Source organism: Sardina pilchardus, chromosome 19, assembly GCF_963854185.1.
Source record: "Sardina pilchardus chromosome 19, fSarPil1.1, whole genome shotgun sequence".
NCBI lineage: Eukaryota > Metazoa > Chordata > Actinopteri > Clupeiformes > Clupeidae > Sardina > Sardina pilchardus.
The window spans coordinates 26,129,312-26,191,210 of NC_085012.1; the positions used below are offsets into that span (position 1 = coordinate 26,129,312).

Sequence of the window (61,899 nt, forward strand, 5' to 3'; positions counted from 1 at the left end):
CAGAGCTTTCTTTCTTCAGTCATGCACATGCGAGTGTGTTACTGTTTAGTTTAGAGACCAAGCCAAAGCTTCCACACAATTAGGTACATACTGCATGTCGAAGCAGGTCTGCAAATCCTCACCATACTTGTAAGCATACAGCATTTAAAATTAATTCGGCAGGGTGCAGAATATTTACTTGTAAAGGACACAAGTCTTCTGATGACACTGCTGGAAGGACAGAAGCCTAAATTAATCAGTCAGTGCAACAAAGCGTGACCTACATTCATTCAACAAAAGCAGTCTTCAAAATGTTCTTTTATAGGACAGAAGGCGCTGTGCTCTCATCAGTGTCCCGTTGGACTAGCCACTGTCAGCCTCCCCTGTTCCGTATTCCATCTTGAATGACCTGCTTCCCATTTGTCGGTTCTCTGAAATGACTCACTGCATTAGAAAATAACCTGTCCAGAAATTACGCAACTGTCAATTTGAGACTTTGTACATTTTTTTTTTGTCATCCTTCTAGACTCTATGCATTCAGTGACTTATAAGGCTGTCTCGTTAGCATCCTCAGAAACGGAATGTGTCAGAAGAATCTAACACCATCACACTTGCAATTATACACATTTATTTGGACAGAGTGAACCCACATTACATTTTGATTTAATATATGTAATTCAATATTTCTGTTCAAATAAGCAGTAGCCTGACTTGAAATAATAATAGCCTGTGGTAGAAGTGGCACCCAACCAGACCTTAGGGACTTGGGCTTGATTCAGCGCACAGGCGTTTCCTAATTCCACCTCTATCTATTGTCCTATCATCACAATACAAGTGAAGAAAAAAAACATACTCTGCTTAATGGCTGCAGACTTCAGGACCACAGCCGTTTCCAATGACTTTGGATCAGGGCCCATTCCCATGCTTCTGTTCAATGCTTTGCATTGACTGTAGACTCTGTGGAGCTCAAAGCCACATCGTCAGCCATCGGACACAACAGCTAGGTACACACAGAGAGAAAGCATAAAGCAGAGCACACAGTTATGGGTGAAAGGTAAACACACCAGTCTTCTCACAAGGCCAAAGTACACCAACAAGGACTTTGAGCTCTGTGCCACATTATTTATGTATGTCATATAAATCTGTTAAATTGTAAAGGGGGCAGCTGGATATCAGCTGAAGAATGCAGCATGGCATGATAAGATAACAACAGGTGTGTAAGGTAAAAAAAAAGCTTATGTCATATTTGACAATAGAGTATAACAACAGAAAGACCGGGAGAGACAACAGAGAGAGAAAGAGATAGAGAGAAAGAATAGAGAGTGAGAGTGAGAGAGAGAGTGAAAGGAGTGTCTCTTTTGATCTTCACAAAGCGCATGGAGACCCAACTCTTTCAAGAGTACTTCTTGCCCTACCACATCTAATGTGAACTTACCATGCACTTTCTCTCATCCCCCTACTTCCTTCTACCACTTCCTCATTTGACTACTCTTTTATCTTAAGCCCCTGCATTCTCGTGCTCTGGTAGCAGTAAGTGTTGGAGTAGTCCTTATTGCTACCTAAGGTCTCCTTGCAATGTAGCTTGGATGAAATACTTCATTTTGTATCTGATTTGGATGAGTGCCTTTGCTAAATGAATAAATGTAAATGTAAAGCCAGGGTGAATCACATCACACGATATGTTGTCTATTGACCACTAGAGGGCAGAGTGAGCTTGTGGAGGGCTGAGCAGTGGATGCCTGGGCTCAGTAGATGACACTATCTTCAGCTCTGGTGGAAGGTGCAAGTGCAGCTCAAATAATTCCTCAGGATAGAAAGTCTCCTCTCCACAAAACAGACAGACACACAGATGAATAAGATGAATGTGTGTAGCTTTATTTGAATTTAACAGTATACCACTGAAACAAAAAGGAAAGACTGCAAAATGGATGCAATAAAAGTTAAATAAACAAAGGGATGAAAACAATAATTCAATAATAATAATAATAATAATAACAACAACAATAATAATAATAAAGATAATAAAGAAGAATATACAATGAAATTCAGATAATATAACATAAATATGATTACTACTACCACAAATACTACCAATATTACAGTTTTTTCCAATTGCTAACACACTAAAATGACACTCATAGCACGGTTATTTAAACTGACACACAGAGAGCAAAACATCCTCAAGTCTCCAAAAGTCTAAACACATTTCTGATCTGATTTACACACATTTTGCAATTCAAATGCACTGAACATGGTTCTCTTAGCCTGGTCATACCAAACCCTCGTACTAATATCGTACAGGTGAAGGGAAATGAAAATTGAGCGGAAGCTTACCTATGGCTATGCCAGGCTATGGTTCTCTGCATAAGACACAAAAATCTGCAATGCCATTCAAAATGACACACATGAGCTAGTGGACCAATACATGTGCCACCCAAAATACATGTGCCAGCCAGATAGATAGATAGATAGATAGATAGATAGATAGACAGATAGACAGATAGATAGATAGATAGATACTTTATTGATCCCCAAGGGGAAATTAACCTCAATGCTTTATTTATACCACTTCAATCAGGCAGTAAGCACTATGACAAGACCACAGGTAGGGTAAGGCAAGGCAAGTTTCTTCAATAAAGCACATTTTGTCCAGCTGGGCAACCCAAAGTGCTTCACAAAGATATATTGAGATATTTTTGCAGTTTGGGTGTGTGGTTTTTGTGAATTGTGTGTGAATTTTGACAAAACCACATTGAGTGTGTAGGCAGGCATCAATATGGCAGGCATGTCCATACTGAGAGTCTGATGGCCTGAGGGAAGAAACTTCTGAGTCTCTCAGTCATCATACTGAATCACAAGTAGGATTTCAGAACAGACCGTCACTGGGATGGGTGGTGTCCTTAATAACACAGTCATAAAGACAGAGAGCACTTTGAGATCATTGAAAAGCGCATTATAAATAACATTTATTATTATTATTATTATTATTATTATTATTATTATTATTAGAGAGCGCACAACCCAACCCTGAGAGTACAACACAACCCTGTGAATCCAAGGTGATGAAGTTAAGAGAAGAGCCCAGTGCTCACTGCCATTACTGTAAGAAAGCTTAGAACCCAAAGGAGGGTATTCAACCCAAGGTCTTTGAGCTTAGAGGCCAGAATGTCAGAGAGTATGGTGTTTAAAGATGGTCTATGATAAATTAGCAGCAGCATTATACAGCTTCTGTTTCCACTTTGAGTGTGTTAGAGTGATCTGGAGGACTTGAGAAGTGGCATCCTCAGTGGATCTATTAGGTTGGTCAGCAAACTGGAATAGAATAGCAGAGTTGGAAGCAGCAGGAGATGAAGGCCTTCAAGGCCTCCCTTGATTGGTTCGGGGTGCTCGGCCATGCTGCTTGGGCGCGCGGTTCGGATGTGGTGTGTGGGTTCGCCTGGGGGGGGGCATTGGGGGGGGGGGCATTGTGGGTGGGTGGATGTTGCGTGCGTGGTGGGTGGGTGGATGTTTGCATGCGTGGTGGGTGGGTGGATGTTTGCATACGTGGTGGACGATGTGCGGGATTCTCTTTTCGGGTTTAACTGGGTAACCTATTCCGACGCACCTGTCCCCACAAAAGAGGCGTGTAAAAGCGTTTTGTAAACCCTCTATAGTATAATCATTTATATCACCATTGATATACTTATTAATACCAACCATCATGACTTACAGTAATACTAACACACTTTATTTCTCTTCCCTTTCCCCTATACCTCACCTGTGAGGTAAATCATTACCAGCCATCAACCATCTCTGTGCCTGTCCCTCATCACACCTGAAGTCACATCCCTCTGACTGCCCTACCATCGCCATTGCCATCGCCATCTCTATGACTGCCCTACCATCGCCTGCTGTGGTTCCCTGCCCGAATCTTTGGCCCACGCATCCTAGCGACCCATCACTTTCCGAAATAACTAATGGATTACTAATGGACAATTTATTCCCTACACTGGACTATTTGAACTTTCATTGTCATTGTAACTGTCAAACTACAAATGACTTTACCCCAGGCAGATGGGTTGGGCCCTTGAGTCGTGGATCTGTCTGAGGTTTCTTCCTATATGTATCTCCAATTCGAGGGAGTTTTTCCCTGCCCCTGTTACTCATGGGCTCTCTTTGAATGTTTAACACTCTGTAAAGCGCCATGAGACATGTGTAATGTTTTGGCGCTCTATAAGTGAAATTAAATTGAACATTTAAATTGAATTCAAGGATTGGTCATTCTGATAATCATTCAGGCATAAGGGTGTATTGTTTTTCACAGAAATAACAACAACAACAACAACAACAACAACAACAACAATAATAATAATAATAATAATAATAATAAAGAGGTCAACAGATTGAGCTAATGTCTCACTGGCGCTCCAGAGAACTGACCATGCAAGGGCTCACAGAAAAGTCTCTAAAGTCTTTCACTTTTCAGACATTCTTTACAAAAACAGGATATGGGAAGTCTCTATTTCCCAGACAATGACAGATAAGTTCCCACACGATAGACAACGCAATAGAGAAATTGCAAAATTGCATGATTTACCAGAAATTGTTCTAATATGGGTTTAGCACTAATATCATTGTAACCTATGAGATCCCTGTGGGAAGAACCCCCCCCCCCCCACCACCACCACCACCACCACACACACACACCCAAAGTTTTCTTAAAGTGTGTGTGTGTGTGTGTGTGTGTGTGTGTGTGTGTGTGTGTGTGTGTGTGACACCAAAACCAAACAAAAGCACTGCTCTTTCCACCCGTATATCCTTCAGTTCCTATTCTCCCCCACACAGATCACTTCCAAGCACAAGATTAAATGACCGGCATGTCAACAGGGCAAAGACTCAACTCCACCCCAGACTGGGTTTCACTTACTCACACTGCTTTCATTTTCATAAGGTATCACAGTACATTTTTACAGTTAAACAAACAAACAAAACAAAAACACAACTAAAGCTGCTGTTTCTGTTGTATATGTGTATGCATGTCAATATATCAACATATCTTAAAGGTTTTATTTTCAGAGCCTGCTCTGCCTATGTCTGATCATAGAATTGGAAACATTATAATTGCAATAAGACACACACACACACACACACACACACACACACACACACACACACACACACACACACACACACACACACACACACATTATTCTGGTGAAGGCTGTCACAGCTGTGTGCCTGTCTTTGATATAAACAAATACGCTAATTTGCGTTAAATACATTATACCTTAGCAGTAAGAAAAAAGAATGAACCAAATCTACAGAGCTAAAACAACGAATATAAGATCATGGGATATTGTCTTTGTCTGTGACTTTAACTAACTAATAGCGGAAAGGCACAGATAATCAACTGCAATAAATGTCATAATCAATTACATAAGCAACCTACAACCTACAACTACTGCATACGGGGTCGCTATTGCGGATTATGGCCAGGAGGGGCACCATTTTCCACACACACCATTACCAGAGGACTTTTGTCACACTACAAAAATGCTGATGTGATAAATGATATTGATGCTGACTAGTTTCCAGTAATATTGTAGTTGTTGCGACATTCCCACATTCATCAAGGGAGCAGACACAAATGGTCACATGACTGAACAGACTCCTTCCCGTGCAAAGGTGGTGTGTCTTACAGTAAGCTTCAAGTCTGCACTAGAGAGCACTATGATAACTTTCTGGAAGTTTTGTTTTGTGTTTCTACACGCACGCACGTACGCACGCACACACACACACTGACACACACACACACACACACACACACACACACACACACACACACACACACACACACACACACACACACACACACACACACACACACATTCACCTGCCAAGTTTGTAAGCTAATTTCCAGGACTTCCTCATTCACAGCCTCCATGAAGTTCCCATGCATGAAGTGATTGCACAAGTTTATAGAAAGTTGGATTTCCAGAATTGTACAGACTTCATTGGTTATAGGGACACTTCACCGATTAGCATTGAGCTTTGTATCTTTAGAAAACCAGTCATGTTTTTGAATGGCCGTGCATCATTCCCTCAGTTTGCCTTGAGATGGGAGACATACAGATTTCAATGAAACCCATGATTTTTACATCATTGAAAGCAGGACGTCCAACATTGAAATCCGTATTTCTCCCATCTCAAGGCAAACTGAGGGAATGATTCAATTCCATTCAAAAACATGACTGGTTTGGCCCCAGCCGTGGTGCAACTGGCTGGGGCACCTGCACCGCACGCCTGCGACCCGGGTTCGATTCCCGCCCCGTGGTCCTTTCCGGATCCCACCCCAGCTCTCTCTCCCACTCGCTTCCTGTCATTCTCTCTACTGTCCTGTCCAATTAAAGGCATAAAAAGCCCAAAAAATAACCTTAAAAAAAAAAAAAAAAACATGACTGGTTTTCTAAAGATACAAAGCTTAATGCTAATCGGTGAAGTGTCCCTTTATGCAATTCTGTCTCCGATTGACATCTCAATGTGTCTTCAATTCTCATCAGAGCACTAGTGTTTCCCTTCAGTCTAATGTAAACTAGACAGGATGTCCAGTTCCACCTGACTGAGAGCCATTCATTCCATTCATGAAACTTCTCATGCTTTCTGGCTCCAAATCAAGCAGAGATTTCTTAAAGCGTTCAGCATTAGGAGGCACTTAATCAAGACTGAAATCTGTTGTAAAATGAAGGCTGCAGTCCACTAATACATGTTCTCTGTAAGCAACCCTCATTCCATCTAGATCTACTGATAATGATTCCTTTTTTGAATTACATTGTTTCCATTACAACAGTATTATTATTGCTAACTTTTCTTCCTTAACTACTTCCTTAACTCTGCTGTCATCTCAACTATTTGGATTCTGAAATGGCCTTTCCCCCTTCAGTTTCCAAACTCTACTGCCTGGCTGCTCACCAACAGATTACGAATACTACAGTACAGCAGTAATCTGGCAAGTCAACATTTGCAGGATGACAATATCATATGGACTTGCTCTGCACTTGTGAGGGGAAAATACCTGCAATGCTGTATATATCAAAACACTTCTAAAGTGTCAAGTAAGAGACAAGCATTTGATATGCATCTTAAATCAGGTTATTTTCCCCTGTAATAACCTTTTAAAGGTATACTTTTAAAAAGCTATTTAATATCTATTATGTTAATGAACGTAATACAACCCGAATTCTGAAAAAGTTAATATACACTATAAAATGATAATAACAAAATGATGCTAAGATTTACAAATCATGTCAACCCTATATTTAATTGAGACTAGTTCAAAAACAACATATCAACTGTTGAAGGAGAGAAATTATATTGTTTTATGGAAAAAATATTTTCATTCTGAAATTAATGCCAATAACATGTCTCAATGTGGTCCCATATGGATTTCAGCCGCTCAACAGTCTTGAGTATTCTTAATTCTTCATATCTGATGCCCATGCCATAGGCACTAATGCAACATAAGCACTTTTGAATTGAGCACTATAACTGTACGTTCAGACCCAAACTGTCACAAGCGCCAAAGTCGCTCGTGAAGCTCATAACGCGACGCTCAAACCAGTTCAGTGTCGAAAGCGTCAAAGCCATGACGAGAAACAATCGAACAGACCACAAGCAGCAATCTGAGAGTTCGACATTCTGATTGGTTGACGCCGAGCCATGTCATAGCTCATTACCATGAAGTTAACTGAGGCTCAACTTTTTTCTGACGCCCGTGACGCCCATGAAGCCACGCTCACGCCCAGAACGCTTTTGACGCCAGTAACGGCAACTCTCCATATAAAATGAATGATTTCCGGCGCTCTAGATGCTTTTGGCGGTTTGGGTCTGAGCGCACAGTAACAAGTCCCTCTATGATTCCTCTAGGAGTCCCTATGACTTCCCAAAAGAATCACACACATTGATTGGTCTAACCACAGGACCTTTTTTCACTTCACATCAGTCCATTTGAAATGAGCTCTGATTTCTGCATCATGTCTAAATGACATGTCTTCTTTGAATAGTAGAGTTTACACTAGCATTTGTGAATGGACACTGGACAGCCAACTATGGTTATCGGAAGTTTTCCTGAGCTCATACAATGATTCTCTTTACAGAAAAGGTCTGGGTTTAATGCAGTGCCATCTGAGGTCATCCAGGTCATGGTCATCTATTATTTTTTTTCAGCTCTGTCCCTCGTTTTAAAGGGTTCTCTGGATTCTCTGAATAATGTAATGACATGATGTGCTGTAGATGATGGAATCCTCAAATCAAATTCCACTCTTCTATTCCACAGTTGAACTATTCTCAATAAAATATACGACTGGCATCATTTGTAAAACATAGCATTCTTCTTTTATTCACATTTCACAAAGCGTCACAAATGTTCCGGAATTCGTGTCATAAATAGACTACTGTATGTCTACTTCAATGAGGCAGCGTGAAAGTTTGTGTACTGTGTCATTGTCAAAGTCCATGATGTAATGAGTGATGCACACACCCACACACACTTCCTTTCCTCTTTCTTATCTCTCTCTCTCTCTCTCACACACACACAAATACTTCCTTTCCTCTTTCTGATCTCTCTCTCTCACTCACTCTCACACACACACACACACACACACACACACACACACACACACACACACACACACACACACACACACACACACACACACACACACACACACACACACACACACACACACACACACACACACACACACACACACTGTAGTAGGTAATGGAAATGTGTAGGCCTACTGCATGCTGGCATACATTGGCTATTCTGGGTTTTTTGCCATTACTGATCATCTTTACCTGAGCTCATTTGTTAATGTTGAATAACAACATTGTCAGTCAGTCCCCAACCAACAGTAAAAATAAAAAAAAATATGAAAAAGCAAGAGCAAAAGTTAAAAAAGGCTTTATTGTAGCGGCTTGGTCACTTTAAACCTTTCTAAAAAATTCCAACGCATTTCAGCAATGTAGCCTTCATCAGGGAGTCAAAGACCACCTCAAACAAACTTTATCTGAGTCCAAGAAGCGCTCCTAGACAAACGTTTTCTGAATAAAAAAAATATGTCTTCTTATGTTATTATTACCTTACATAGAGTACTATGCTTCTTTTCATTACAGTAGGGCCTATAAGTCCAATGCTAGATAAAATAAACACAATAAATAATAATATTACAAGGGGGGGCCTTCTCTGTCTCTCTCTGCCTACCTCGGCGCTCATGTACAGGAAGACTGCTGTAGGCAGGACTGACTTCCTAGCTGAAAGATCCTCCAAATGTTGTCGCCCAGTCTGTTGTCTGAGCAGTGGGCTATGGAGGTTGATGTGAGGAATTGTCCATTATGTTGATATGTATGTGCAGCATCCTCTCCTTGTCCCAAACACAGTGTCAACCTTCGCCTGGTCTGGTCTACTTCTTAGTGCCACAGGCTCTGCTGCTGCTGCTGCTGCTGCTACAACAGATGGCTGCAAAGAAATAAAAGAAAATGTGAGATGGTCAAACACATCACTGATTCCTTCCCACGACTTGAATATTTTCTTCACTGAAAATGTTTTTTGTGGCAGCATATTTATTGGGCAACACAGTCAAGCCAATCCGTAACCTTCCATTTTCAACCTTCAGTTAAAGCAGCAACTTCAAGACCAGAGGAAATGTAGTCAGTCGGCCTCTAACAGCTTGTACTGTAACTGCATGTGAGCGCTTGATTGTCACATAGCAACGAAAGCTCTCTATCCACACATTGAATCATGCTTCTCATTCAATATAGCAGAACACTGCAAGCAACAGAAAGGAAATAGAGACAGGGTGCCCAACAAAACACTCTGCTGAAAAAGTTGCCCCGCATCAGACTGGGTAAACCCAGGCCGATCTGCCAACGATTTGATTTCGCCCTGCAGCTCAGGCTGAAAACCTCCACATTTGTCTATCCTCCTTCCATTACATAATCTGAGGGGCCTTGCTGTATTATGTTGGACAGTACTGCTTTGTGTTGGACAGCACCACTTCATGTTGGACAGTACTGCTTCAGTTGCATTCAGTAAGTACTCAATCTGATTGGTTGCTGACACTTGCTTGTATCACATGCAGTTAGGGCATGGTATAAGGATAAGGACATAGAATGGATGAGTCGAGTACTGTGTTCTCTGATGTTTCAATAGTATATTTTCAAAAATTCATAAAAATTAAACTCAATTGCAATTTTACAAGCCCAATTAAAACCTTACTGTATATCTAGGCTGGGTATTGAAATGGTCCGTTTGACTAAATGGCACCCTCTTTGCCAATCCCAATTAAACTTCAATGGCTTTGCGATATTTGACATCACAAGTAGGCTTTCTTCTAATTCGCCCATTTTTTAGTGACTATGTTTAAGATTGAAAAAATATTTTCATATGAAGGAGGGCACAACCATGCCTCATGTCCATGATGGCTCTTTGGTTATGCACAACCTCTCCTGATTCATAAAAAACATTTCTATTTCTATGTCTGTATCTACAGTAGATTGATGACCACTGCTAACTGGTAGTGCTGTCTGCTTTGAAGATGCTTTCAACATGGTTTCACAACGGAAGAGAGAGTTAAAACTTCCCACCACTTCCCCTTTCACATGATGGTCATGTATTGACATCATCACTGATTCCAGTAATTCTGACCCTTTCACAAGCGGAAACGTTTGTAGTAGTATACTGGGAAATACCAAATCAATCTATTCACAGAAATCCATAGCCAGACAGCTGAGAAAGCTATGTAAGATTGTGCAATGCACAATCACATATATTGAGACTCATATCATCTCTTTCAGCAGCAATTGACCGTTTAATTCAGTTGAGAAACAGCCAATCTAATCCAAATTTGCAAGCATAGGAAGCCTTGAAGAGGGCTGTATGCTACAACCATTCACAAAATATTCTTACCCATCAATTTATAATGTCCAGTCATGTTTGACCGGGAATACACATGGATGTAAATAAAACACTCATGTTGTTACGAAAATTATATATATAAAAAAAATGCGCTGCCTTAACAAAGTCATGAAACCGCATGCTAGTAAGAATAAGGATTCAAGGATTCAAGGAATTTTTATTGTCGTACCAGTTCACATTTACATGTTTGTGGTTCGAAATTAGTACTCAGGACCCAGTAGAGACATATTGTTATAAATTAACAATATTTTTGAGAGAAAAGAATTGTCAATCAATCACATTTCACTTCTACAACAGGAGGGCTAGCACACTCCAACCAGCAAAAAGCATTACAACATACCCTCCTCGTGTCAAATCTCCTCCTTTCATATCAATTGTACCAGCACTGTGAATCTAAAAGTTGTTTTTCTTTCATTTTTCCACAAAACTTTTACTATGTTATCCATCAGTTCTACACCTGCAACTGAGCTTTAAGGGGTTGTACACGACCTCAATTGGAGGGACTACCTAAGTCTTTTAATCACACATTATACTGAAAAAAAGTGAGTAAAAACCACTTGTCCACATGACCCCTTCCTCAGATGACCTGTTGGTGTTAAAACTAAAAGAGAGTTAGTCACAGTTACTAAATCACAAAACATGAGTTTGTTAACAAGTCATGTCTTTCTTTCAAAAACAATGCTATTACGTTGAACTGACATATTTTGCCACAGCAATGAATTCATCCAACAGAATCATGTCAGATCAATGTGAAACACGTAAGTACTGAACCAGTAAGGCCAATTAACACATGGGACATTTGATGCCTTGGTGCCACTATGTTATTGTGTTCCCATGAGTCTTTGCAAGAACACCGACGAAATCACACAGCTAACAGTGTGAGGGCTAAGCTTAGAGACCAGTAGAATTTGGAGCAGAGTTGTCTTATAGGTCTAATAGGCCTTGTAACCACAAGAAGAGAAAATAAATGCTAGACTAACTCTAGACATTTCATTCATGTGCAACCGATCAAGATCAAGATCAAATGAAGTAAATCCAGCAGTGTGTGCTGCTCCCAAACTTTGTGCACAGATAGGCCTTGTCTCTGTGTCACATCTACTGTATCTAGAAGCAGTGATTATAATGGCCCAAGCAGAGTGGAAATGTGTTCTGGAATTTCACACAATTCGATGTGCATTGTGGTAGCAATGTCTCCGCATGTCTCATTTCGTAAAATTTGAACGTTTACATCACAAGATAGTGACAGCTAATGTATCAAAACAAAATCTACATTAGACCTACATTACATTAGGATCCTACATTACATTAGGACAACCTACATTACGATCCTACATTACTGTACATCCTCTGTTTCTGTCTTTGAGGCCCGTCTCACACGCACACACACACACACACACACACACACACACACACACACACACACACACACACACACACACACACTCTTTTTCTGTCTTTTCTGACCCACAGTAATAAAATTCGAGGCTTTTGAAAACACTTGCTGCCTTTCAATCTTTTCCTCTTTACGAGCCGAGCTTGAGCCATGCCCAGGAGAACAAGATGGCATTCAGACTGGTTTTCGCACACTGAGTACAAGAGTGTACACTCATTCCCAAGGTGTGCAAGGAATGCAGAACTGTATTCGCAGTACAAGAGGTATACAGGTAGAACCAACATCACACAAACATTTAGCTATCTTCAGGCCAACAGATGGCAAGTTATTTTGCGAAAACAGGGACCAAAAGCTTCTGTTTCTTTTCAGCCTAGTGGGGTAACATACCCACCAAATGTAGTGTGTTGTGTGCTGGTGATTGAATGTCCGAAGAATTGGACAAAAATGGAGAAAAACTTCTACAAAACCTTTATGACTGTACTGCACTAACAGCAGTCTTTTTAAAAAAAAAATTTTTTATCACCGCCATAGTGTTGCGCTTAAGCTGACTGGCTGCAGCAACTCCAGCAAGGTGAAAACGATTGCTTTTTTAAAAAAAAATATCCTGAACCGACAGAACTCACTTGACTTATGTGAAAACTCACTGGATTTGTGTGTTTAATGCTGTCTAGAATTATGTGAAATGCTTGCACCCTTCTGAAAATAAATCAGGCTTTTGGTAAGAAGCTTTTGAAGTCGCCACTTTTAATGAGCAGAAACAATCTCACTTCATCCTTTGGGGCTATCCTCATAAGACTGACCTTCGTACCGCCTTCCTTTACCAGTTGCGCTGAAGGAGGACAAACACATTCAGTAACTGACACAAATACTGGTCACTGTAATCTACAGAGGGGTTATTACGCTTCTGCTCATCAAATGGTCATCCAGGGTGCTGTCACTTAGCTCAAGGACCAGACGGATAGAATGATGAGTTAAATATGTTGGGGGGGGGGGGGGGGGGGGGTAGAAAGAGAGAGAGAGAGAGAGAGAGAGAGAGGAATGTGTCATGCATGGGAGTTCCACAGGGAGTTCAGAGAGTAAAAACTCCCTCAGTGAGAAAAAAGGGATGCAAATGCGGTGTCCTGCAAGGTCAAACAGCTGTGAGAACAAGGCACTGCGCTCACAGTCCTCCTGTTCTGTTCCAATGCCTATTTGCTGCCTCTGCATTTTGAAACATCTATCTTGCTTCAAGTGTTTGGACTTCTACTGTAGATGTTTATGATTAAATAAGCTGCTGTGTATAAATCCTCTAGCCAATGAATTAATTAAGTCCTATATCTCAACATTGCTGTTGTAGCAATCACAAATAATGTATCGGCCCATGTAAACAGCATGCAAAAGGATGAATGCAGCTCATCTCTGCACTAGATGTTTAAGCTCAAAAGTAAACAATACACGAGCGTGCAACCAGGGACTAACAGTATTTGAAAAGGAAAAAAGTCATACAGCTACCTTTTGAAGGAGGACTGAAAAGATCAGCCATTTAAGTTCATGCAAGGTGTGTTGGGTTGATAGAAGTGGTAGGAGAGGAGGTATTCTCACAGGAGTTGGGTCTTTAAAAGCCTCTTGAAGATGGGCCCCATATAAAACACATGGTCTCATGTGTTTGGTTTAACTGCATTTAGGACGTGTCAAGTTCACTTTTGCAAGTTCAGTTTGACAGAAGAATAAAAGATCAGACGCCAGGGGAAGGGTTCAAAAGGGCCGTTGTAAAAATTCTTAATTAAGCATGGGTGTGTTTTGGGCGAAACATCTATTAAATCAATGAAAGAGCCATCTCCCATCCCTTTCATGGTACAGTTCATACGCCAGTAGCGCGTGTACCATGGCGCAATAAGGAGAAGTAAACAAATCTCTGCAGAAAGATCTGCTTGAACATGTGGCATGTGAACATGCAACAGCTGGATTCCACTTCAGTTTGCCACTGTTGTACTGGTATACACACGTCTACTCTGTACTCGCCTTGTAAGTCTTTACTTAGTTATTTACTTTCACAGTACAACGGACAAAGGATTACAATCAAAAACATAGGCTGAAAAAATGAATGAAGATGAAATGAAGAATTCGAATGACTCATCCAAGCATATCAGCACTTTTTGCTAGGGAGTCGTTGCTAAGGTCTCGCCACTTATTGCAATTGACCTAGACTATTCCACAAGACAACCAATTATTATCATTCAATGGGTAACACCAACTGAATACAGCAGCACTATTCAGGGCCAAGCATGTTTGCCAAGGATGACACAGAGCCTTAGAATGTGTGACACTTCACTGTGACAGTCAGTGAAATGGGTGTGTAAAGTTCTATTTATCTCAGATCAATCTGTCCATGTGGTTGGCAGTAAGTTCGCAGCCAAGATGACTAATCGTAAAACACTGCTGAACGTGCGATGGGAATGAAACCTCAAATTAAATGAACTCTTCCTGTTGACTGACTTGCACTTAATCAACAAAAGTGCATCAATTGATTTCCACCACAGCCTCAGCCTGAGGTGTACACACACACACACACACACACACACACACACACACACACACACACACACACACACACACACACACACACACACACACACACACACACACACACACACAATTATATTTTAAATAGTTTGCCATGTGAGCAAGAAAACTCCACACAAAACTCCTCTTGCTCATATGTAAGACTGTGACTCAAACATGTTTCCATTATGACTATAATGAATTCACACACCTGACAGACAGGATAGCTGTTAGTCAAATTGCACTCCCCACTTCATGCTCCTGTCCTGAAACAACATGGTAGTCTGCTACAGTATGTGTTAGTGTTGTGTTAGCAATTATGTTTGCCTTCCATTCTCAGAGCCTGTTGCAAATATCAGTGTTTTATGAGACTATGTATTGAGGTGACACCCACTGACAAGATGTATTAGTCATGCAGAAGTACTGCCAAGAAAGTTTTTCAGGTCTAGGATTGTGTAAGTATAATTACTGTCATGAAACCTTATAACAAAGATTGTCCAGTTACTAAGATGAATCATAAAGGGGTTTTTCAAAGGAACAAAATGGCACCACTTCCTGCCTCCTAAAGGGGAGTGATCAGTGACGAAATAATCAATGTAGAACGATGTCGAAGCAGCAGAAGCAGTGTGCCGTTGAGAACAGGCGGCCTGCGCTATTAGCAGAGACAGAGACAGATCGCGAACAAACTTATTTTTCAATGTTTTTATCTCGTTGGAATATACGATTTCAATGTGGGAATGTTAGAAAGACGTGTGCCTTGTAGAATATGGGTTTGTTACTTGCATTGCTGAATGTAGGGCTAAGAGAATGGTCACAATCCGAGATGATTTATTTCTCCCATAGAAATACATTGACACTGTACCTCCCGATTGCCTCCTAAAGGGGAGGGGCCGCTGTGAACCCTACGTCACAATGAAACCAGAATTTACCCTCTTATGAACTGTCTCGCTTTATACACCGTCTCTGCTTATAATGCAACACCAAATGACCAGATGGATCATCCTGATTCCTGATCATATGGCCAGCGTTTAAAGGAAGCCATGCAATGACCAAAGTACTCACAGGTGACACTGTGGGACAGAATCTACAGTAGCTATGCTGTTGGCACTTTGAATTGATTTGATTGATATAAGCTGGCAGATGATTTGTTCATTTCTTTTCTTTTCAAAAGGTGGTTGCTTGAAGTTGAGCAATGCAAGCATGTCTTTATTACCCATCCTTCCACAACCTAGCAAGGGTTGCTTGTCTATACTGTACTACTACTACTACTACTACTACTACTACTATTATTATTATTATTATTGTGGTTATCATTACTGTTATTGTTGTTATTACACTATCATCTAAAAAAAAACCCTAAAAAGCCCTCCATGCAGTAACTCAGTATGATGAACGAGCAGATGAGGGAGCAATTTGCTTCACATGGTGTAGTTGTAAAAAGTGACATAAATCAATCTTCACTTATCATAATATTCTCATATTTCAAATTCCTTGCAAGTCCACAATACACACTGACACAATACTTCCATTGATGGTCCGCGGGGTTGTTGGAGATTGGTGACAGTATCTGAGGAAGACTTTCCATTGGTTAACGTTGAGTGAAGCCAACTACAATTTATGGTTAAGTTTACAGTTAGGGGGTTGATTTGGTTAAGGTGACATTGTTCAACAACAATTCTATATAATAAACAGATGACCTGTGAAGTCTGTTAGTAGTGTTTCTACTAGTTACACTAATAAAAACCATACAATACTAATTCTGTGATCATGGAATCTTCTTTCAGAAAGTTTCAAAATCAAGTAAATATAAAATATAATGGAATGCCTATAGGACCAGAATTTACTTTTGTTTATTATTTATATCAGGTTAAGCTAAAGGTCAGGCTAAGCCTCAGGCTGTGTTGTATAGTTACATGATTGTTTATCTGGGTGCATACCAGTGTACTCAGAAAAGTCCCAAATCTTAAAGACTTCCAAAGTATATAAAAAGAACTGATAATCAAAAAATTGATAAAGTTCTTTGTTTTTTTGACAGTTACATCAGAAATATGTGTTATCTGATTCATAACAACTGGGGATAGGAGTGTTCTTGTTTAGTGAGTCATAGGTATGTACTATTGGTTTTCTCTGCCCAGTACATTTCCTAGGCTATCTGCTATAGCTCTGCAGGTGGCAAATGTAGCCTTTTATGAAATTGTAGTAGGCTGATGCATTTTAAGTTAGGCGTACTGTAATCTGGAAAAAAGGCCCCCGAATCGCCAACTGTGCCATGGTGTCATAGACTACACAATTAAACTACACAACTTTAATCTCATCCACTTGTGTACAATCTCAAACTGACAGGCACACGCATACCATGGGACACCCTTATTTGTGTCATGAGCATGGGAACAAGTTAGTGCATATATCAGGCACAATGCTTAATGTTTGTGTTGCCAACCACACAATCCTGATATGCTGCAGAGTTGTGGCAATGGACAAAATACCACAATTAAAAATGAGCAAACCCTATTGTGGTTTGCCTTGGGCTTTCATCATGTCATTGAAGCAAGTCTTTGAGACTTTGATGAAATGAAGGCTTGTATGGTGTGCTTATCTGTACAACACTGTCAAACTCTTTCAAGTTCTTCCACATGCCTAGAACACACAGGAGGGACGGCAACTCTTATTTAGCAGTTTCAAAACACCACACACAAGGCATTTCAAAAATTCACCTATGAAAACTAATTAATTAAAACGAGTGTCATGAAAGACATGCACCTTGCAGTAAGTCTGTAGTCACTGAAAATAGATCATGACAATGCACTAGTTGTCTGTGATGAAAAAATGAGAAATGTTCCTCCTCCAGTGAAGTTTGAATTGCACAGGCCCATCCTGTTCCTACTTTCTGAACATAAGCCAAAGGCAAAGCTCATATTTCAACACCATCACCACTTGTCAGAAAGGCTGGTCCTTTCCCATGACTATTCAGAACAACACATGGAAGAAAGTAAAAATCCAGCCTCAGTTGAATATGATATTGCCAAGATAAAGAACCAGAACAAACCCCCTTCTCAGTAGTGGTAATACAAATATCTGTGAATACTACAGGAGCAGCGATGAATCTATATTTTATTTTACATATTCAGATGCAAATGTCCATGATCATTGTTGATGAGAATGTCCCCAGTCAGCAGTAGTGAGTAGATACAGTAAATATATGGAAAAAATGGTGATATTATAGCACCAAATAATTTGATGTGTTTCGCTGCCCTTAATAGTTACAATACTTGCATACATATTTTCTGTATGTCCAAATGTTATGAGAAAATCACACAAATCTATTATCATCATTATACTTATTTTTGCACTTTAATTAGTTCCCAGGCATTCGATTTAATAGCCAAGTTTCCCCCTTCCACCACCTCCCCCCAACATTTTACAAAAGAAATGAGCATACTTTTGCTAATAATGATCTAAAACTTTTACACACAGATGGTGCAAGGGGTCAGTTGCAGTTGGGTTTCAAAATCTGATTTATTATGACTGCTGCTAGTGTAGCTAGCATAGCGGTCATATAGTGATTGTCAAAGATTTTTTTTTTTTCTTCTTAAAGGAGAATTCCGGTGTGGTATTGACTTAAAGTGTGTTGAAACATGATACCGAGTGTGAGTGTTTGTCTCAGAGCTGATCTCGACCTGCCCCCTGCACTCAGAAATCTGCCGCTAGTTAGCCGATGCTACCAACAGGTTTTCAATGGGGGTGCTTCGGCCATCGGCTTAGCCATGCAAATAAATCACTGTTTTACACCATTTATGAGGCTCAAAGTAGCTCCACACTTTATTGGTAGACTTCTGAGGGCCCTGACATTTAAAACGAGATACTGAGAACTTTGGAAGTGCACAGGAAGTTTATTTAAAAAAAAAAAAGACTGTTTACAAGCAGTATAGGCGGTGGGCCGAGCCTCGATATTGTGAATTTCGCAAATTCCCATCCGCTGTGTACGATTTTTTTGCAATGACATTTTTAAAAATCCCCTAACCACTATGGACATTGTTTCCAACTTTGTTTCGCTCACCGTTTTAAACAGGCAAATTCACTAGACTACTACAGAAATCCCATTGAAATCTGCTGCGTTCCCTTGACAACAGGAAGTAAACGACGTGGGATGGCACTTGTGTACCGCTATCTTGAGCATGGATCTACGCCGTCAACTTCTAAATTTGACTGTTTTTAATGATTTTATTTACGAACTTGCAACAGCTCAATCCATTGAATCCGGACTGTACTCTTTGCTGATGTGGAACACCTTTCTGTGGCAGATAATGGACTTCCAACTTCAGAGGTATCGATAGGCCATTGAAAGCATTTTGTAGGCCTATAATGATCGCATTTGGCATAGGTGAGACTAAATGCAATATAGTTTTATGTTTCAGATGATTGTTCTCAGTGGCGGAACAACTGCACACAGGGCCCTGGGGCAGAGATGGTTGATGGGCCCCCCCCTCCCCATACGCCCCCCCCCCCCCCCCCCCCCCACCGCTCCGCCCCCCAACACGCATCATAAGATTTGAATGATAACAAAAATGTGACACTAGCAACTAAAGTAATGCAAATTGCTTACGTATTATTTGATATTTTGATCAATTGTGATATTGATATTGATAAATGGTGCAGTCACTTTAAGAACAGTCTGAACGGTTCTCATAATGCTGTTTTGCAGGTCATGCTCAAGGCTGAAGGCTCTACCAGCTGTAGCTCGTTTATTGCACCATATTGATATCACAACTTGTATTACAGTATTACAAGCAGCCTTCATTTGTTGCTTTGGAAATGGAGGGTCCCAAGCTTATATTTCTGTTTGCAAGTAAACGTGCATTTTGAACCTGGTAGCCACTTAGCTATCTGAGTGGAATGCATTCACAAGAATAGTCTAATTTGTGACTCCATTCTTCAGATGGTAAATATTAGGCTAGCTAATAAATAAATTGGCTAAGTTACTCACAGTGAGTGCAGCCAATGTAAAATAGTCTTCTTACCAACCTGAGCTTACAAATGGTGAATCACTGGAAACCTGATCTGCCACCTCCTTTTAGCCTCCCCGTTTTTGCTGCCATCATCATTAGCCACCTTTCTTAAAACGATTATGGCAGATGTCAACAAAGCTAGGTGTAACCTGCCTAATAGCTGTTTTAAAATGTTCTGCACATTTTGCATAATTCCTTGCCGAATTTCGGACGGTAACGGCATCACGTGAAGCGGCCACTTGCTGTTCACATCTTTTTCTGGCCCCGCCTGCCCCGCCCATAGCTCCGCCCCTGATTGTTCTAATAAATTGCGTATTGTTTGCGGAACTGTTTGTGTGTGTTTCTTTCATTGTCATCGTCTGTCATCGTGTAAAGATGTGGTGAGCAACCTTGGGTGGGCTGTGCCTGGATGGGCTTGTCATTGTAAAAATAAACATTGTCATACAGACTGACAAAATAAGCACGTGTATATGTATACATACACGTGTGCTTAGATATAGTCATTGCATTTATGCTAGTAATAGCCGACTGAAAATGAAGTGATGCATGCATGTAGCTGGAAATGCAAAAAGCCCTGTAACCCTTTTCCCACACAAGCTGGGCAAGATTTGTGCAGTGTGCACTTTCATAGGCAAACCTGCACACAACAGAAAGTGTAATTGCTGAAAATGCTGTAGTGGCATATAACCTGAGAGACGACATTCAAGAGGTTCCAGCTAATGTTGGATATCACTGAGAGTACTACTTGCTCTTCACCAACAAAGAGCATAGAGCACTGAAGAGAGAAAAAGACAGTGAGGGTTTGTATTAAAAGGCTTATTCTCTGAGGATCTGGTTTCTGCAAGTAGGCTAGAATAAGACATTAATAAACTGCCAGTCATAATCATGTGTACCCCTGCGGTCAATACCCTGGTGAGTGTGTAGCAGGCCTTTTTAGGGTTATGTATAAAATGTTTGTCATAAAGTGTCACAATGGGTTTCCTGGAATAAAGGAAGATAATCATCATTTTCATCGGTTTAAACTTTATTCAGAGAAAGTACAAATTAGTTTCTGCCCATAAGGGTAGGGTAAGTGGCATAAATTGCATTTATAGTATAATTTCCCACTTTACAAAGTGCCTCTGGTAACAGTAGCCCGTCCCCGTCACATCAGCAACACATACCGTTGCTGAAAAGGATTTTTACCACAAGAACACACATTGTGTAACAAGTGGAGACTGCACATTCACATTGCATACAGCATGCACTGGCAACTGACACAAGGGTGCAATGTTAAGTCATAATATGAACATGCAATTGACATTACAGGGAAGACATACACAGGGCTGCCAAGTCTCGCGCTTTGAGCGTGAGAGTCACGCAATTTGACCCATTCTCACACAACATGCCATACTTGACATTTCTCACGCTTATTTTTCCCCTTTCAGTATGTATTATTATTTTCAGAATAATAAACTGTGGTCCTTGTCTTGCCTTGCCATAGTTCGAGCAACTCTGATTGACTGACCGCAATAACCAATCCATCAGTCCATTGTGCCTAAATCTAACCAACCACAGAAGGCAAAACGCAATATAAACCAATCAGAAGCAACGTAAGGCGGGTCTTGGCGTTGAGCACCAAGTCCCACATTTAAAATGTTCTCCTACTTGCTAGATTTTGTTCACTGTTGATTTGCTGTTTCTCCTTGAGTTTCCAAGTTAACATGTAGCCTACTGTTGTAAGGCTGCTACAAGTCTATCATTGTCCTATATTTGTTGCAGAGCTGTGTAACATTTATTTGCCTCTTCTCTTGGTCAGTTAACACTTGAAAAAGCGACTCTAATCGGAGCTGCCAAGTGTCTCATACCATTTTCTGAAACTTGGCAGCCCTGCATACAAAAAGCAGGATTGGTAGGATTAGTTTGCAGGTGGGTCCAGAAGGAGACGTACAATGGAGTTCAGGGAGAGTATGAGAAAAAGTGTTCATGAGGCAGGAAGATTTGGGGAGGGACCGGTCATTCAGTCTGGAAGTAATGCTGTGAAGCTGGGGTGGGGGGGTGAAGAAGCCATGAGCAGTGATGCAAGCAGCACTTATACTCTCTGGTGACACTTCCCTCTCCACAGTCAGCTTGTGGTCAAGGGGCTCTCAATGGTGAAGGCTGACAGCATACTGTAGGTGTTGGGGAAGTGAGCCTGAAGTCACATCTTGGACCTTGGTTGATGTCATCTCTAAGTACTGTGTGTTATCTAGATAAAGATATAGGTTGAAGACACTGATCACTGAAAGATGCACAGATTCAACATAATAATTTAATAAAAGGAATACAAGATAGTTGACACAGCCCCCCCCCCCCCCCCCCCCCCAGCACCAAAAACTGTTTTGGAACTGGTTCACTGCCAAGGCAAAGCCCTTCAATGTGTGGGTGGCAACTGCTCCTGCAAAAAAAACGATCTACCCTGTACAGACCTATGTCTTTGTATAAACTGTAGCAATTGTGAATAGTTTAACTGCATGACTATTCTGAAGTAACTCATGACGAGAAGTTCATTGTATTGTTTCAGTTCTCTGCTGTTACTATTAGCTAATGTATTCGATTTCATAGCAAACAAAATACAGTATTTTAGTGGAAAGGTATATGCCTTGCTGAATTAATATGTTACAAACATAAAGAACAATATTCATAATATCTAAGTGTCACTGTAAATTAAAACTTACGTGGTTTCACGAAGATATGCACACGACTATCCTTCCAGCTGGATTTTAACTTCCCTAGTACCTTCATAGAATCTCTCCGCTGGCCGCCATCTTGTAATTAAGTCGCGATAAGCCGACTGACGAGCACGAACAAACAGGAAGGATAGGGGAACATATTGCAAACATTTTGAGCTTCGTTGATACTGTGTACTCATCATGCTCTTGTAGACAGTATAACTATATATTTCCTATGGAATTACTTTTGCAATATGTTCCCTATCCTTCCTGTTCGGTCGTGCTCATCAGTCGGCTTATCGCAACTTGATTACAAGATGGCGGCCAGCGGAGAGATTCTATGGGTGCCTCTCATGCAGCGTTTATACGTCCTCCCTCGCTCCTCGATGCCTCGATCCTCACTGATCTACATAAAGAATGATGGGGGGAAACAATGGGATAGTCTATCCAGTGTTAGTTATAGATCAGTGGGAACGCCCCTCGAGGATTGAGCATCGAGGATCGAGGAGGCATGTTGAGAGGCACCCAGTGAAGGTACTGCTTGTAAATAGTCTTTTTAAATAAACTTCCTGTGCACTTCCAAAGTTCTCAGTGTCTCGTTTTAAATGTCAGTGGTGTAAAACAGTGATTTATTTGCATGGCTAAGCTGATGCCCGAGGCACCCCCATTGAAAATGTTGGTAGCATCGGCTAACTAGCAGCAGATTTCTGAGTGCAGGGGGCAGGTCGAGATCAGCTCTGAGACAAATGCTCACACTCGGTATCATGTTTCAACACACTTTAAGTCAATATCACACCGGAATTCTCCTTTAAGAAGAATGATACGATCACACTCACACGCACAAACACACACACACACACACACACACACACACACACACACACACATGCACATATCATCATCATCATCCGCGATCACTCACACACACGCACACTCTCATACACAAAAGCAAACTCACACATGCACACACTCATTTATATACATATGAGCTGCAACAGTAGGAGATATATGCATACAGTATACATTGCACAAATAGGAGATACAGGAAAGTTGACAGGCGTAAATTTCTTTTTGTGCAGAGAATGTGCAAAACTGAGCGGCGGTCATTTTGTGTACCGCTATGCGGTGCATCTAGTTATGATTGTTTCCCAAGAAACAACATTGTCTCAACTTTCCAATGAGACCATTTGATTATAGGCCAAACTAGGGAACACTGGCCTCTGAAGGACATGCTGCCCACTGCACCTCATAGGAGTGCCAGTCCAAAGTTTGTCTTGCATATGGCCTTGAGTCATACTTCCTCAGCAGCTAAATGGAGACTTGGAGCATGATGGAAGATGGAAGATGGAAGCAATAACCCATCCAAACTCCCCAGAAATCAAGCTACTGCAATCACTAGCACTCCAAAAATCAACATGGTGGCTGCTCCACTCCCTGGGTGCCCCTCATGTAGGGATTTATCAATCCTTCCTTCCTTCCTTCCTCGATCCTTCCCCCGGTCATAGCCCCTCCTACTAATGAATTTTGTGAAGGAAAAGACGAAGGAACGAGCGGAGGATGGAGGAACAAAGCCCGATGAACTGCGCAAATGAGACGTCCTATGCCTCGACTGCGTACACTCCATTTTGAAAATGTGCGACATCATCTGCAGTCTAAGCAACTTGTCAGCTCTTCTGCTGATGAAAAAGGACATTCACAACATTGTCTTTTGAACTCAACACATGACTGCATAATTAAAAATCACTAGGTCCGACATGATGCTTTTTTGTGTAGATACACAAAATGTTTCAATGGCAAATGTTTATAAGGACGTTCAAATAATGAACTAATTGTTTGTTAGGGTATACATTTATGTTTATTCATGAGCCCCTAACATAATCCCACTATAGCTTTTAGCATCAACTTCACACGCCATAAATAAGACAATATTTCTATATTTCTATATTTTAAACGTTATACCGGATACGTCATCCATAGCCACAGAACGCCCATCTCCGAAATAACACTTCCTTGTATCGGGATTTCCACTTCCCTCCTCTGTCCTCGGCCTTGCCTCCTCTTGTTGCAATTACATGAATGAGATGTCCTCGTGAAGTCGACTGTGAGCGATTTCCCTGTGAACGAGGATCGAGGGAGAAAGGAAGGACCGATAAATCCCTACATGAGAGGCACCCCCTGACACAGCCTGCTGAAGGAGGCAGTGGGTAGACAACGAGGAGACCGCCCTTGTCGCCGCCCTGGAGAAACCATTGCCAAGGATCGAGTCATCCACCCTGCTGCCAATGGAGCAGCTGAAGGGGACCCACGCCAACTCAAGAGCCTGCATACCGCCCCATACCAGCTACATGGATGAAACCGGCACGTCCCATGGGTTCATTAGTTGACACTTGACACGCTCGTCTGGCTCCCAGGCTGCCCATCCTCTGCCACTTTTCCCACGGGCACCCTCCAGATCGGTGACTCCATAATCGAAAAGTGCGTTATCTTGATGCAATTACATGCTGTCTTCCTAGTGCCACTGTTCCCATTATCTTGGAAAAACTCCGTAACATCTCCCTCTCCCACTGTCAGTAAACAAAATCATCAGATATGACATTCAGCAGAATTCACAGCCTCTACATGTGGCTTCGGACTGTGTGCTGGGTGGGCCTTATGTTTATTAAGCATGTCATGGGTGTGTTTTGGGCGTAACATCCTTAAAACCAATGAGAGTGACATCGGTCCTTCCCTTTAACAGCAAGCAACGTGACTTCGAACAGTGCATTGTTATTTTGATGTCACCGGCGCATTTGAAGGAATCTGCAGCTATACCGCAATAATATATCAGTCAAGAAATATAATGAGTTTGCCTCTTTACCACCTCAAAAAAACTGAGAGAGCTGATGTCAAAACATGATTTAGAAAAACTCATTCATGCATATCTTTAGCAGGGTTGATTACTGCAATGGACCTTTCACAGGACTTCCTAAAAAGACTAGCAAACAGCTTCAGGTGATTAAAATGCAGCAGCTAGGGTTTTCACAAAAACAAAAAGAACTGATCACATTACTCCAATTCTTAAATCTCTGCGCTGGCTTCCAGTAAGTCACAGAATTGACTTTAAAGCACTACTGCTTGTTTATAAATCAGTAATGGAGCAGGACCTAAATACCTATCAGACATGTTTCAGCAGTAAACACCTTCTCGTCCTCTCAGGTCTCTGGAGAAAAACCTGTTAGTAAACCCTGCTGTTAGAACTTAACACGGCTCAGCTCTGGAAACAACTTTCGGATGACGTTAAAAAGGCCCCAACTCCAGCCAGAGGACAGGACACACCTGTATCTGTCTTTTAATGATTCCACTTTGAGTCTTTTATGTTTTCTTGTTAATTATTCTTTATTTTTAAATGATTTTCATTTTACCTTAATTTATGTATTCCTTTTGTGTTTTATGCACTGAATTCTGAATTAAGGTTTCTTCTGTTCTGAAAATTGAAACCTGATGTGTGTGATCCCTCAACACGCTGGAGAATTGCACTCATGGTGAGTAGTAGCTACTGGATTGTTCCTTTTAAGTCCTACATTCTGCCTATGGCTGGGCAAAGGGAGATTTGGGTGAGTATGGCCCCTGTCTTTCATAACCGAATAGACAGTATTTGTTTGAGGATAGTTTTTGTTGGGTGGAAGTCAGCGTCACTGACGGCTGAGCTATTGGCCATGGGAATTAAGGTCTCCCCAGTAACAAAGGAAATATTGTGTGCGCACACAGATGGGCCTACGTCAATGAATCTCCCAAGAGCGGCAACAGCTCTGGGTGTTTGAGAAGGATCCCCATCACTGGTTTGCTAATTGGACTCTGGCAAAGTCTATTTGTTAAGAACATCTATATGCTTTTATCTGCTATTACTGCTTGATTTTTGTTTATGTAAAGCACATTGAAGGACCTTTGTGTATGACATATGTGTGTGTATAAATAAACTTGACTTGACTTGACTTTCTTATAACATAAAATTGAAAATATTTGAGTGAACATTAACTCCCTGTCATTCAATGTCACATCAACATCTGCCCCATCACAAGAGACAAAATAAAGCATCCCTGGTTTTACCATCATCAGGGTTCTGACCCATTTTCACTGACTTCCTGGTCACTGAATTCCAAAACCTTTCCATGACTTTTCAATGACCTTTGAATAAAATGTCCATGTCCTTTCACGGCCTAGGCTACAAGTAGAAAATTGATTACTGTACATCACAGGTTGGGCCAACAATGACAAATGACAGGATAGGATAAAAAGTGTTTTCTCCCGAACTATTATATATCTATGAAGGAAACAATCATTGTATGTGAGTTGATGTACAGTATGCTCCAGATGTGCCACTAGACCTAAAACTGCACTGTGGCACATGAGTGTGAGTGTGAGTTTACTCATTTGCACTTTAGAATCTTAAAAATTCACACACAGGTGGATGATACTGCAACAGTTAAGAGATGGTCAAAAATAGAGCCTAAACTTCGGCACTCCATGAAATTATGTCGAAGTGGTTACCTGTGTTAACTATTTAATTTGATCAATTCTATGTAGATCAGTCCTACTCTAGACTCTCATATTAGGGATGCACCGATCCGATATTTGGATCGGATATCGGCCCCGATATGAACAAAATAGCTGGATCGGGGATCGGAAAAAATGAGCCGATCCATGGGCCGATCCGAATTTAATATAGTCTCAAAAAAAGGCTGAGCCATGACGCGCAACCAGCCATTTAGCGCCGCTGTAGCAGCAGCTCACTGCTGCGGGTTAGAGTGTGCCTCACCTCACTGTGTGCTCTGAGTGTCTAAATTCATGGATGGGATAAATACAGATACCAAATTTATGTCATAGGATCAAAAGAATATCTATACTAACCACCATTTGTCATAGATTAATTACGATCTTCATGCGTTTTGTTGCATTTAGGCAACACGTTTAATGTGTAACAGTCAACACAAAATAGGCTACTCAAACTAAACACATTGTCATTTTCATCTCATCTGTATAAACTGTTCTAGTATAAAGACATGCAAATGTTCAAATTGGCTGTTAAAAACGTATCATTTATTAGATAAAACATACAACTTCTACCGTTTACCACCATTCAAACTCCGTGGGGAAACTGCGGGACCGTACCACTATGCGTAAATAGAGGGGTTTCGCGGGTGACACCATTTTGGCAGGGGTGTTTCAATGTATGTCACTAAAATGGGATTTTTATCTGCAAAATTGTTTTTTGTTAGATTTACTATTTAGTAATAACTGTGAACTTGAATTTGAATGCTGTTCCAAGTTGCTGCTGGTGTGCAACTGTTTATTTGTAATACTAGTAATATAATCAATAATGATGATTATAATAATAATAATAATGATAATAATAATACATTACCTTTATATCTAAGTGTTATTTTGTTAGATTTTTTGGAAAGTAATGTTTAGTTAGGGAAAGAATGTAGAATCAAGTCAAGCCTGATGCCTTTAGTCTTTTCCACATGGTGAGGTATACAGTTTATTAATTAACAATGGTATCGGATCGGTATCGGATATCGACCGATACGCAGAGCCCAGGCATCGGTATCGGTATCGGGACTGAAAAAGTCGGATCGGTGCATCCCTATCTCATATACACTATATCGCCAAAAGTATTTGCGAGTTTAGGAGTGTGTTTATGGGAATTTTCGACCATTCTTTCAGAAGCGCATTTGTGAGGTCACACATTGACGTTGGACAAGGAGATTGGCTCTCAGTCTTTGCTCTAATTCATCCCAAAGGTGTTCTATTGGGTTGAGGTCAGGACTCTGTGCAGGTCAGTCAAGTTAATCCACACCAAACTCATCCATGTCATCCATCCATGTCTTTATGGACTATCATGCTTAGTGCACTGGTGCACAGTCATGTTGGAACAGCAAGGGGCCATCCCCAAGCTGGGCCTTGTCCCTTAGTTCCAGTGAAAGGAACTCGGAATTCTTCAGCATTAACCAAGAGATTTTGAACAATTCCATGCTCCCAACTCTGTGGGAACAGTTTGGGGATGGCCTTCGGGATGAATTAGAGTGGAGACTGAGAGCCAGTCTCCTCGTCCCAACATCAGTGGGTGACCTCACAAATGAGATTCTGAAAGAATGGTCAAACATTCCCATAAACACATATCATATATCATATACACTATATTGGCAAAAGTATTTGGTCACCTGCCATGACCCCATATGAACTTCAATCACATCCTATTCTTAATCCATAGGGTTTAATATGACGTCGGTCCACTCTTTATAGCTATAACAGCTTCAACTCTTCTGGGAAGGCTTTCCACAGGTTTAGGAGTGTTTCAAATAGGAATTTTTGACCATTCTTTCAGAAGCGCATTTCTGAGGTCACACACTGATGTTGAACGAGGAGACTTGATTAGGATTGAGGTTAGGGTCAGAGTTTGGGTTAATGTGTGTGGTAGGAGCAGCCTTCACTCAGTCTCTTGTGTTTCTTTTCAAAGTGCTTGGTCAAACTTGTATGCTTACTCAGAAAAGGAAAAAGGCTGCACTTTGCATATAAACGTGTTTTATTGCACAGACACAGTTCGGCTTAGAGCTCAGAGCACACTGAGGATAGCACTAAGCCGAAACACGTCTGTGCAATAAAACACGTTTATATGCAAAGTGCAGCCTTTTTCATTGTCATGTGGTCATAACAGTTCATATGATAAGTTGATAAGTTGTCACAATATCACCACCACCCTACTGACAAATTATTAAAGGATCACGTCATTGCACCAACACATACTCTCATTTGCAATACTACATTGTGGAGGGAAATAACAATCCAGATATGGCTCGTGGTAGACGCACTAGGCGGAATGCTGATGGGCATGCCGCTGACCAGGGCGAGGAGAGAGAGACACCCCCGACGGAGGATATGTTTGCGGAGATGCTAAGAAAGATTTTGTGGCGGAATGGATAGTATTGAAATTTCAATTGCTCAACTTGGAGGAAAACTTGTTAAAAGATTTTGACATTGACTAGAGCTTAGATCGGGCCCAAAAAATCAAGCCCGAACCGGCCCGAGCCCGTGCACGTTGTGTCCGAGCCCGGCCCGGCCCGACATATTAACTGTAATTATGAGCCCGAGCCCGATTTAAACCCGACACTTTTTTAAATGCGTGAGCCTTATAACTGACGTTCTCAACTAGGCCTACAATTACGAGTTGTTTGAACTACATAAATCTGAATTAGGCCTATCTTAATGAATAATGAAACAAGGACTAAGCATGTAAACTTCGTTGTTTGTTTATTCTGAAATGGATCACAAATGGATCCGAATGAAGAAACGCAAATGTCAAAACGAAACGCCAACGCAAATGTTGTCACTGTCTGTCCACGACTTGTTCGAAACTCTTCCATACGTCCGACTTTCCTCCAGACTTGCTCAAAGTTAATTCTCCTGATTTAATTTTCTTCTTTATATCGTCCATCTCCATGTTGCGCTTAAGCTAGGCCACACAATGTTCTACAGCAGAGCAGCAGTGTGATGCGTGCCAGTGGAGGAGACCGTGCGCATGATGTGTTGCATTTTGTAACTTGCAACTTTGTACACATTTTGTTACTTAAGCCTACTTTGCTAAAAAATATATTTAATATTTCGGATAATGGCATAGTCTCCCCACCCAGTTAGGCTAATAAAGAAATTATATATTTAAAAAAAAACCACAAATGCTTGATCAAAGGTCCGACCCGGCCCGGCCCGAGGATAGTGGCGGGAAATATCGGCCCGACCCGGCCCGCGGGTCGGGTCGGGCTCGGCTCGGGCTCGGGCTCGGGCAGAGAATCTAAACTCTAACATTGACCCAGGGTCTGCCTCCCATGGGCACTGGCCACCTCTTTCCACAACTTCTACATGTGTATTTGAGTTGGAGGAAACACAATAAACATTCTGAACCCTATTGATTGCTGTTGATGAGTCAACTAAGTTAATGGGAGCTCTGCGAGCATCTTGCAGTACATTAATTGAAAGCTCAGTCAGGGAGGGCTGAGAAACAGCTGCAACTGTGGAAACAGTTGCAAACAGTCTCTTGGAACCTGAGAAGGCTAAAAATTAAGGATCTCCAAAAACATCCTGCATGGGCCAAGGGAATGAATGACATGGACGGCTGGAAATGGAACCTGTCAGACTGACTGGAAGATATCCCATCAACCGAGTAGAGCTGAGCGAATTAGATAATTGTCATGATTACATCGGATATTCGGAAAAAAGTTCGCTAAAAAGTTTACTACTCAGCCGTATAGTGAGTTACAAAGTTATGACACCAATCACACAATGTTGTATTTCTCCGAAAATAGAAAAGGTACATATTAAGGCTTAAAAGTTAAAACACTTCAGATGTAACATTATTCAATGTCAAAGTGATGCCAAAATGAATGGGGGTCAATGGAATGCTAGCTGGAAGTGGTCTACTCTAGGCCTCCTCCTAGCCTCCTCCTCCTATCTACTGTACTCTCCAAACGTTCGCATACCCCCTTGGTTTTTATTTCGCTGCAGTGTCTGCTCAAGGATCTTAGAGTGAAGCATAGCGCTCTAGAATCTTTGGCCTGGTATGCTGTTTTCATTTAGAGTGCTTTGAGATGTACTCTGTCTGTGCATGAAAAATGTGCTATATAAATACTTACTTACTAAATGGCCTGGGCCCTAAATGCATTGCAGAAATGCTAGTGTCACACAGGGATGTGCAATAATATTCCACAATTGAATTGAAACTGGCTCTTAAATTCCAATGAAATCCTTGAATCTCACTTGCATTTCAATTCAGATAGCAAACAGGAAGCCTATACCTGCTAGAGATCATACTGTAGATCTACTGGGGCCAGTCAGCTTGTCATCCCCAGAGTCAATATCAAACAAGGAGATTAGATTTGCTCCAATTGTTCCTTTTTTCTTCTGCCTTTGATTAATCTGTTGATTTTCTAATAGGCCATATTGATTTTTTAAAAATAGTTTATTTATTCTTTTAAATTTATTTTATTCATTTATTTATTTTGTTCTTTTATATTTCTTTTCACTTGGGCTACTGTATTTCTATTTTATGTGTTTGTTCTGTCAGTGTCTTGGGCTATTTACATTTTATTTGTTTGTTCTGTCTGTGTAAAGCACACTGAAGGACAATTATGTATTATAATGTTATACAAATAAATTTGACTCCGACTTCGACTTTGACCTTTGTGTTTGGCATTAATGGGCTGGCACTTGGCATTACAGGGTTGGCAACTCTCATCTTGTGAGACACTCCCACGATGTCATGTCATACCCTTGCAAAAAATCTCATGCCAATTATTTCTTTTGTAATCTATTCACATTCACAGATGATCCAATAAATACTGTAAGCTACTGACAACAATGATACCCAAGCCATTACAGAAGCGATTGCGAACAGGGGTGGCCACAGATGTTTTGGGGGGGCTAATTATCAGAGGTGGAAAACTTCAGCAAAGTCTAAGGCTGCGTTTAGACTGCCAGTTTGAAGTGACCCAAATCCGATTTTTTGCTCTCATGTGGCACGCATCCGATCTGTGCCACGACAGTGTAAACAGAAAAAAAACACATGAATTCCGATCTCCTCAGGTCGGATACAGGCCCCTTTCGTATGTGGTTTTAAATCAGATATGGATCGGATTTGTGTGCATGTGTCTACAGTCTAAACAGACAAATCGGATATTCCAGTGCAATGCGTCCCACACGTCATTAATCTGTGACAATTTTGCGCCTGGTGACGGGTTACAATTCCAAGTGGGCGCGCTTGCGGAGCGTGTTAAAAGTTATGGTTATGGTTATGGTTATGGTTATGGTTATTTAGCAGACGCCTTTGTCCAAAGCGACATACAAATAAATAACAATACAAATTAAATAACAGTGAACAATTACAAAAGGGGAGAATAGCAATATTATCAATAAAACAATCAATTAAGCACTAACCTAATGAGAAATAAAACAATGAAATGGGAATAGCAATCAAATAAGTCATTCAGTTAATTATATAATAACAATAACTATAGCATGGTAAGGCTAAATTTAAGGACAATAGCAGAATAAATGTCAAATTCTAACAATGGACAAATTATAACAAAACAATACTATTATACAAACCATAACACATAACAAACGCTCAAAAGACTAAGTGCATATTAAACAAATATGCCTTAAGACCCCTCTTGAAAGATCCAAAACTGTTGCTGGAACGGAGAGCACTGGGCAACTCATTCCACCAACACGGAACCACTGAAGAATAGGATAGACTATTAGTTGATAGACTATTACGTTTCCGTAGACCATACTGAGAATAAAACATTTGTAGCCTACATAATTATCTACAATCGTAGGCCTATAGCCATCCAAATATGAATGGTCTACTGTAAATAGCCTACAACCAGATATTAAGCAAAAAAGTGCCAAATTCAAGCATCGCGATTTGTAGGCTATTTGCCTATTTTTAAAACTGCAACTGCAGTTCTGTTTGTTTAACTTTGCTTCGTGAAATTTGAATGTGTAGACTTCAATCACGTCATTCATTTCGTCAGTCCCTCGATCTGTTTCAAGTTGAGTGCCATTTGATTTATATAGTCACAGGAAATGCAATTAAATGAAAATAAAAAACATGACCTAGACCTGTGCGGGTTAGTTGCATAGACAGTAAAAGAGTTAGTTGTAACACCCGTCTCTGGCAAAATTAACTGATTTTATAGCGCATGCACGAGCATGATTGCGAGTTATGGATTATTTTTATGTGCCGCTATCACACCCAAAGAAAGTTAACACAGCAACTTTAAATATCAGTGTTGGACCAATTGCTTCAGACATGTAAGAAATAAGCAGTTCATCAACTATATTAACAGGTTTTATCAAGTCGATATGACCAAAATAAGCCTATTTAAAGGTTATTGTGAGCTAGCATAATACCGTATGGTCTGCAATGGCCAATCACTCATACAACTAGCTTTAACAGTCATACATTTGGACCTTTTTTGTTGATTATATATCAAAACAGATGTTCATTGTTTAAGCCAGTAGTGTTTTGTGTTAAAATATGTTGTAGGATTCACGATTTTAGCACTGTTACAACCATGACGCTATACTGTTACAAGCCTACCGCACTTTTTTATGGCTGCGTAGGTTGGAACAAAGGTATCCTAAATGTCACTAAGTTCAGTTATTAACAAACTGCAACATATTTGTTACATTCTGTTTCAACTTTCATGGTGTAGAGATGTATGACTCTGTTCTGGTCAAGTTTCACTGCTCTCAAGTCTATCGTCTTTGTGTAAAGCCAGTTTGAATTGAAAAAAATAAAAAAAAAATTACGATTGTGCTGGTTCTCCCCTACAAGAAACTTTTAGCCCATGCGCATGCGGGCCATTTCAAGTGTCTGGCAAATGTAAACACACATGATCGGATTTGGGTCACTGGCGAAAGTAGATGTAAACATGCAATCAAAAAAATCGGATATGAGCACAAAATCGGAATTGAGCATATCCGATCTGCAGTCTAAACGCAGCCTAATAGTCACAGACAGCTGGCAACCAATTTTGAATAACATTTAACAACTTTTTTTTAAAGATTGGGACTTATACATATGACATAGCCTAACCATCAGCAAATTCAAGGGATCTCCCGTGAAAAAGATGGCAATACAAAGCATGATTATTAGAGCACATAGCCTGCCTCTATGCGAGTTAAGTAGCCTGGCAAGCCAAACTATACAGAAATGTATAGTCTGGGGTCGGACCATTCACAGAGTTGAAGCCTGTGGGTGGGATGAACAGTTGTCTTTCAAACTGCCTCTGCACGTAATAGGCCAGCATTTGTGACCAATCGTAGCCTTCTTTAAAACTAATGACTTGAGTGCTTCTTTCTGCTCAAACTTCAAAGAAAAGCCCAAGTCTAACTCTTCCAAAGCCGATTCAAACGAGCGCGCTTCGTTAGCCTCATCCATCTTTTGTTTTTCTCTATGGTTGTGTGATACGGCCTCAAACCCAACTCGTCGAACGAGGACGCATGGTCCAGCCCCCTGGCGTCTTATCGGAAGCCGAAGGTGAGCTAAGGCAGGCTCAAGGACTCCGTACACAGATAGAGCGCTCTGATTGGCTAGGCTGAACTCGAGCCTAGCGCAGGCTTGTCCTCAACTGTGCGACCCTAGACCATCCCGCTAGGCAAAAATATTTTTGGCCGCTGTGCGTCTAGATTTCTGGGCTAGGAGTTAAGCACATAGGGTTAACAACATAGGGGTGCCAACACTTATGACCCCAGTATATGTGTGTGTGTGTGTGTGTGTGTGTGTGTGTGTGTGTATGAGTGAATGGTTTGAAGAAGAGGAGTGGATAGAAAGTGGGAAGGAATGTGCCTTATATCCTCGTAGAATGGAGAGACAGAGAGAGAGCTGGCCTAGTTGAGCAGAGAGCAGTTGATGCAGGTGCAATCAATTTAACTGGCTGTCAATTAAACTTGATAGGGCCTAGTTGTTGAGCAGCTGGTCGTTGACACAGGTGCAAATCAGCATAATTAAAGTCAATTGTGATGTCACAGTCCAACGCAGAGTCAAAATAGGTTTATTACCTACGTAATAAAGTTTTAACCAAGTTTCTACGTTAAACGGTTGAAGCTGAATTAGACGCAGACATTTTGAGAAGAAGAAGATGATGATGACTTACAGAACTTACGAATAACAGAACAGTAGCCTAAGCATTTGCATGCACTGTAATTAATTGGCAAACTATATGGCAAATGGTTTCTGAGATGAATGTGGCTACTTACTGTAATAAAGATGGGCCTACTTCCAGTGACAACATGATGTTTTGGCATCAGACCATGCATGTTTATCACAGACAAACCAGACCAACAACCATTTCAAAGCAGTGAAGGTCAGCACCAGCTCAACACCATAGACAGTAGGTCAACACTCTCATTCAAGAGCATAATCTATCCGTGATCATCTTATCGTATCCTGATTGGACTGATCCAGTGATGGGATTGCTTGAGTGTGTACAGTATGTGGAGTTGGGGTTGGGGTTGGGGTTGGTAAGTCAGAGGCAGACACAACTTTAAAATGTCTGTTTCACGTAGCATGGACGACTGACGACAAGATGTTCTGTTTTTGTTTTCTCCTAGATGGAAATTTGGACTCGTCCCCTTTTACTGTCAATGGTCGTCATCCAAGTGTTACTTTTCCTGCAGACTTTCCAAAGAGGAGGCTATGTTATGTTTGGGGAAACACGAGTGCGCACACGACGAAGTGAAAGTAAGCTGACGCAGGTTACAGTGATTCAAAGATGAAATGAACACGCACAGAGATTAAGTTTCAAGTATTCGACTGGCATATATATTTTAAAACGTCTTATTTGCACTTCTACCCACGAAATGGAGTTGATCTAAGGAGCCGATCATGGCAAATTGTGGTTCTCTACGACTAACAGAATAAAAAATGACCAATGGTAAGTAGCATGCCCAATCTACATGTAGATCAAGCAATTTGTTAGGCTACGTAGTTCTGGCAGCTTAGCAATCGAAATGTTTACTGTCTTTTGACTTATCCTATGCATAAACACAATAGGCTTGTCTATAACATCAGGACATTTCGATGAATGCAGACTTACTTGAGAGTAGAGCCATCAGGACATGCTTCTCCACCACACGAAGGCTACCGGCGACTGTTTCTCCGTTTCTCCGGCGACTGTTTAATAGTCTCTGACGGGACTTTCCAGGGCTATTTCGTCTATTTGTCTTGTCAAAATGAAACCAAACTGATTTCTGGGAAAGGAGAGATCATTTGGAAAGTGAATGTAAAATTCCCAACAATGTACAAACAAATAAGCTACTGAAAATGTGATATTGAGCCAGCAGTCACTATACGCAATAACTTCGGGGTCTGATGGTAACCTGTTAGCTGCAAACAAATTAGTTGAATTTTCCTTACGAAGTTTGTTCCTGTAAAACAACTACATTCCATCAGCCGGATTCACTCAAAGCTGTGAAGGTAAATGGCCCGTTGGGGGAAAAAAGGCCATTTAAAGTCTTAGCTTAGCCTTTGCACTCATGACGCTGTCGAACACTGTTTTGAAGACTGATCAATACAACGTTACAGCGAGGCCGATTGGCTATAACCTCTCTGGCATAGCATGCATAGGCTAATGTAGCCTATACACCTGCCGGTCCTGTCAATTCGCGTCATATTATTGGACAGAAATATAAGCATGTTGCATGAGGTGCGTAGTCTAATGTACCCCCCAACACCCCACCCCCCCTTTTTTTAATCAATGCATCTTTCTTCACCTTCAGCATTTTCTGTGCACTCTGGCATGGTCTCTTATTCTACTACCTCTTGGGTCCTGCTGCACAAGCCAAAAGTCCAAAGAAGTCATTGCAATGGATTATTTCCATGTCATCAAACCACGTATGGAGGGCATTGTGAGTACAATGCAAAAATAACTCATTGATTTTTTTTGGTCAATTAAAGTGTATTTATAAATTTAAAAGAATAATTAGGCCATACCTACATTTCACCCTTAGTTAAATGACGTTGTCAAAGAACTGAGTGGAACATGCAGACCGGCCAACAGAAGCGGAAATGCAACGGTGGGATAAATGTTTGACATAGTCCATAAAAAGAAATTTTGTTTTCCAAAGGAATCTTAAGGAATCGCCTATATGATGCCCTCTGATGGTCATTCAAATTATTACATGCAACAGATTTTATTGATAGGGGCTGTGTCCTTTGCAGGAGTTGCCGAGTGTCTCAATACAATTTCTCAACCATGTCGTCTGTAAACATTCACCGAAAAATTTCTGCCATATGAGTCCTAAAGTGGAACAGCTCACTGGAGAAATTCATGCTTCATTAGGATGCTCATGCAAGGCACAGCACTCTACTCAGAAAAAGGTAGGCCTGCACACTAAATGTTATCACACTTTCTAAATGGCCCTTTTCCCCAAATTAAACACTTTGCCTCTTTTTTTCTAACAAAAACAGTGTCAACCACAACTCCGCTTGCGGAAGAAACTTTGCACACTGAAACACTGGCTAGAGAGGATAAAGGACCTGTACAGTCAGTTCAACTCTACTTGAGCGTTGGCTCAGGAAGCAGGAGGACAGCATAATGTTTTCATAATGACTCTTGAAGTTGGAAACGCTCCAGTCCAGTGTAACTCTACAGTGCCTCCGCTACTCAAGCACAGGGAAAGGACACTTGGACCAAGAGGAGAAAAGAGAGGCCACCTATCTCAAGCTTCTGGCGGAGTATGGAGAAAACGGCTGTGAGGATGCACATTACCAGTGTCGTTTGATGGATACAGCCTTTCAAGGAGCTTTATTGACTGGAGGGGATTTGGTGTAATAACCAGCATTTTTTATTTGTTTGTTTGTTTTGTTATGCCCCTATGAGGACCACTCCACCAAGAATGCTTTATTATGAATGAAACCAGTGTAGACAGCCTAAACTTGCCAGGACCATTCAGGATGGATGTCAAGCCATACTGACTTAAGTTGATAAGTTAAGACTGTAACTAAAATATGTATAATAACAGGAGAGAATGAACACTGCATTACTGAAAAACCCATAGCCTACTGTATATGAAGTTCAAAATATCTGTTGTGTTTCTTAGACATGTTCTATAGTCAGTTCACTGTCACACACTACCATAAATGAAGAAGTCCATGTGATTATATGACAAAAACACATGATGGGAATACATATTGTAATTAAACGTTCTGTTCTGAAGCAGTACACTGAGGCCTATACACTAATTTAATTGGACTCTCCTTTAAACAATAAAATATAGCTATGATATCGCTACATATGGTTATGGGATTTGGCAGAAGCTTTCGTCCAAAGCGACATACAAATAAAAACAATAAAATAATTCATTTAACAGTGAACAATTTAAAAAGTTGTTCAGACTACATTAAAATAGCAATTACAAACAACAATGTCAATTCAATCAATAGCTTAATGAAAATAAAGCAAATAAACAATAATGTCCATTAATTCAATCATATAACAACAATGACATGTTACAGCTGCATTAAGGAGAATAGCAATACAAAATGTCAATTCAACAGCCTAATGAAAATAAACAATACTATAAAACCATAACCCATAAGAAGCAAACTAAATGCATGTTCAACAGATATACATGTAGACCTTTAGATCCCTCATTCCAAAACTATGGAATGGAATGGAGAGTACTGGGCAACTCATTCCACCAACATGGAAGAACTGATGAAGAGTCTAGAATTTGACCTAACATGTATAGCTGGTCGACACAACAGACACTTATCAGAAGACCGCAGTGGGCGAGTGGGGATGTACATCTTGATCATTGAACTGTAATAGCAGAGAGCAGATCCAGTCAGTGTCCTATAGGCCAAAGTGAGATACAGTATTTAAATCTGGCCACAGCAGAGAGTAACTAGGGGAGGAGTTACATGTCCTCTTTGGCTGATTGAACACTAGGCATGCTGTAACATTCTGAATCAGTTGTAACAATCTTAACACACAAACAAGTAGTCCAGCTAACAGTGAATTACAATTGTCCAGCTTGGAAATAACCAAGCCATAGAAGAAGCTGTGTGGAATCTTGTGTCAGATCAGGTCTAATCTTCCTAATGTTGTAAAGGATAAACCAACATGATTTTGAAATTGAGGCTACATGCTCAGAGAAGTCAATTACTATAATCAATTACTGTGTAACGGCCAAGTTGTGAGCCGAGGGGTTGGGGTCAGTGAAGATGAGTCAAGCTGGATGCTGATCTGTTGAGGAATAGCTGTTCTGACTGGAAACACCAAAATATGTATGTGTGTCTGTGTATAAAAGCACGTGCACGCGCACGCACACACACACACACACACAGAGTATATTGTGAGAGTGTTCAATATGTGAACACAATTGAAAGTTTTGAATCCTACCTCAAAGATGGGAGTGAGGGCATTGCTTATGATTTCTTAGTACAGATTTAAAGGAGAAATCCGAGTTTTTTTTGTCACAGAATGGTGTTGGTATGAGTAAAAACGATCAGTCCTTGCTCGAGTTAGAGCTGCCAGGCAGCTACTGCTATTCCTAGAAATTCCAATGTCTGTAAATTGAAAGATGTCTGTAAAATGAAATATGTAAATTCCAGTGTCTGTAAATTGAACAAGTTCAGGTATATTTCAGGCCACGTAATCTGGACTGCTCAGGTGAAATGTGCTTTTAGTCCATGATATAGCTTCCTGATATAGATTCTTTGATGCTGATTTTCTACACTAATGGTGCAATATAAAAAATGGTAGGGGCTGATGTTCATGTAAAGTAGCATATTCTGCACTTGCTAAATGTTCTGCTATACACAGACTAACACATTCATAGATGTGCTATGAAGGGCTTTATACTGATTTTAAAAAGGGTACAATTGACAACAACAATAAACAAATGAAAAAAAATGGCATTATCAGCCATAGCCCTCAAACAAATTGTAAACATCAGTATCTGCCAAGAAATCCATTGAGTATCAAATTAATACAAATGTGACAGACATCACACAACAAGCAAACAGTTTGTGTATTTCTTTTTTTTTTTTTTTAATCATTTATGGTGATAACAGATTTTTTGAAATGCAGTGTATTTGCAACCTTTGGCTATCTTTTTCCATAAAAGCTTGTTGATCTTAATTCAGATACCACAAAGTTACGGAGGTTAAATGAGTGCACAGCAATATGATGTTTGAGGTCTATCACCTCTTCGGATTGAGTTGCCACAAAAGAAGCGTCATTGTGACCAGTCATGCAGTCAGTTACTCAACCGACTCGTCTTTATGTTGGAAATGTGAGCAGCAGCTGTGGGAGGAAGGTCTAGGTATGATTGCAAGGAAGGCTTTCTGATGGACAGCATTTCTGTGGGGAATGTGGGGTGAACATTGTGAAATGTTTTCCAATACTGGTACAGTAAAAACAGATATCAGCTATCATAGCAAAGAAATGGTACAAAACATATATATACAAAATAAGATTGGTAAGCTGAATATGAAATCATTTATCTTCCACAATATGTTTAAAAATATAAATGCGACACAATATCATAAATAATAACTTAGTTGACCGCATCTTAATTCAAACAGTTGTCATATCCCTTACGTAAAGAACTGACGTTTGCTACATGAGGGCATACAATTCAATATAATTTATGGTCCCATTTGAACGGTATTTTAAATTTAGACCTAAAATTTCTCATATCTACTGTAGGTCCACCCACCAACCTGGACAAAAATATTTTGATCAGTAGTCAATCATATTGCACTCAATACATTAGCATGGGATGGAAGAAATTCAATTCAGCAAAAAATGGGAAGGTTAAAATGTCAGAAAAAGAGTGATCTGTCTAGCGCTTCATAGTGTCTGAATGAGAGCCATGTGCTAGGACAATCGAGTTTTCAGTATTTTAAGTAATTCATTTCAGCATCTTGAGTCTTTCGATGTGCACCCATCCCATTCTGGTCGTCTCTCACAGCTAAATGCACATTCGTTTCACCCCACACTCGCAGCAGAACTTAGCACACTCCACGGGGTACTTTGTGCCACACTCGTGGCAGAACTTTGTTAGCTGCCCTGTGGAGTTGTCCACCTCATTCACAGTCTGGGCGTCATTCCTAAGGACGGAATTGAGACAGAAAAACAACCTTTCAGTATTAGAGGAGCCTTTGTGTTTTCAACTTGACTGATTAAAGCCAAACAAAGCCTGATTTGTGTAAGGCTATTTTCTCATGACGTCCTGGGTTCCACTCTGTAGAGTTATTTTGTTTTCACACAATAACTGAATAGAGCAATTGGGCAAAAGAAAAAAAAAAACAAGTTGAATGATATCTGTATCTGTTATATTTAGGCTAATAACTGCAGATCCAAGCATGACATTTGGCACTAGCCTGGGTGCCAGCCGAACTTCCACAACTTTTGAGATTAGGCGGTTTGGTCTGGCATTGCTCCATTGGGGCGGAACCATGCACGAACCAGAGCTGTTCGCACCAATCAAATAGTCTGGGCGGGCTTTATACGATGGACAGATGAGCAACAGTGGCTCGTCTATCACGTCATCAAATAAATATTATTTCTAAGCAGTTTGGCCTTTCATTTACATGGAGACGGAGGTTTTATCACTGATTATCACACGATTATTTCTGAAAACTTAGGCCAAAGTGGATATGTGGGAAAACTCTGGTTTCACTTTCATAAAGGTAAAACAGCATGTTTGCGTGATGGTCCCTCGTTTGTTTGGGTTTGTGACACCCTTCCCCAGCTGTTCATAGCATGTTTGTAGCATCGGTTTGAACAGAATTACTTTTAAAAATGAAGGAGGGGAAATGTCTTCCAAATAGCCTACTCTGCTACATATTTCGTTGTCTTAGATTTCGCTATTGGGTGTTGTACAAGATACTGACAGCGCAAAGAAGACCAGAGGATAATAAGCTATTATAGGTTATTTCATTGCTCTGTTTGGTTAGGTCTATCCAATGAGTGCAGAGGCATCGCCCCAGCCCTGTATCGGTTGAAACAGTCCCCATAATTACGTCTCAATGGAGCAATATCAGACTCACATTCTGACTAGACAGAGTATGACAAAGTCAGCCTAATTTAGCACAGCAACAAGTAGAGAAATACAGATACCTGAAAAACAAATATTCCACAAATCATACAGGCCAGTCAACCATATTACACTGCTACTTGCATTGCATCAATGGGAGTGAGTGTGTTCCCAATCAGAACTTTCACTGCATTTATAAATATGAAACATGACGAAAATACAGCCTCTAATGGGAAATAAAGATTCAACTTAGAATTGCTTAGAAATCATAATACCTTGAATTGTTGATATCTGAATTATAGCCTCTTCTGTTTTTCATTGCAATCCCAGGGGATGCATTCTTGACAGATCCCGCTGTTCCAACACTCCTGGGTTTCGGGCTAATTCTAGAGAGAATTTGAACAGCAACTGAATGATTAAGGACACACTGTCTGCATATTAAAGAGAAACTATGCAGTTTGGGCCATTTCTTCACTGTTGTCTCGTTTTTCGCTAACAGGTTTCTCTGCAGAGCTCCCCCTACAGCTTCAGCGTATACTGTATATTTTACGACACTCCGTTTACTCGCTATCTGTTTATTTTCGCTGGCTCTGCCATGACGACAGTCTGGGAAACTCCATCGCTTCCTTGTTCTAGCCGGTGCATGGCGTGTACGTGTGTAGTGCAGTAAAGCAAAGCCATTAGTTACATCACAAGCATGATCACAAGGCAGTGATCAGAAAACCTGTTGTGTGTACTCCTAAGAAAATGTTGGAGCATGAGTTGTTTTTTGTTGATTGGTTGGAGTAGTGATTGGCTCAGTGTGATGTATTAATTCATTAGTGAACTAATTTCTGGAGTTGTGGGTTGTATACTGTATGTTTATAGTCATTCTTATTATTGTGTTACATTTTATCTATAGTCTACTACTAATATTTGTATTTGTATAAGGCTTAAATTGTTAATTGGAAAGTTAATTCAATGTTTGCTTTGGATAAATGCATCTGCTAAGAAACAAAAACACAAACCTAAATAAACATTGTCTGACAGAGTCAGACGTGATTTTAGCATTGGTATGACAGGAGTTGCAACAGTCTGGAGACAACTTGTGTGTGTGACAAGTCTACTTCCCTTTCCTCTAAGGCCCTCCCCAATCATCTGCATTTCACACAACTCTACCCCTTGTAATGGCAGACTTCCGATCCGTCGAGACCACATTTCACCATGCTTTCACCAGACAGATTCCAGCTCCTTCTTACCCAGACGGCGGGCTGGTCATTCCCGTAGGTCCAGTGCGAATCTGCCCATACCCAGATGCGACTGTCCTCACTGCTCCAGCAGAAGACGCTTTGCCTGTAGGAATGCCTGCACAAAGACATATACACATTTGAACAAACTTGAGATGCAGTAAGCTTCGGTATCAGCCTTAATATGTCCAATGTTTCCGTGTTTGTTCAAGCATACATTCCTATTCATACTTCACGTGACTACTGGCGGGCAAGAGAGGTTGACAACAATGGCTAACGTTGGCATGTTTAGCTTAGTTATGAAGAAAGAGACATCTGTTCCGTCGCGTGATGAAGATGTCGTTTTCACATCAAAACACCAACTGTCGTATAGTAAAACTGGCGACGTCCTGACAAGACCCTTGATTAGTTTACTGGGTTTTGTTACTTGCCCGCTAGCCAGTAGTTGTGACGTCACGTGCAAAGTATGAATATTTAGGATAGGTAACCGTTAGGCACATGGTAGCTTAATGGGCTTCCATGCCGTCCCTACCTGTGGCTACTTAAATTATCATCTGTCCACTCAACCAAGGCTCATAATTAGGTTAGTCCCTCTCAGCAGTGGAGGCCTATTGTTTTCTCTCATTTGGTTTACCACATGTGAGTGCCTCTGATGTTATTTTATTGCATTTGGATAAAACCACCACATGAGGAAAAACAGAATAAAAATAAAACTAAACAGACTTGGTGAGGATCTAGTTTGAACTGGCCGTAGCGTTTAGAATGCGAGGAAAGCCATAAGGACAGTGGGAGCCACAGGAAAGTGACCTTTTCGCTGGGCTTTGCCAAGCTGACGCAGACATACACACTTTTATACACATTAGGTCCTACTTCCAAGTTATTCACATCACATAGGGCTAGTGTGTAGTGTAGGTTTGTCCTTCAGCATAGGTTTCATTCTTAGTTGTTTGATTAAGTTACGAAAGAGGCCACTATCTTATTCACCCCTAGACAACATAGCTTGGATGCTATACCAAAGCGTGCCTCTTTCTTCGGGAACACCATCCATGCATCTATCAATCAAAACATCCAACCATCCCCTCATTTGCTGCACGACTATCTCAAAGCATAAACACAAACATAAGTGATAACGAGCGCAGAGTTTGATAGGCTAAAGCTCCACACACACACATAGCAGTAATTCTCTCCAAAAGGACTTCCATGGATAATTCAACCTTAAATACGTGGCGAACGGAAACTTCAGAGGACACTTCTACCTGTGCCTGCTGTGGGACCAGACATGGACCGCTGTGGTAGCCGTGAGGAGGCAGGCAAAGTGGACGTCACTGTGGAATTGGCCTTCTTCACTGGAGGGGGTTTGCACTGACAACAGACGCAGACACAGCTTCGTTTTAGAGCGGACCTCAGTAGTGATGAAGAAACAATTTACCAGCCAAGAAACACTTGACTCCGACAAACTCTGACAAAGTTGACCCTTCTAAAGAGACCTACTGGCCTACTACGAACAGCCCCCCCCCCCACACACACACACACACACACACACACACACACAGTCAGAATGATTACCTGGCTTCGAGCCGGAAGTTTCCCTTTGGCATCTCCTCCTGGAGGCTTTGCCTTATTGGTGATCCTTGCCGCCTGCTCCTTACAGAACTTAATGTGTCGGTCCGCAGCGGACTCGTTGAACCTTCTTTGACAGTATGGGCACTGAATGTAATCTAGGTGAGTGAAAGATCTATTTAATTTTCCAGCAAAGTGATTGCCACATATTCCTAACCAAGGTCATTTGCTAAGGCAGACTCTCATTTGAAGTCATAAGCATCGTCCTGGAACATTTGAAAACATGATTCAAATCAATAAAATAGCAGGTGTTTGGCTTGAATTTATACACCTACATTGGAGAGAATAAGTATTTGAACCCATGCTGAAGTTGACTAAAAAGGCTAAGGGAACTATCAGGGTGCATAGTATCCTGGATCCATGAAACAGCTGGCCTTTAAAAATAAAAATCTGCCTGCCTCTATGGGAATTTAACATAGGGGTGAAAATACCCTTTGTATTTTAAGGAAGAATGTTTATTTATTTACGATACATTCTTCATTCACAAAGAAAATCGGTGTCCTTAGAGGTTGGATTTCTATTGTTTTGAAACATCATGCCTCCTGACATGCCTTAGGCGTCCTGATTTACCTGGATCATAGGATGGAGGAGGTGGAGGGGGCAGGGGCCCTCCATCCTTCATCACTTGAGTGAGCCCCTTGGCTGCTCGAATCGTTGCGATGAAGTCTTCATGCTTCCTGCGCCAGTTGGACTGTTTCTTGGGCGGCTCCGGCTATGAAAACACAGACACACATAGACACAGACAGAACCGTGACCACCAATGTGCATACACACACAAAAGAAAAGTCAACTATTTATAGGCCGAGTCATGCACAGAAAGCAGAGAATGTGGGCCAAGACTGTACTGTGAGGCATAACATATTAACCTCCTAACTTGCTCTCTGAAGATCTGAACAGTCAAAGACCACAAAAAAACTCTATGAAGCATACAGTGTACAACACATTAGATATGGACATTTCTGGCTTTTATAAATCCAAGTAAATTCTACATTTGTGCATAGTATCTAAAACCAATTGGTCAGTGCACTGCCAAAAACAACAGGAGAGTGTGCGCGTTTCCTAAACTGCTTTTAATCCATACGATTGGAAAATGCTAAAGGAAAAAAAAAGGACCCTATCTGGAGACTGAAAACAAACATCCTTCTCTTGAAACTGACTGCAACCGACAGAAATAGTTCAGGTCCAGTGTCATCCCGATTCATTGTCATGTGGCTTCCTTTAAGACCTCAAACTGGCTCTGTCTAGTTCCATACTGTATCTTCACTACCACTAAGAATAATTGAGCTTTGACTACAAAATCATGGCATAATGGCTGGATAATCAAGCTGCTATTGCTGTAAATGTTGACAATTAAACCTACAATTTTATACACATACGGTAAAATGATTTTGATTTTGGTTTTCCATGCATTTGACAGTAAAGGCCTGTCTTTGATATTAGGACCATCTATCTATCAATTATTTTCGCCATTATTATGAATTTCTTTTTGGCAAATCAACCCTGCACAGTACTGTACTATTGTACTATTAAGATCAAAGCCACTAACATGATTCGTATTTTTGGGACAATCAAAGGCAGTGTAGTCATCTACCGCATGAGGCAAAGCAGCAATACGGGGCAATTCTAATCATTTTAAAAGAGTCTACTGGGTCATCTACAGAGAAAACTCTCAAAGCAAACCTAAACAGATTTTGGCATGTGTAATTGCCTTTAGAACATTACCTTTTTACAAACGTTGCTTAAAGGTTCTGTCAGAGGGAGGTGTACGTAACATTAGTCTGAGGTAAGCTAAATGTTTACAAACATACTTTTCCATCGTCTTGTTTACTTTTTATTTTCGGCTGCAAACCGGAGTGAAGCAGGCTACACAATGAGCCATTTTCAATGTAAAATATTAAAGACAAAGATAAAGATGCATATCATCTTAAGATGATAACAATGTGATATTCTTAAAACATTTGTAAATGCCATACTTGGCGTATATGATAAAATCATGAAAACAATGTCAAAAAATCAACTTACTTTATTAGACTTGCTGGATGTACTTTGTGACTGAAATATAATCAAAGACGGCTTAAGGGATAACATGACATCAGGGCAGAGTAAAGACTGACAATGGGGCCATACCAGGGTACTAGGCTTGGCAGGGACATCACATTTTAAACAGCTGCTTTAGTGTGTATTTTGCTGTTTGTTTTTTTGTTTGTTTGTTTTTTTGCTTGTTTGTTTGTTTGCTTGTTTGGTTTGTTTATTTGTTGCCTTGTGACATGACTATCCTCTTACCTTCGGCTTCAAAGGTTTTACAGTCGAGATTTCCGTTCCCTCTGCCCTCTGCCTGCCAGAATCAAACACCTTCCTCTTCTTGGCTGCTGCCTTCTGACAGATGGTCGTATGCTTCTTCTGCGAGGAGACGGCAGTGTGGGAGGGGCCGATTACAGATAGCCAGGCAGAAACAGGCCTACTGTGTGTTTACAGTGCAGTGTCGTTGGTTGCTAGGCAGCACAACAGACAAGTAAAGACAACTCCACCTTCAGACAAACATATAGACTAAACAAGCTGGGGTTGTGGTGCAAGCTTACTAACAAGGCCTACAGTAATTGTCAAAAATGTCCATAGATGAAGGGATGCTACACTGTCTAAATGACAGTTTAAGTGCATTTCAAAATACAAGGTGCAAAAAGTTTATGACAATGCTTACAAGAACTTTGGAGAAAAAGGTTCGGCCACATATTTTGCATGGAGTCAACTCATCATTTGGTGGGACAAACTCTGGATCTGTGTGATAAAAGATTGATGCACAATGCACAACACCAACATATGGGTTAACAGGACACACACATAGTACAGCTACGTCTTCTATATTCTTCTCTATATAAAGCATTGTTCAATTCAATGCCATTATATCAGTGATGGCAGTGAGTAGTAAGCCAATAGGCTATCAAAACTAGGGTAATTATCATTCCACAGTGTAACAACAGCTCAAAACTACCTGCAATATCATTATCTGCTCAGGTTTTAAACTAATGTATTTATCACCGTGCATATCTGGGCGGGGCACATTGGCTGTGTCAAAAATAATCACGGCAGTCAACTGTTTATCTAAGCACTCAATGACTATCTGTGCCACATCCGGCCCTTACCTGGCCCAGAATCAAATAATTTTCATTTGGCAGAGCATTAAGATGTCGATTAAACAGCAAGCTAACGCTAACCATGGCATATTTAAGACAAGAAGCCACACTTTCTTGACCCACATATTCGTCTCAACTGAATAGCATGCATGTATTTATGTTAACCCAGACCTGTAATTAATCACAAGACACATAATGTGACCCTTTCCGAACAGGACGACTAATGGGAGGTTAGTATTACTGCTACACACCTTGGCTAGAAGCTAGACATCCACGGGTAGCTAACTATGCTAACAAAACTCAATTGAAAGATTGCTAAGCGGTTGCCACAACTAGCTTCCACAATCACAACGTTAGCACACATCGTTTCAATTCAACAACAGCCACAGAGGATCGGAAATATATATAGTGGTGTGTTTGTGGACTTAGTTTCCACTGATTTACACAGCTATAGCAGCTATAGGGTCTGAAAATAAATTGGAACACTGATGGAGGAGGTTGACCGTCTCCTCCCTAGCTAGACACAAGGACATGAAAACAAACATCCAAGTGCCCGAGAAAGACATTCCAGTATGATCGATTGCTGTGCCCCAAACTAAAACTCTGGCAGTGAGATGGCATCTAATAGCAAGTTCACATTTCCACTTTGCTCTATTGTTAAACATCATCTCACCGTCAAAATCCTCCATCTCCCGTTCTAGCTGTACAGCGCCCCGATGATACTGTAGCAACTGGATTGTCCCAGAAGCCGTTTCGCATTCCAACATCCAGAAATGTCATTGGTCGTTCTGTCTGTCTCCACTCTCCAGCGGCGAGGACGTGCATTTTTAGGGCGTGCACCACAATTAAGTGGTTACCCTCGTGCGCAAAAGTAACAAGTCCACATAATTCTAACTTTGAAAACGAAATGTGAAGTAAAATTGAAGGGGATCAATATCCTTAGAGGAGCCAGACTGAACTGGTTGCTAATGAAGTGGGAGAAGACTCAAAAGAGCGGCTTTTTAAAAACCGTGCATTGGGTGCTGACATATTGCGCGCATATGTCTGTGCTTCCTATGTTTCCCATGCAATCCGTTAGAAACAATCGGCATGTGTTTATTTGTGCTCTGCAAAACAAGCAAGCCATTTTCTATGGAGTGGAAGTATTTTTGCCATGGGTCCATGTCAGCATCAAGAGACAACAATGCATTCACTGTCATGAGTGCTTGTCTGTGTCTATTCAGTTTACCAATGATAAGCCTATTGTGGCAGTCAGCTAAAACATTAAATAACCCATTACTATTTATCTTTCTATTTTCAATTAATCAAACCCAAATGACTGAAGAGCCTCAATATGTAACCCTTATTGTTTATTTATAGGCCTACGTCGCCTTAATAAAATAAAATATATTCCATGTAGACTGAAATAATACAATATAGGGCACATAAAACTGACATTTGCACACTCGAAACAGCATAGGCTACACTAACCCACACTGTCCCTCTGTTGACAGCCTGTAGTAGGCTACAGTAACGTCACTGTGAAGATAGTGTGCACCACTAAAAGCGTCCCGTCATATCTGTGAAGTGTAAACGGACGCGACAACTGATTGATGACGATCTGCATGCCTACAGTCGGATATCTCAAAGCATAAAACAGGTAGGAGTTGTCAGAATTAATTGTGAAGCTTTTAAGTCAGAGGTGCAAAATATTTGATAATTTCAGCACTGAAAAACTGGTCCATGCGTATGCAGCTTACTGACATTTGAACAAAGGAATTTTAGGCTATATAGCCTATCACATCGTCATCGATCTAAATACTTATTAAGGCTGGGTATTGAAGGTATCTCTCTGTAGGCTAATTACAATACCAGCCTCCAGCAATGGCGTAGTATTGGAGCTACTATTGAGAGACAGTAGCATACGATTTGGTGCTTGGAACGGTGCACTTCGCCTGAAACAAGTGAAGTGACAGATTCGGTGATGTCAGCTTGGCTACTATAGCAGAATACACGAGCTAGCAGTGTCGGTGCTTTAGCTTGTCATAACACGTATTACCTAATGGCAATCGAGTTTTGTTTGTAAATGTGCAATTATGAAGGTAAACAACGGTCTAGACACAGCATCGGAGTATACTGTAGGTTGCTGCAGTGTGCTGAAAATAGGCTATTATGACAAGCTGATCTTTTGTTGTGCTTTCAAATGGCCTGCATATTTTCAGACCCTTCAGCTTGCAAGTGTATGTAACTGTATGCAACTGAAGAAGTCTTGCTGCCCTTCCTCAAACAGTCTTCTTTTGATTGAGTTGGTATAATGACTTAGGCTATGTGACTTTCCTCTCATCCGTGTACAGTTATCATGCCAGGATTATCTTTATACTGAGTAGTAGCCTACAGTATTGGAACTGAGAAGATGAGCCTTACCAAGACCATTTGTTATATTAGTGTATTATCTTATTAAGCAACATGACAAATAGTCCTGTTGTGATCCAGCAGATGCACTCGTCTATGAGGGGAATTGGGTGTACTAAGGCCTTGTTGGACACAGTAATAGGCATAGGCTACTGTACTGACTGACAGTGTTTACAATTGTCTCTCTTCCTCGTGGGATTCCTCCCTTCACCCACCCACTGTCCATATTGATTTTCTGGACGTGGATCTGGAGGAGGGCTCTGGAAGAAGGAGAGCCCCTGCACTTGCGCCTTGACCTTACCACTGCAATTGCTTTAGGTTCAATTTTGTGAAGCATTTTCTGGTCATAAAACTGACCTTATTTTATGTCTTATTGTCCTATATTGTGTGGCATGAGTGTGTAGTTAAGGGGTTTCAAATGGTATACTTTCCCCTGGTCAAGTGACATTGTTTCCCATATTAGTTGGCCACTGAATAATGTAGGCGGCTCTTTAAATTATTCAGAGAAAGCTCGGCATAAGACCCTGTGACAGCATTGACAGCCATCTGCTAATGCCTTATCCAACACACCCCTTCAGTCATCTCCTTATCATGTTAAGGGAGACGGAAAGGAAGTCCTTATCAAAGAGTTTCAATGTGTCTACTAGATATGCATACAGCCCAAACAGGCTGGTCAAGTTTATAGTGGTGACCTCCTTATAAATGTTTACCCTGCCGAGTGACACCATTTTGAATGCAACAGCTGACAGCGATTGAGTCGAGATGATAACACAGACTAAATATAGCTCAGCTGTTCTGTATTTTGGCTGAGCATATCTCGCAGGCTCTAATGCTTCAAGGAATTCTGTTAAGCTAGATACAAAGCACACAATAGGTCAGAATAGAGTTCATTCATAGCAATAGACTTTATTAAGGGATACTAAAGTGGAAGCCTCCAGTCTATTACATAGTAAATTCAATTAAATAAAGAGGTATGAACATAGTGCCATTTTATGTGAATGTAGACAGTGTAGGTAAGAGCCTACAGGAAGACGTGAGAAGTTGTTGTTTTAACTCATTAGCATGCAGTTGACATTGTATTGATAAATGATGTCAATATTTGGTCAATATTAGGTATCCATTATTTATATATATATATATATATATATATATATACAAACATAATGGTCAAGTATGCTTTGTGTTTTTCTTTAGGCTATATGAGATTTTTAGAGTGCTTTCGTTCTCAGTGAGATTGTAAGTGCATCTTTGTCTCAATGCCAGAGGAAACAAAGCTTTAAGATAAGCACTTACAGTAATCATCATTGCTTTTCCTGTACTTGGGTATACTCTGCCAGTTTTTTCACATTCATATGCACACACACATGCACGCACACACACACACACACACACACACACACACACACACACACACACACACACACACACACACACACACACACACACACACACACACACACAGACAGAGAGAGAGAGAGATAGAGAGAGAGAGAGATATGATGCAACACATTGTGATGATAGTGATGGCATGCCCATGCCTGATGCATATCTTACAAATGGACCGTGCGTTTTTCAGCCCTGGCCCTTTCCCGACTGGGATTACGCATATTAACCTTTCTGCACACTAAAATAATAACTGAGGCTAATACAATAAAAGTAGGTTAAAGCTGGATTATTTTTTATTTTTTGTCCTTTAGGGGATTGCCTTGAAAAAACAGTTTTCAGTTTCAGCTAGAGATCTCTTTGTTGTCTTGGTTATTCAGGTTATCAGGCTCTGTATGACTCAAGCAGTATTAAACTTGTTTGTTGACACAGACATCTGCTGTCATTACCATAGCTGTGTTGGTAAAACAGGTTTCCTCCAAAACGGCACTGTGTATAATTCATTGACAGAATGAATTTTAGATTTTTTAAAGTCTCTACTGCTCTAAAGGATCAGAGAGTCCTTGGCGTATTCTTCTTTATTTAGTTTAATGTGAGCTGCGTCCCTCTGAGTCTATTGTCGTGTTTTGCTCCACCTTTGTAAAGCCATGTTTATTTATTCATGGTTATCAATGACAAATAAATGTCTCCTCCTAGTGGCTATTAGAAGTATGGCTGAGAGGATAGACCTCTGCGGTCCCTAATTTGAATGACTATTTGGGTGGGGGGTTGGGATGGGTAACTGTTAGGTCATTTCCCACACCCATATCCCACCTCTCTCTCTACCACTTGTTTCCTTTCTTCACAGTCCTTTGTAATAAAAGTTAAAAAGACTAACATCTAAAATCAGAACTTTAACACCATGAGCAAGATCCTGAGCACAACAACTGGTGGGTGACTGCAACGTTCCCAGAGACCACACAATAGCTTTATTTCATGCATGAGAGAGACACTCTGGTCACTGACTTACTTTGCCCTTTGCCTGTTATTGAAATCAGGGGCTTCAGTCTTCATTGTTGTTCTTTCTACAGGGCAGCCGTGGCCTTCTGGTTAGGGCTTCGGACTTGTAACCTGAGGGTTGCCGGTTCGATCCCTGACCAGTCCACGGCTGAAGTGCCCTTGAGCAAGGCACCTAACCCCTTACTGCACCCCGAGCGCTGCTGGTTGGGCAGGCAGCTCACTGCTCTGGGTTGTGTGATTCACCTCACAGTGTGCTCACTGTGTGTTCACTGTGTGCTGTGTGTTCACTAATTCGGTTAAATGCAGATAACTGAATTTCCCTCACAGGATCAAAAAAGTATATATTCATTCATTCATTCATTCTGTTGCGTTTCAAGAACAGAGATTACAGAACCAGTCATAGAGATGCATCTGGGAAAAAAATGATTTCAAATTCATTTCAAAAAGTGACTTTCATGAATTCTAGATTCATTACATAGAAGTGAAAATATGTCAAGCCACAGCTCACAGCTCTTGGAAAGGTATTTCAAAATATTAGAATACAGGAGGGTAAGCCACAGAAGGCCATTACTAAAAGGGCTGGTTGCATAAATAAAGCATATTCATGAAGTTTACTGAGGGAAAAGAGTGGCAGGAAAAGCAACTCCGATTCAACTTGGAGAAACTTTTTAATGGGTGGGCTGAGACTTGAGTCAGTGTATCAAGAGCCACACACACAGACATGTCCAGGAAATGGGCTACAAGTGTCGCATTTACTGTCGAGCCACACAAAATCAGAGACTAAGTTAGCAGCATCTTACCTGAGGAATAAAATAACTGGACTGTTGCTCAGTGGTCCATAGATACTCCTATTTTCAGATGAAAATACATTATTGCATTAGATCAAGGTCTGGGGAAAGAGTTGAGAGGCACAGAATCCAAGTTTCTTGAAGTCCAGTGTTACTTTTCCACAGTCAGAAAGGATATGTGGTGCCATTTCATCTGCTGGTGTTGGTCCACTGTGTTTTTTTTTTTAAGTCTAGAGTCAGTGTAGCCATCTACCAGGAGATTTTAGAGCAGTTCATGCTTCTGTCTGCAGCTTTATGGAGATGCTGATTCGTTTTTCCAGCAGGATTTGGCACACAAATTACTGATGACGTTTTTGCTGTCCACTGTCCCGTGTCAAGTCAAGTCAAGTCAAGTTTATTTATATAGCGCATTTCATACACAGAGGTCATTCAATGTGCTTTACATAAACAAAAACCAAACAGTAATAGCAGATAAAAGCATAGATGAGCAAAGAGGAATAATAATAATAATAATAGTAATAATGATAAAATAAAAAAAATAAAAAGAAAGCAATAAAGAATAATTAACATAAAAGACATAAGGTGGAATAACAAGAAGACAGGTCTGTTTTTAACAGATAGACTTTGCCAGAGTCTAATTTAGCAAACCAGTGATAGTGATCCTTCTCAAACACCCAGAGCTGTTGCCACTCTTTGGAGATTCGTTGACGTAGGCCCATCTGTGTGCGCACACAATATTTCCTTTCTTACTGGGGAGACCTTAATGTCCAAGGCCGATAGCTCAGCCGTCCCTGACGCTGACTACCACCCAACAAAAACTATCCCCAAACGGGGGCCCTACTCACCTGAATCTCCCTTTGCCCAACCAGGGGCAAAACGTAGTACTTAAAAGGAACAAACCAGTACTACTCACCATGAGTGCAATTCTCCGGCATGTTGAGGGATCACACACATCAGGTTTCAATTTCCAAAACAAAATAAAAACTTATAAGGAAAGCATAACATCATTTAAAAATAAAGATTTATAAAGAAAGCATAAAAGACTCAAGGTGAAATAATTAAGACATTTAGCAGAAAGCATCTGAGAACAATTTTGTCTTAAGTCTAGATTTAAAACTGGCTGCAGTTGGGGCCTTTTTAATGTCATCTGGAAGTTGGTTCCAAAGCTGAGCTGCATAGCAGCTAAAAGCTGCTTCACCATGTTTAGTTCTAACAGCGGGTTTTACTAACAGGTTTTTCTCCTGAGACCTGAGAGGACGAGAAGGTGTGTACTGCTGAAACATGTCTGATAGGTATTTGGGTCCTGCTCCATTTACTGATTTATAAACAAGCAGTAGTGCTTTAAAGTCAATTCTGTGACTTACTGGAAGCCAGTGCAGAGATTTAAGAATTGGAGTAATGTGCTCAGTTCTTTTTGTTTTTGTGAGAACCCTAGCTGCTGCATTTTGAATCACCTGAAGCTGTTTGATAGTCTTTTTAGGAAGGCCTGTGAACAGTCCATTGCAGTAATCAACCCTGCTAGAGATAAATGCATGAATGAGTTTTTCTAAATCATGTTTTGACATTAGCCCTCTCAGTTTGGCCATATTTTTGAGGTGGTAAAAAGCTGATTTAGTTATCATTTTCATGTGGCTGTTGAAATTTAGATCACTGTCGATTAATACACCAAGATTTTTAACAGTATCCTTTGCTTTCAATCCTTTTGTGTCAAGGAGAGTGGCAACCTTAAGTCTTTCCTCCTTTTTACCAAATACAATGACTTCAGTTTTTTCTTTGTTCAGCTGAAGAAAATTTTGAGACATCCAAGTGTTGATTTGTTCTATACACTGACACAGAGAATCAAGGGGACCATAGTCGTTAGGAGACAGAGCTAAGTAGATTTGTGTGTCATCTGCATAGCTATGATATGAAATCAAATTATTTTGGATGATTTGTCCAAGTGGGAGCATATAGAGGTTGAATAATAGTGGCCCCAAGATCGACCCCTGGGGAACACCACAGGTCAAGGACGTTGGTGTTGAGGTACAGTTGCCGATGGCAACAAAGAAGCTCCTCTGTTGTAGATATGATTTGAGCCAGTTGGTAACTATGCCTGTAAATCCAACCCAGTGTTCTAGTCTGTGTAGTAAAATATTGTGGTCAACAGTGTCAAATGCTGCACTAAGGTCCAATAGCACTAGGACTGATGTTTTACCAGAATCTGTGTTGAGACGTATGTCATTGAAAACCTTAATGAGAGCTGTTTCAGTGCTGTGATTTGCCCGAAAACCAGACTGAAAGTAATCAAAATACCCATTTGACGTTAAGAAGGTTGTTAGTTGATTAAAGACTACTTTTTCAATAATTTTGCCAATAAAAGGTGTGCAAGCAGATTCTTTCAAATGCACTGACTGTCAAAATACAGATGCACTGTTTGAAGTTGTGCTTTTTGCCGTTAAAGACAATGACAGATGCCACTCTCCTTGGTTTAAAGTATGTTACGCCCAAAACACACCCATGACTGATTAAGAAACATAACAACAACCCTGTTGAACAACACACCCGGTCTCTAATCACAAAATCACACCCTTAAAGGAACACTTCACCGTTTTTTCATATTAAACTATGTTATTCCCTTAATTAAGATGAGTTGATACATACCTCTCACATTTCAATGCGTGCACTCACTGGCTCTGGCACGCGGCGCAACTTTGATAGCATTTAGCTAGCCCAATGCATTCATTAGGATCCAAACAGAGATGAAGTTAGAAGCGTCCAAACACCTCCATGTTTTCCCCATTAAAATACAGTTACATGAGTAGTCACATGACCAAGTATGGTGAGACAAAATAAAACGTGGTGCATTTCTAAGCAGGCAAAAGGGATAACTATATTGTGTGGCGGAATAACATTGGGAGCACTTAGACTCTGCGCACTAATATCCTCACTCCAAAGTGAAACTGAAAGTGCAAGAGTGAGGATATTACTGCGCCACACAATATAGTATATTATACAGCATGTCATTGGGTTATCAAGTAGGCACCCTCATTTACCGATATTTCGTTAAGTTAGGCCCACAACACCTCATGAAGGCTTAACAGTGAAACCAGCATCCTGGAGACACTCCCCTCCATGCTGCCACCATACTACCACATTGCAACAAACCAGCTAGCTTATCTTAGCTTGCGCTACATGCTACAACCATATTATAAAATATCCAAATACTCTTAACCAAACTAGGCATGGTCTAGGTTGGTTAGGTTGGCCCGTCCAGTTGTGGTGGACTGAACCATAACCTCAGTAACAAAGTAGTGACTTAAAGATGGGAAGGTGAATGTCCTAGAGTGGCCAAGTCAGAGCCCTGACTGAAATCATAGAACATCTGTGGATTGACTTGAAGAGAGCAGTCTATCGCCGTTCCTTGCAGAATGTCAAATTCTGTGGGGAACGGCGATGGACTGCTTCTCTTCAAGTCAATCCGCAGAAGAATACACAAATATTCTCCAACCTACGTCTGCAAAACTAATAGATATCCAAACAGATTGATGGCGGTGATTAAAGCAAAAGGAAGCTCTTCAAAGCATTAAATCAGGGGGTTGATGACATTTCTAACCCTGTAATTCTAGTTTTTCATTTTTATTCATTTTCAGAACTGTTGCCTTTTTTGTCGTTATTTTGATGTTGTACAGCTAAATTTGTATATAAAACTGGAAAAATATATATATTTTTAGTGTTTTGATTTCAGGCTCGCGCGCAAGGCAGCATGGAAACAACAGGCTAGGCTGTATGACAAATACAGTAACTGTTTCAAGGGACATGATGATTTTCTATAGGCACTGTAAATGAGCAAATAAATTAGATTAATAAATAATAATTTGGCCCTATATGTTTTTCACTCTATGTTTTACACTGAAGTATGTATACTTCAGTACTATACTATGTTACCCTACACTGCACTACACTACACTAGGGCCTAGTGCATTGCAGTGTACTAGGTGCATTGCTAGTGACTAGGCCACACTGTTTGTTTTTTTCCCTTGTTTCCTGAATATGTGTCATGTTTCGTTACCTTTCAGATGAGCTTGCTGACATGCATCAGCTATGACTGATGTGGAGTCATCGTCCTATGAAGACTTTATAGCCTCAGGAAGAACTGGAAGAAGGAATGCTATACACGCAGGAAACCTCGATTCCAGCCAATTATCTGAGTCACTATCAAAGCTCAAAACTGGTAAGTTGTGTCACACATTTAGGCTATTTGTCACTTGCCAAATAGTGTAATCTTAAACTTTTAAAACTTTTTGCAAATAGATAACACGGTTATATATACATTAGACACATTGTTCAAAACTAAAAGCCTGTATGTGTTATTTACTAAACCCTCCAAACCACCCTTCAGGATTAATAAAGTAGCTATCTATCTGCAATTAGAATATGCTCAATCATTTATTAATGACCTGTACCGAGAATGCACCAATCTGCATAACCAATCTGATGACTTTGAAATCACATCAGCACTCTAAAGAAGATTTTGGTTTGCATTACAGTTACAGTACTTTGCTGTGCATTGGAGAACAGTGGGGGTGATATTGTGATGTGGCACTGGCAGGAATAGGACTTGATTGGTTTTAAAGCTCCCCTTGGTAGGATTAGCTATATTTCCCCCTCTGCTAAGTGTGCATTCTATTCACATGGGTTTATTTACAAGCTAGTGAAACGGCTAAAGTTCAGCAGAACAACGTGGATTTTACAAAGTAAGGAACACGATTTAAAATGAGTCCCAATGTTGCATGGTTGGTTTTTCGTCCTTGGGACGCTAGGGGGAGCGGGGATAATCACCATTTTCAGCGGAACAGATCATTTGATTTCTAACCTAATAGTTGCCTAGTTCCCCTTTAAGGTGTTTTTGCCTTATAATGGGTCAATGAAGCCGTTTAAGTCAAAAAAGTATCTCTCTCTCTCTCTCTCACACACAGGTGGTGATGAAGGTGAGCAAAGCCAGGACACCTCAGGCTCCCCTCCTAAGCCAGAGGAGACTAAAGAGCAGGGCACCTAACTGCTAACTGAAACCTGTCAGGGCATTGGTTAGGGACGGGGGAATCATCTCCCAGCCACCTACCCCACCCCCTTTCCCCCCTCCTCATGCTTCCCCCGCTGTGAACCTCCTCAAGCCCCATCCTCATCTGTGAGATCAGGCCATGGATGCGGCGCTGGTCAGGCCGGCGAGAGACACGTCCATGTCCGTCCGCTCGGCTGCGCGCACAGGCCCGGGGTCAGGGCTCGACCCAGAACAGCCGCCGGACCCGACGGCGCGGCGGCGGCGGCTACCGGTCAGCGGCGAGGGCTGAGAGGACGCCCCAAACCCCTTCCACCGTTACTGCGACCGCCGCCACTGCCGCAGAGGACCTCTCCAGTGACCTGCCGCTGCCCCTTCCTCAGCCATTCCTGTAGCTGAAAGTTGCCTAGGAAACGCCACCGTAGGCAGGCTGCTTGCGGCACCGCCGCACCTGATATCCAACGAGTCGTCCCCTAGGGAGGCTCACTTGTTTTTTTGGGGGCAATGAGGCGAGTGGGGGGGTGGGGGTGTTGGGTAAGACGTGACCGTTCTGTCGTCCGGGTTGGACTTGTTGACTCGCACCTATACTTAGACAAAGATTTTTGATCGACAAATCAAGCTGCCAAAGTTGTTAGTCTTCACATATTTACCACTCAGTGGCTTTTAGGTGTTATGTGACCGCATCCCATAGTTCACCCTCTGCTGTTTACCAATATATTCGTATAGGAGAAAATACTTTTGTATTCTTTGTGTAGGTATGTTTATTTATTAACTTTATGCTGCCGTCATATAGTAATATTTGCACAGGACAGGTTTGTGTACAGTATACCATGTAACACATTGAAAAATCCAACCAGCATGTGTGTTAGTAGCATTGTGTGAGAAAAAAAAACACTATCAAGGTCCTTTTATATGGAAGAGCTGTAACTGCCAGGTCAAAGTTTTGACAGTGTCGCCAATCTACTGCCCGTGTAACCAAGAGTCAAGACTGTGATTAGACACACTGTGGAGACGGCATGCTTTTCATGCTGTTTCACTCTGTCGTGGAATGGTTGAGATTTTTTCCGCCTGTGTATCAGTCAAGTGTAAACCGTACAGTGATGCTCCTGCTAAGGCCTTGAGTTTGTGGTCGATACTTCTTTTCACACAGAGAATAAAGTGCTTAAAATCTACAAGATGGCTTCTTGTAATGAAGAATTACTATCACTAATAGTGAAGGAGTTTGAATACAGTAGTTCATTTCAAAATGTAATTTACGCCAGTAGCTCACCAGTCAGCAAAGGTGTGTTATAGATGCAGTATGAAGCCTATTGTTGCGGAGAGATACAGTATGTGTTAGGCTACTCATATATACAGTATCATATTCATATCCTATTAGGCAATTATGTTTATAAATTTCTGATTCAATATACATGTTTGTGTTCTTTTGATGTAACTTGTGTGTGTCAGAGTGAAGGAAGAATGGCTGGACTGCTTGTTTTTGTGACAGTAAACTTTTGATCAGCCTACATTTTGATTGAAAATGCAGCTTTTGTTGTACTGGTTTTGACCACTAGATGGGACTATTTTTAGATTTTCATATTGGGCTCCCTTAGACACCCATCAAGAAAACATTGCCACTCAGTGGACAGAAAGTGAACCTGCAGTTTTTATACGCAGTAGACCTTAGATCACCAGCTACTGGAAAGAAGTGCACACATTTTGTTGAGTTCAGACAATGTTTTTGTGGAAAATTAAGCATAAATGCTCTAAAAATGAGAGAATTGATTGGGGATTTCTTAACAGTAGTTTTTCTTTAATTCACTCTGTCCCGTCGCTGAGATATTCACGTTGTACTGCTTTTGACCTTCTCTTTGACTTCATTCTACCAGCTCCCTAAGCTGCCTCTCAGCCATGCCACATCAGGGCCAGATCTGGGCCAGAGACACTAAGACAGTCTCCCTTAACAAAGCGTTCAGCAGCACCTCCAGCTGCTTCTCCTGAGCAATCTGTCAGAGCAAATTGCAGACTTAGTCATGAATTCTGGTGTGTATTAAATTTTGACTATTCAAAGTTATCAGTGTCCATGTTTTATGATATTCAATGTACTGTATACAACAGAGCATTTTTGGGTGATGTTATTAATTACTGTATATCATGGATTCACAAGGCAGTTGATTCAAATATGCCAATAACAGAGGATTTGGAATAAAATCCACTTTTATGATTAGTTGGTTGGTATTACGAAGATCTACATTGTGGAGTCCCTACAGCCTTGGCTGCATTCTGAAAGGCCAGGCCGGCGGTAATGTTAAGATGCTCTTGACCCATGTGCTGAGATTAGATGGGCCAGGTGTAATACAGTACATAGAGCTTATGCTCCTCTCACAGCAGGAGGCATACAGTACGCGTCCTCCTCCATGGTGTCCTTGTTGATAACGCCACAGACAAAGCATGTATTACATAACATGACAAATATGCAGTGATATGCTTTACCAAGAATTAAAAAAGTATAGAAATGAAGCATTATGTTATGTTTTTCTAGGGTATTTTCACCATTCTTCATTGTCTGGTAGCATTGATTGAGTTATGTCCAGCACAGTTGAATGGCTTCATTGAAAGTGACATTTGCCATTTAATGTCCTGCCGCATTCAGTCCCAACAAAACCACAACCTGACCTTTGCTGGGTGGCAGAAACAGACACATTAATCATTTATCAGACTGGACTCCAGTAGGCTGCAAGCAGTTGCATAAAAATGTGACATTTCTCTTTCAGTTTTCAGTATTCAGATTATACTCATCCCAGTTGTTCAAGCATCACGTTTTTCTACACGTCCAAGATGAAACTGAAGTTAAAGCAACAATATTCAGCAATCTGCCTCTTTGGGGGGGTATCTCTGTAAGCAAATAGTTTACACATCATTTTCAAATCAATTTTGATGGCATATGAGGAAGACCAATAAGCAGCGGGCATTCTCATAAGCCATCTAGGCTATTCAGTGTTCCGTGAGTGGAACACTCAGTGAATGTAAGAAATGTGTTCACAGCACAATATTATAATGGTTTGTCAAAAAAAAAAAAACTCCAGTTGTCAATGTTTCAGCTTGCAGTGTTTGCATGGGGTTTACCTGCTTTTTAAGTTGATTTGCTTTAAACCAAAACTCCTATATTGATTTATAGACTCAGGATGCCA

General features: G+C 40.8%; 1 protein-coding gene and 3 long non-coding RNA genes across 6 annotated transcripts; 2 read left to right on the plus strand and 2 right to left on the minus strand.

Moving 5' to 3' along the window:
* Positions 1 to 20,854: 20,854 nt before the first annotated feature.
* On the minus strand, positions 20,855 to 36,695 carry LOC134066615 (uncharacterized). Of its 2 annotated transcripts, none has more exons than XR_009936456.1 (3): positions 36,484 to 36,695; positions 36,201 to 36,354; positions 20,855 to 22,100 (listed from the first exon to the last, which is right to left on the minus strand). It is a non-coding gene; the product is annotated as an uncharacterized LOC134066615 (long non-coding RNA). The 2 variants fall into 2 exon arrangements; XR_009936455.1 differs by having other exon boundaries at positions 36,521 to 36,694.
* LOC134066614 (uncharacterized) lies at positions 35,640 to 40,141 on the plus strand. Its single transcript, XR_009936454.1, has 5 exons — positions 35,640 to 36,038; positions 36,883 to 37,011; positions 37,114 to 37,179; positions 37,325 to 37,483; positions 37,574 to 40,141. It is a non-coding gene; the product is annotated as an uncharacterized LOC134066614 (long non-coding RNA).
* Positions 40,142 to 40,591: 450 nt separating this feature from the next.
* On the minus strand, positions 40,592 to 48,923 carry zc2hc1a (zinc finger, C2HC-type containing 1A). 2 transcript variants are annotated; one of them, XM_062521992.1, is made up of 10 exons: positions 48,804 to 48,923; positions 47,698 to 47,774; positions 47,283 to 47,399; positions 47,022 to 47,051; positions 45,570 to 45,711; positions 44,946 to 45,097; positions 44,636 to 44,741; positions 43,392 to 43,497; positions 42,429 to 42,539; positions 40,592 to 41,224 (listed from the first exon to the last, which is right to left on the minus strand). In XM_062521992.1, the coding sequence occupies exons 1-10, from the start codon at positions 48,895 to 48,897 to the stop codon at positions 41,086 to 41,088; spliced, it is 1,074 nt and encodes a 357-aa protein (XP_062377976.1). In that variant the 5' UTR covers positions 48,898 to 48,923; the 3' UTR covers positions 40,592 to 41,085. The 2 variants fall into 2 exon arrangements, with proteins under 2 accessions (XP_062377976.1, XP_062377977.1); XM_062521993.1 differs by lacking the exon at positions 47,022 to 47,051.
* A 759-nt stretch (positions 48,924 to 49,682) lies between these two features.
* Positions 49,683 to 60,707, plus strand: LOC134066616 (uncharacterized). The gene is made up of 3 exons (XR_009936457.1): positions 49,683 to 49,769; positions 57,747 to 57,901; positions 58,647 to 60,707. It is a non-coding gene; the product is annotated as an uncharacterized LOC134066616 (long non-coding RNA).
* The last annotated feature ends 1,192 nt before the right edge of the window (positions 60,708 to 61,899 follow it).

Coding starts and splice junctions, on each gene's coding strand:
- zc2hc1a (XM_062521992.1), bottom strand. CDS start 48,897: ATGTTGGAATGCGAAACGGCTTCTGGGACAATCCAGTTGCTACAGTAT. Junction 43,498..44,635: donor TGGTCCCACAGCAGGCACAG/GTAGAAGTGTCC, acceptor GTCTTTGTGCAG/GCATTCCTACAGGCAAAGCG. Junction 41,225..42,428: donor TCAGATATCAACAATTCAAG/GTATTATGATTT, acceptor TTCCGTCCTTAG/GAATGACGCCCAGACTGTGA.